The sequence below is a fragment of the Cydia fagiglandana genome, chromosome Z, assembly GCF_963556715.1.
Source record: "Cydia fagiglandana chromosome Z, ilCydFagi1.1, whole genome shotgun sequence".
Taxonomy (NCBI): Eukaryota; Metazoa; Arthropoda; class Insecta; order Lepidoptera; family Tortricidae; genus Cydia; species Cydia fagiglandana.
In genome coordinates, this window is record NC_085959.1 from 24725354 (window position 1) to 24797442 (window position 72089).

The following is a 72089-nucleotide window of genomic DNA, read 5'->3' on the forward strand; positions in this document are numbered from 1 at the left end:
CGATGACATTGTTGCACAGTAAAATTGTGTCTTCGAGAAACTGTACTTATTTTTTACTATCTGATAAATATCTTATAAAATGTGTTATGTCAAAAAAGCTTAATCGGCCACGGCCGCTGCTCCATACAAAGGTGTCCTCGTTTTCCTCTCTAAAACCGATGACTAGGCACCAAATATCTCACTGACTGAAGGGTTTCTCTAAGGTTTTTCCACAAATGTTCGTAGGTAGGTATAGTACTTATTTTGCAAGCTTTTACATAACTTGCTCTGTTAGTTAGTGGGTACACTATCTACGCTGACTGCTTTAATGTTGACTGTACGAAGTAAGTAAGGTAAACGGCCCCAAGTTCGTGTTAGTACGTTATTTCGTTAGTTTTTTTTCTGGCGCAAATAATAAGGAATTCAAATATCTTTTATTCAAATTATACATATGAAAAAAATCTGTATTATTTCATCTCTTCAATAAAATGATAACCAATATTTTAGTGATTAAACTAAGAGTAATACGACGGTCGAAACTGTTAGACGGCCGCGAATAGCTGTGTTGTATGCGTGCACTTTTTTTAGGCGTAAGGTGCGCGCTCTCACTTGTTAAGCTTATAGGAAGGAAAAGCTAAACCCATTCGAATAAAAGTTTTTGGGAGTGTTTCTGTGGGTTCCTTAGTAATTGATTTGATAAGAAAAAAGATTGAATATATGCATAGAAATAACTTAAAATTGCAATAAATCGACTCACGAAATAGCGGTCATTTTATCTTACGTGTGTCTCCTATTTCGTGCCACTAACGAATCAAGGATTTTCTAGATACATTTTGAGTGCTTGTTTTTAAATATAACAACAAAGATAATTAAAAAAATAAATTAGAAAACAATTAATGTATTTCATGAAGTTTCGTATGAGCGAAATTCGGTATATGTTTTTTTTCACTAGAATTCTCATAAAACGAGTTTGAATGTGACCCGAGTTAAAAATTTTAAGGTATGTTCCACGTATTCTCATATTAACTACTAGCACAATTTTATTTATTATTGAAATTTGATTTATTTTTGTGTATGTTTATTTTTAACATATAAGATAGTAAATTATTTTTTGTAAATAATTATTATTTTTAATTATTTTTTATTTTTTTAATTCTATTTTTTTATTTTTTATTTAAAATAAAATAAAATAAAGTAAATTAAATAGTTTGACTTTTAATCAAGTATTAAAGTACCCATATGGTTTACCTAAGTCTTAATTCAACCATTAAAGTCGATGAGTACAAAAAACTTTAAGCTAGCTCTCAATTTAACCTTTTTTTTATTATTATTTTTAATTTGACCTTACAATTATTCGTAAGTAGGTAAGACCGTTAAATATTTAAAATGATTATCAGCAAATTATCAATTTATCACCAACTACTCTAAGAAAACTTTATGCCGAAACAGGGGACACGAATTCACGAATTTAGGAGCTGACCTAAATTTGTATCACGAAATGGGAGCCAAATAAGAGGTTCACGAAAAAAATCATATAAAAAAAAGTTTCAACTAAAACCCTACAGTTTATACATTAAATTATTAACAAAGAACTAATATATCATATTCAAAAGCTTTCAAGGTAATGATATGATAATAATATTTAAAAAAAATACACAAACTCTCAACTCACTCTCAAGAGCCTTAACCTGCCGAAACAGGGGCCCTTTACCTTACATAATACTCGTACGAATTATAGGTCTAACTGAGGCGGTTTGCAAGAAGTTATTATTACGTATAGGCTGTAGTCATGGTTATTATAAAATGGTTTGAAGGCTTTGCTGAACAAAACTGATTATTATGATGTGAAAGAAAATAAAAATACTGAAAGAATAACATGTAATATACTAGTTCTTGACGCAACTAGAAAACAACCGTGCAACTTATTGTTAGATATGTAGATACTAGAACTATATACCTACGTAATGCGTTTAGTGGTTTTGATGCGACTGTTAAAAGAAAAGAACAGCCGGTGATCGGTGATAAAAAAATATTAAAAATGAGAATTAGGGCAAAATATGAAAACCTAAGTGCCTCCTGCATTAAAATGTAGTCCTAAATTACTGTACTCAATATGTTGTACTGTTATTAATATATTCATGAACAAATGTAGAGGAACGCAAAACTAAAAGGTTTACTTACTAATTTTGAAATTACTTTAGGTGCTGTATAATCCAGAAATTAAACTTTTTTTTGCGTTCCTCTAAATTTGTGCATGAGTATATGACTGCAGGTACTGTGTATTTGGGACCAGTTGGCGTATTTTAAGTTGACATGTTCCAATCTGCGAAAAAACAAAATAAAAACATTGAATGTTTTGTAACAAACAGTTACAGTTTTTCACAGCACACTTATCAATTTTACGATGACGGCCTAAACGCGCACTAGCTCGGTTTATTACACTCGATAGGTACCTAGCCAATGTTTACTACCGTTTGTTGAAAAAATTGGAACTAAAACAGAATCCCCAAACGATCAATATACGTAATCTGTAAATAAAACCTGTTTATTTGACCAGATGTATAAAAAAAATTAAGAAAAATAGTATTATTACAAATTCTCATATTTATGTACTAACTTTAACTACACGCAAAAATCGATCCTATAACCAAAATTGACACTTTTATTATTGAAACTGTAATATATCTAAATAGATTTGTTCCATCTCAGTAACCTTTGCCGTCAGCCGTTATTGAGGGCCTCTTCAGATGGGTTTTGGCTGGGAACATACCTATAATTTTTCAAGTTGCGGACGCAGAGATACTCTGTCATCCTTTATAGCTTTTTCCTCTTACTCACCTATTTTTTACCTAGTTCAATATTTGAAAAAAATAAAATACACTTTCTTGCCCCAACTATCGAGCCTAGATTAAGTATAGTGTGATGGATAAGGATTAAGGATATATAGGTAAATATATAAATATCATACGACATTTTTATACACATTGACTAAGCCCCACGGCTACACAGAACACATATAGACTGGTCATATTTTTCATCAAAACGATTTCGACTGGCAAAGCATATTACTTTTTGGCAACCGGGTTTTTTAACCTAATTAGACCCCCCTGAATCCGAATTTGCCGGTTGCTCGATCGAAATCTTGACCGGAAGTGAGATATTTGACATTAAAGGTCCCTTTTTTTAGTTTTTCGTAAATAACTCTTAAACGGAGGCGCATAGCAAAAAATGTTCTATTACATAAGTAATCTGCATAAAATTGCCTACAAGAAAGATTCAGTACAATTTTTCGCTAGGATCAATATTCAAAGATATATTAACGCGGGAAATTTAATTATAATCATTTCTAAGGTCCCTTTTTTTAGTTATTCGTAAATAACTCATAAACGGTGGCCAATATCAAAAAATGTTGTTAAACGATAATAATCTACACAAAATTTTGAACAAAACAGATTCAGTACACTTTTCGCAGGGATCAATATTTAAAAAGATAATAAAGAGGGAAAGTTCTAGTATAATGAATTCTAAGTTTCCTTGTTTTTATTTATTCGTTAATAATTTGAAAAGTATGACTCATAGCAAAAAAAATCTTATACCTAAATAATAAACATAAAATTTCCTACAAGAAACATGTAGAACACTTTTCGCTAGGATCAATATTTAAAAAGATAAAGCAGCGGGTAAGTTAATTATAAATAATTTTACAGTCCCTTTTTAGTTATTTGTAAATAACTCGTAAACGGTGTCCCATAACAAAATAGGTTTTTAAAAATAAATTATCTACATAAAATTTCCTCCAAAAAACATCTGGAACACTTTTCTCTAGGATCAATATTTAAAGCGATATTAATGGAAGAAAGTTAATTACAATCAGTTCACAGGTCACTTTTTATTAGTTTTTCTTAAATAACTCGTAAACAGTGGCCCTTTGCAAAATAATATTCTACATAAATATTAAACATAAAATTGTCCACAAAAAAGGTTCTGTACACTTTTTCGCTACGATCAATATTTAAAGAGGTATTAAAGGGGGTAAGTTCAATAATCAATAATAATTAATTTCCAAGTCCCTATTTTCAGGTTTTCGTAATTGGCTCGTAAACGGATAAATGGGGGGGGGGGGGGAATGGTCATTGTTTGGCTATGAGGGGGGGGCTTTATCTCCGAAACTACTGGGTTTACCTATAGATGACAGGAAGACCTATTAGATATGCAAGTGCGAGTCGCACATTACTTAGTTTTTGAACGGGTTTTTTAATGACAATTCACTCGCGTTTCACATATAAAAAATACGTTGTTGAAATTTGGGTAATGTACGGAACCCTTGCAACGCGAGTCCGACTCGCGCTTGGCCGGTTTTTTCCTTTTGAGGTACGGAACCCTAAAAACTAAAAAGAAGTGACATGTGAATTGATCGTAATGAACTTTCTTTAATATGGTTTCAAATATTGATCCCAGAGAAAAGTGTGTGTGTGTGTGTGTGGTATTCATTATATTTTCGTAGAAAATTTTATGCCGATTTTTTATTTACAAGAACATTAAGGACTTATTTTGCTATGAGCCTTACTTTACGAGTCAGTTACGAAAACCTAAAAATATGGACCTGGAAATTGATTATAATTAAATAATAAATAAATAAATAAATAAATATTATAGGACATTTTTTTTTTTACACGAATTGACTAAGCCCCACGGTAAGCCCATGAAGGCTTGTGTTGTGGGTACTTAGACAACGATATATATAATTTATATAAATACTTATATACATAGAAAACAACCATGACTCAGGAACAAATATCTGTGTCATCACACAAATAAATGCCCTTACCGGGATTCGAACCCGGGACGGGACCATCGGCTTCATAGGTAGGGTCACTACCCACTAGGCCAGACCGGTCGTCAAACTAATAACAATTAACTTACACCCTTTAATACCTCTTTAAATATTGAACGTAGCAAAAAAGTGTACAGAACCTTTTTTGTGGACAATTTTATGTTTAATATTTATGTAGAATATAAATATTAAACATAATAAAAAGTGACCTGTGAACTGATTGTAATTAACTTTCTTCCATTAATATCGCTTTAAATATTGATCCTAGAGAAAAGTGTTCCAGATGTTTTTTGGAGGAAATTTTATGTAGATAATTTATTTTTAAAAACCTATTTTGTTATGGGACACCGTTTACGAGTTATTTACAAATAACTAAAAAGGGACTTTAAAATTATTTATAATTAACTTACCCGCTGCTTTGTCTTTTTAAATATTGATCCTAGCCAAAAGTGTTCTACATGTTTCTTGTAGGAAATTTTATGTTTATTATTTAAGTGTAAGATTTTTTTTGCTGTGAGTCTTACTTTTCAAATTATTAACGAATAAACAAAAACAAGGAAACTTAGAATTCATTATACTAGAACTTTCCCTCTTTATTATCTTTTTAAATATTGATCCCTGCGAAAAGTGTACTGAATCTATTTTGTTCAAAATTTTGTGTAGATTATTATCGTTTAACAACATTTTTTGATATTGGCCACCGTTTATGAGTTATTTACGAAAAACTAAAAAAAGGGACCTTAGAAGTGATTATAATTAAATTTCCCGCGTTGATATCTCTTTGAATATTGATCCAAGCGAAAAATTGTACTGAATCTTTCTTCTTCTTCTTCTTCTTGTATGCAATTTTATGCAGATTACTTATGTAATAAAACATTTTATGCTATGCGCCTCCGTTTAAGAGTTATTTACGAAAAACTAAAAAAAGGGACCTTTAATGTCAAATATCTCACTTCCGGTCATGATTTCGATCGAGCAACCGGCAAATTCGGATTCAGCGGGGTCTAATTAGGTTAAAAAACCCGGTTGCCAAAAAGTAATATGATTTGCCAGTCGAATCAAGAAGGAGAACGATTTTGAATTTTTATGTCTAGTCTAATACCTACATATTAGAAAACAACCATGACTCATTAAAACGGGGAACTTTTTTATTTAAACTACATTGACGACCGGTCTGGCCTAGTGGGTGACCCTGCGTGTGAAGCCGATGGTCCCGGGTTCGGATCCCGGTAAGGTCATTTATTTGTGTGATGAACACTGATATTTATTCCCGAGTCGTAGACTTTTTGAATTTTGAGGAAACGGGAAATTCCGGGAGCTGGAGCCGATTCAGCCGATATTGCGGTGTGGGTTCTCGGTGGATATACATAAATATACTCGTAGGTGACTCACTTACCCCGTTAGTCCGTAGTCCTTGTCAATTAAATTCTAAAGCGGTATGCTCTTATGGTACTTTAAAGACACGTCAAGATTACCTTTTTTCTAATGATTAAAAAAATTAACTAGTGAACTGAAGTTATTGTTAAAAAATATTTTACGAGGATTCCACAAGTAATCAATTAAATTGCAACCATTAGTCCAATAATACCATAAACTTGCAACCAACAAAAGGCACTCTGTGGTAGACAGCTCGTGATGTGTGTTTAAATTGATTTCATGCACGCGGTGACTATTGTCAGCCAACCAGCGCGATAAAAGCTATAGATGTCTATATAATTACTAGCTGTTGCCCGCGACTTCGTCCGCGTGGAATCTTATCTTCAACATTTTACATCTTTAGTACCTATATTTTTCATATCCAAGCAATGTTGAAATTAAGTACTTTTCTTTTTTAGCAAGTTGTATGAAGTTTTAAGTCAAGTGGATTTTGATGTTGATTGCTGAAATTACTTTTCTTGTATTCTCATAATAGGTACCTATGTCCTTATACAAAGATTCAAGTTCCGCACTCACAAAATATTTGATCTCCATACAAACTTTCAACCCCTTTCTTGGGGGATGATTTTCAAAAATGCTTGGATGTGTTTTCATGTTTTTTAATTTAATACCTTTTTTTTGCAAAAAGTTCAAGTTCCTAGCTTAAAATAAAATTCGCACCCGCAGACGAACTTTCATCCCCTTTTTAACCCCCTTAGGGGTTGAAATTCCAAAACCGTTGCAATTACTTTTTATTGTAATCGGCTATTATGCCTTTCTAAGAAGTTTCAAAACCATTTGTAATGGATTCAAACTTTCAACCCCTTTTTAACCCTATTAGGGGATGAATTTACAAAACGCTGAAATTACTTTTCCTGTCCTATAATAATATCCCTAAATACAAAGATTCAAGTCCCACACTCGAAAAAATGTTTGATATCCATACAAACTTTCAACCCCTTTTTCGCCACCTTAGGGGATGAATTTTCAAAAACGCTGAAATTAGTTTTCTTGTATTTTAATAATATATCTTTTAACGAAGTTTCAAATTCCTAGCTCAACAGAAAACTTTAACCCCATACAAATTTTCATCCCCTTTTTAACCCTGTTAGGGGATGAATTTTACAAAACGCTGAAATCACTTTTATTGTCTTCTAATAATATCCCTAAATACAAAGATTCAAGTCCCGCGCTCGAAAAATTTTTTGATATCCATACAAACTGTCAACCCCTTTTTCACCACCTTGGGGGATGAATTTTCTAAAACGCTGAAATCCGTTTTCTTGTATTTGAATTTGATACTTTTTTACAAAGTTTCAAGTTCCTAGGTTAAAATAAAATTTGCACCCGCAGACGAACTTTCATCCCCTTTTTAACCCCCTTAGGGGTTGAATTTCCAAAAACGATGCAATCACTTTTTTTTGTAATCGGCTATTATGCCTTTGTAAGAAGTTTCAAAGAATTTGTAATGGATTAAAAATTTCAACCCCTTTTTAACCCTGTTAGGGGATGAATTTTTCAAAACGCTGAAATTACTTTTCCTGTCTTCTAATAATATCCCTAAATACAAAGACTCAAGTCCACCACTCGAAAAAAAATTTGATATCCATACAAACTTGCAACCCCGTTTTCGCCACCTTAGGGGATGAATTTTCAAAAACGCTGAAATTAGTTTTCTTGTATTTTAATAATATATCTTTTAACGAAGTTTCAAATTCCTAGCTCAAAAAAAAACTTTAACCCCATACAAACTTTCATCCCCTTTTTAACCCCCTTAGGGGTTGAATTTCTCAAAATCGCTTCTTATCTCTTGTACACTTTATAAATGCAATCTGGTGTGCAAATTTCAACTTTCTGGCTTTTGTAGTTTCGGCTCTGCGTTGATGAATCAGTCAGTCAGTCAGGACACTTGCATTTATATATATAGATAGATGACTTACACTCTCCATATAACGCCGCGAGAAACGTCATACATAACTATGTAGGAGTGCAGATGGCACTATATTTCGCACACATTTGGGTCAAATATAAAACTGTTCGCGTCTTTCCTGTAGTGTGTAGACATATCCAAAAGTTAAGGGCTATACGTAAAGGTTGTTTTTCATAGTTAACCCTTATCCACATGCAAAAGTACTCGTTTATAAGGATAAGTATGATGAAATCATTAGGTTCCTACATGCCCACAAACTGTTTACTATTGCCCACAGGAGAGAAAACTTGTGTAGGTATTCGTCCGAATTGAACAGTTTTCTCTCCTGTGGGCAATAGTAACATTTAATTGCAATAGTACATTACTACAGAGGCCGGGACGAAAGGGGTTGCCGGCCGAAGACATAGACGGCCGAGCGAAGCGAGGCCGGATAGGTCTGAGCGCGGGCAACCCCATTTCCCGCCGAGGTATGTATAGTGCTTTTCTCAAACATGCAATGAAATAAATAAAATAAAAAATTCACGAAACCCAAGTTTTATTTATAGAAAAAACTAAAAGTAAACTATTTACACCCAAAATATAACCAACACGTACCTATATCATTATCACGCGTATGTTTTACACGAGTCGTGTATTTTTACTACCCGTATATTTTCATGTATCTTTCATTTTTTCGCCTTGTATCCATCTGACTGTCGTTTTCGTCACATAAGTTTACATAGTCTTTCATGTTGATATCATGTTTCACATACATCGTTGCTTTATGCATGGAGTAAATAAGTATAATTTCCACAGTGTTGACGAATTTGTAGTTACATTCATTTAAAATATGCCACAAAACTGTTTCTAATAAACTGTAAGCCATTTTTCTTAGTTTCTCAAATAATAAAATTGCCATAAGCCACCATATACATACTTCGTCTTTGACTTGGCGGCAGAGGCAGCAAGTTATTTAAAATCAATTCTGCTTCCGCTGCCAATTCCAACACCTACGATTACAATTAATATTAATTTCATTATTTCGTCGGAACTCATATTAAAGTCAAAAAATCAACAACGCACCATAAATCCAATAAAACAGAATGAATATTTTTCAACTTTACCTCCATAACAATTAACCCTTCGGGTGGCAGCACCTCCGGTTGAACGGCAGGAGAAATGGCGCGGCCATTTTTTTAAATATGCCTTTGCGTGGCAGAGGCCGCGAGAAGGTTCGGTCATAACAAGCCCGTAATTGGCAGAGACCGTCTCGCGGCATCTGTGCGACGCTGCATTTCGCGCCTAAAATAAAACCGTTAAAACTATGCCTTGCTTGCTCACTCTTGCAAGATGCATTCGTCAATAAACAAGGATAGTATTCCCTAACGGTCGAATTCCCGCGTAAAACAAAGTCACGCGCCAAATTCGCGATAATCACCCGTTGAGGCCCCGCCACTTGACGTATATTTTTCCAAAATGGCTGCGCCACTCAACCGGCTTGTTATATCTGTCCGTCTCGCGGCCACCGCCACTTACCGTAGAGACCTCGAGGAGGACAATGCCACTCGAAGGGTTAAAAAAATATAACTACGCGTGTTTGAGTAGACCTTTTTACCGCTAACGTTTAAATGAAATATTTTAAATGTTTTTATTTGTGTAGTTTAATTTATAATTTAAAATTATAGAATGTATTATTTATTAAGTTCATGTTGATTTTATACAAATAAAACTGCAAATTATAGCAAACATTGTTTTTAGTTTTTTTTTTATAGGCGTACTGGCAGAGTGTCATTACGAACCATAAAGCAAATACTGCCTCTAGTTTTTTTTAATGGATGAATGCCACGATGCTATGTCACAAATATCTGTGAAATGAAAATTAAAAAAGAGGACTTTGCCGGCCTAGGCCTGCAAGATGTGTATGAAATTCCATTAACGACCTTTTGTCCTAGCCGCACCTGAAACGTCATACTTCGCAGCCTATTATAAGGAACATAACATCAATATTTCATTGCATGTTTGAGAAAAATATTTTTTAGACCAGTAGGTAAGCTGGATAGGCCAAGCAATAAGAAGTTATAGAGGGAAATGCTAGGAACACAATTTTTGACTCCGTAGCTTTGTTTGGACTAGTTACGAGGTGAACATATCAAAAGTCCCCGGCCGTAGCCCCGGTGCTGGGGGGTAGAGGGGGGAAAGAAGGTCTCATTTTTCGGTTTTTCACTTATATCTTGGAAACTTTGCGTCTTAGCGACATGACTACTAAGACAAAACAAAAGCTGATAAAATTTGTTACAAGTTTTATTCAGTCAAGTTTTTCGATATCTTGAATAGTTTTTGAGATATCCGCTCTTGAAAGTTTATTTAGGGCTTTCTATTTTATCTTGATATCTACATTAGTGAAGCTCTTAGGCCGTGTTTGGTATCATTTTCGTATAAGTCGTGGGTGCTGAATTCATTTTTGATATCACATTGACACCATTCCTAAGAAAAAACACATAAACTTTAAACAAATACCTTTTTTTTAAAATTCCTCTTCACGCTTAAACCGCTCAACCGATTTAATTGAAATTTGGTATACAGATATTTCGAGTCCCAAGACAGGACATAAGATACTTTTTATCTCAATAATCATCCTTTAAAGTTGTGAAATAGAGTATGGGGGGAATTCAACTTCGTCGACGAAACTGCATTCCTGAGGTTAATACTGCTTAAGGTAAGGTTTATAGTCATGTTTGGTATCATTTTCATCTAAATCACAGATGTATACCATCCTAAATTTCATCTAAACCGGTTCAGCGGTTATTGACTCCCCATACAAACTTCCACCCCACTTTTCACACCCTCAAAAGATGTTTTTCGTTATAAAAACTATCTTATGTCCTGTGTCGAGACTGAAACTATTTCTATACCAAATTTCAACAAAATTGGTTCAGCGAGTTAAGCGTGAAGAGGGATTTAAAAAAATATGTTTTTTTAAATTTTGGTTTTACTTCGAAATAGTGTTAATGTGATACCATAAATGAATTCAGCACCCCCGATTTGTACGAAAATGATACCAAACATGGCCTAACAGCTTCACTGATGTAGATATCAAGATAAAATTAAAATCCCTAAATAAACTTTCAAGAGCGGGTATCTCAAAAACTATTCAAGATATCGAAAAACTTGACTGGATAAAACTTGTAACTAATTTTATCAGCTTTCGGTTTGTCTTAGTAGTCATGTCGCTAAGACGCAAAGTTTCCAAGATATCAATGAAAAACCGAAAAATTCGACCTTCTTACCCCCCTCTACACCCCAGCACCGGGGCTACAACCGGGGACTTTTGATATGTTCACCTCCTAACTAGTCCAAACAAAGTTACGGAGTAAAAAATTGTGTTCCAAGCATTTCCCTCTACAACGTTTTTTGAGCATTCATTTACTGACCTATGGAATATAAGGGCATGTATGTGATTTGTGAAACAACTTTCAATGGTTATTTACACCTCAAACCTCAATACCTCTGTTAACGGCAACCTTTTTTTCTGAAATAGGTAGGTACCTAATGGATATTTGGTAAGGACCACATAAATGTAAAATCTTATCAATGGACACAAATTTGCCGATCCCTTATTATAACTATCCAGGTTTCATTGTAACTGGTAATTTGCAGCCACGAGTCACTTTTTTTTCTATTTTGGACTGAATAAGTCGAAAGTTATGAACATTTTGGGGTGATGACTTTGCCCAGCAGTGGACACTCGTATCTTACTGCAACAGATGATAAAAATTTGGTGATTACATGTTTGTGCTTCACTTACACCCGTCCAGTTGATTTACCAACTATGAAACACGCTAAACATTTGATTAAGCTAAACACGGAAATAGAAACATTTCACTGAACAGGAAACACGCAATCGCAACAGAGCTATTTACCTAATCATCTGTAATGGCAGCTCACCTTATTGAGTTTTCAAACAAAAAGGACCCCAAGCTAGTGAAACAACTCTCAGATTTTAGCCCTTTGCGTAAATCCTACATCGGAACCTAGGTAAGTGGGTAGGACTTATAATATAATAATCATAAAATTAAGTCAAACGATGGGGCATAGTTTATACATACCCACAATAAATTAGGTAGTAATATTATCTTCTAGAAAATGGGGTATGCTTGCATTGCACAGAGAAGCGGTCGTCCACTATCTTTTTATAAGATAATTAAACAATTCTGATTTAGCAATTTATAATGGTTTTGATCTTGTTATTTACACAACACTGACAATAAGCGCAAGCGAGATGTTTCAAAACACGACCTCTAGTGCATTTCGCTCCTAGCAAGATCAAAAGAGTATCAAATTGTTTAATCAGAATTGGCTTCCCTATTGTGTACCATTTTATCATGTCTCTCCGCGTTAAAGATAGGTAACATGTATTTAATCCGAGTTGTTAAACAGCGCTTAAAAATTACATCTCTATCCTATCCTATATGGCGTCATACTTTTTTAATGAACCGTGATTCAGGGTTGCGCTAAATGGCCACAGTCACGCGCCGGCAGTCTCGGTTCTGTAGAATAAAATAATGTGTAAAACGTCATGGTAGATATGTAAAACGTCATTTATTCAAAAGTTTTCATACAGAGTAGGTAACTAACCTACTTACCTGCTGTTTGCCTATTGTCAAGCAAAGTTACACAACGTGACGTGGGACGTTTTCCGCAAACAATTGTCCGAACATTTTGCATTCATCAAGCCAACCAGGTGAATGAAATGTATTCATCGAGACCGGACACATGTAAAACTTTGTGACTATTAACATTAGATAACAAACTTTGTAACTGCGTATTAATTAATCCGTGGTGTAGAAGATAAGTAGGTACAGTCCATGTCGAAGATTATGTTTATATTTTTCATCTATAAAGGAGTATAGTAGGTAGACCGAAGCGAATCGGATCATAAGGCGAATTAATATTGAAAAGATACACAAAATTGTGACACTAGAATTATGCATAGATAGATGAATGATATTTAGGTAATAAATGAAAAGGTAATGATGCGCCGTTTGTTAGAATTAAGGTAAGTTTACAACTAGGCTATAATAATGGTTTGTTGTCGCATACTTATTGCGTGGGTGAATCAGATAGTTACGGCTTTTTGGTAGTAATGTCCGGCGAGGATTTGAGTGAGCTGGAACAATAAGCATAAAATATATGAATGGAAAATATTTTTACGAAACTAGTTTACGTGTCCAGACCGAATTTTCAATTTGAAATATCTTTCAAAGTTTTGTGAATATATTTAGGTACCCTGCGAATCAGCACAGTATTAAATCAGTATTACAAATTACGAAAATCTATATAACCTAATAAGTATGTATGTACTCAAAAAAGCGCGTTTGCTGAGATTGACCCTGGTGCATTCTACTTAATAAAATGCAAGTATGCATAGAGCAATCGCGTTTTCTTGCTTATTTCTGATAACATTTACATTTCGATTCGATTTCGATTTAATGCAACGCATACCGGTGTAGAGGTAAGTATAAACAGTTTCGCCGGCAGATAATATAATAAGCATTCGTACCTACATCAACTTCCACGGCTAACTGTACCTGCCTACTAGACAGGCAGGATAATGCCGTATTACCCGGCATAAGCTCGCGTGATTTCGATTAACCGCTTGGATTGACCCAATTCTCTACGTCAAGCTGAAAAAATAAATCATTTGATTGGTTACGCAATTAACAACTGTGCGTGTAAAATGATTTCAGTTTAATTTGATTACAACCCAAAACTGTTTTGTTGTTGTCACTTCATTACCCATATGTACCTTTTCCAAATTTAAGCAATGTAATAGAATACCTATTTTAAAATAAATTGTTCACCAAAATACAGCTAAAAACTGTAGTTACACAAAATTAAAAAAAAATTGAAGTTGGTTTAATAATCTTTTAAAGTAAAACCGACTTCAAAAAGGAACAAATAAAATATCATCCCGTTATACGTATATGTGTTAAACTGAGATACGTACGTTACGTTTGAAGTCGGTGCATTTATAAACTTTTAATTTACAGTGGTACTACTAAACTAAATTAAAATAGGCCCTTAAATAGACATCGTACCAAGGATGCTGGCGGCATTTCCTCGTTGTATCGCAATGATATGTTGTGCGACGAAGCCGCCGGCTCGTCGGTCGTCGGTGACCAGTTACGTCAACCAGATGCTTCGCGACTTCTGCAAACACTTGTCCCTGGGACCCAGAATTACAACTCCAAATACTACAAAATAATAAAATTGATGTACTTATTTTTGAAAAACTCATACGCTTTATCTTTAATAAAAACATCCGAAACATGTACAGGTAAAAGAGAGACACTTTCAGGTAATCGCACCTGAATTATAATGCTAATAATAGTCAAATATTAGAACCCTCAACCTCTGGCTCTCCTGAGCCGGCCGTACAAACTAGAGCCGCGGGTGCTGCCTTCTCCAGGGTCGATGAGAAAACAGCACCAGCCCTCGGCCTCTGCGTTACCCTTGAGCCATCCATGATATGATATGATGTCGCTTTTTGTGCGGTCTTTTCTTATGAGGGTGAATCACCGTGTCTCAAAAAGAAAACAGGATACTTTTATTAGGCAACGCGTACGGTTTTTTTAGCCTATGTACTACTATAATTTCATCAACTCTCAATATCCTTAGCTCCCTAGCGGGAGCTGCCTCTGCGTGCTTCCCACGGCACGGCGATGGCAGCATCCGCTCGGTATACCCTTTGTTTTTTCTTTAAATTGTCTTTTAAAAGGGCTATATGTGTTGGCTTCTGCACACATTTCAAATGTTGCACCACACCATTAGTCTGCTTACGGGGAAAACAAAAAGTAATCTAAAATAATTAATTTCCACGTCTTTCATCGTTTTGTACTGATCTGTATAATTATTATCTGCCAACATTAGTAGGTGTAAATTTTATTTTCAATGTAACTTACTCTTACTATCATTGTTGCACCGACCGCTTCGCATAATAATAGACGATAAACAGGGGATGCGTTAGCAGACAACATTAATATAAACAACGTATTACGGTACCTACGTTAACATGCGAAGCGCCCGCAATACAGGTCAACGACATCATACCAGCTTACGGCAGGACAGGAACCGTTATCATCATTCATTACTTTGAAATTAATGCAGAACCGCTCTGCAAAAACAAGATGATCAAGTAATTAACTAAGTATTAGAAAAAAAATATTTCTTAGGTTAGACACACTATAATATAATCATTACCATAGAGTAATATCAGAAAAAGTGATAACTCCAATAACTCAGTTTTCTTACCAAAACGCGAGTTATTTCGTAGTCGACAACGTCAAGTAGTGGAACTATCAGAACCGCTACTTGACACCAGATGTCACAGTGTCGTTACTGACGAAAAATGTACTCCTAAAACAATTTCCAGCTAATATTAATAAGCAGTTAAAGCAGTAGGAGTTGAAAATAAACTTCCGGTTAATCCGGATATAATATTAGCTGAAAATTATTGAGCATTAGAGTTTTCGTTCGCCGAGACATCTATTGTCAACAAGCAGTACTGATATAAATGCTACTTGACGCTAGAAGTCGACTACAAAATAATTCGCGTTTTAGTAAGATAACTGATGTATGGAGTTACCGCTCCTTCTTTACTTTTATATCTTTAAAATATAGCATTACTTAGTCCATAATAAATTTTGACTGTAATAATAATTTTGCCGTGCTTATACTACATAGCACATTTTATTGATCTATACTTATTCTACATCACGGTATGAAAAGGAAGTGCCACTGTTCCACAGTTTATTGAACTAGTATCAATTATATTAGTTTAAGTCAATAGAAAATTCTCTCTGATATAGATATAAGAGAATTTGCTTTGCATTTATTATTAAAAAAAAATATTATAACAACCGAATTTTGATTTGAAATACTTCACTCAATCTCCATCCCTCGTACCTAACTCAAGTTTTCATATCATATGATAAAAAAATACAAAAACTATTCAGTAGGTATTTAGATATAAGCAAATGACGTGACGCAGGTAATATTACGAGTACGTAGGTAATTGGCACCAAAGCTTTTTAATCATTATACCCATATTCCGTTAATCTTTATATTATAACGGTATTTAGTACCTAGTACCTACTTAAGGACTGGTTCGAAACGAATTTGACAAATTCAAAGTATATACCTGGTGGAACCTGGATAATTGCAACCTCAAGGGACCGGCCAGTTTTTGTCAATTAACCAGGTTTTTCATTTAAGCAGGTCGTGTCAATTAACGAGGTTCAAAAAATCGTTGTGTCAATTATAGAGGTTTTCATTAATAGAGGTTGCGTTCTGACAAATTTCTTTTATGGAGGTGCAAATAACCATTGAAAGTAGATTTACACGCTTATGTTCTGGGTTTCTGGTCTATACTTGTACTTTTACACTACATCAATTACAGAGGTAATAAGTAAGACTCGTTTCAATAATAGAGGTAAAAACAAGAGCAAAAATAACGGATTTTTTTAGAACAGTGTCAATTATAGAGGTCTTAAGTTGTGATGTGGTCAATTACAGAGGCAAAGTTACGAAAAGCACTAAAATCTAGATTGCAATTATAGAGGCTCCAAAATTTCAATTATAGAGGCCTTTTGGTCTCAAGGGACCGGGACCGGACTTTTGGTTGCAATTATTGAGGTTTTCCATTTATCCGGGTGCCAATTAACCAGGTTTCACTGTATTTAAAAACAAAATATAATTTATTTAAAATGGTATCTGTTTAAATGGCAAGCATATACTATTTTATTATTTTTAACTGATTTTTACGTTATTTTTATTTGTTTTGTCACTCCTCTCCTAACTTTTGGCGTATACCTACCCTCCGTGCAACACCTTCGCCTTCACCACCAAGTGTCGTTTGTCACCTTCGTGCAGGCTGCATTCCTCCGCCAAAGCGAAGAAATTCTTCTTGTCACGTGCTGATTTACCGGGTTTACGCAATATTCTCATGACCAGCGGGTGCAGCTTGGTTCCATTTTTATCGCCTGTCGCTATGCCCGCCACTTTCGCACTTACATGTTAGAACGTGACAGGGATGGTGACAAGCGATAAAAATGCGACCGTGCTACCGCCGCAGAGCCCAGTATACCGTTGTTTCACAAACGACTATCGGAAGAACCTCTCCTTCAGCGACCGTGTAATACTGATCACCCGGTAGTGTGGAAAAATCAGCTTTGTAGGTTTCATCATCGTCATCATCGAGTACTAAGTGAAAAATGTGTGTGCCCAAAGAGTTTACGTGACGTGACGTTGATAATCCTCCAGTGCATCGTGAAGGGCTCGACGGATGACTGAATATCGACGACTTACTGTTATATAATCTCTAATATATGTACTTGACACTTTGCCAGTAATGCCAGTGCCCTGGTAGCAGAAAAGCCTTTATTACGAATAAAAAAAACCGGGCAAGTGCGAGTCGGACTCGCGCACGAAGGGTTCCGTACCATAATGCAAATAAAAACACAAAAAAAAGCAAAAAAAAACGGTCACCCATCCAAGTACTGACCATTCCCGACGTTGCTTAACTTTGGTCAAAAATCACGTTTGTTGCATGGGAGGGGAGCCCTATTTAAATCTTTATTTTATTCTGTTTTTAGTATTTGTTGTTATAGCGGCAACAGAAATACATCATCTGTGAAAATTTCAACTGTCTAGCTATCACGGTTCGTGAGATACAGCCTGGTGACAGACGGACGGACGGACGGACGGACGGACGGACGGACGGACGGACGGACAGCGAAGTCTTAGTAATAGGGTTCCGTTTTACCCTTTGGGTACGGAACCCTAAAAAGAGTTTACGTGACCTTTTTTTTGTTGTTGCTTGTTGTTAAGCTGTAGTTTTCGGTACCTTAGATTTCTTCCTAGTCTTCATACCTGCACGTTGTTTTGCACGACTATTAACCAGATTGGCTAGGTAGTACAATTTTTAGTGTTCCGTACAAAACTTTGTTCACGGAACACTTAGTATGGGATCACTTCGCTCTTGCTAATCAGTTAAATGCGTTTTTCTCAGAGACCGTTTGACGTAGATACCTAAAATTTGGAACAGTTATTTTACGTACGTATGATATTGCTTCCAGGTCAGGGTGGGTCGCGAGGACCTCCGTGTACGTTAATCCTAGTCCTCCGAGATATCGATAAGGTCTTCTTGTACCGTTTTATAACTTTATCAACAGTTTTGCGCGGGATTTTTCATTCCTTTGCCATGAAATCATTGGGACGTTCAGTATTTACAGCCATTTCGCAACAATTTGCTCGCGGCGTTGGGTTTAATTCATATTGCTTTTCTCTGAGAACCGACTTAAAGAAAATCTTTTTACATAACATTTTGATAATACTGATATTATCTATGGTCGAAAAAATCGAAATAGGTTTTGAATTTGGTAAATTCGTTTCGAATCAGTCCTTACATGCTAACACGCTTGACTGAGGTTACCGATGAACGATTTGGCAACTACAAAGGCCAACTGCACTACGTTTAACAATAATCGTGATTGGAACGTATTCAACGTAGGTAGTGAATATAGTTGGATTACAATTTAGACTTTACAGATATTTATATCATATAAATGCCAATTTCATATAACATTGTATGTGTCTGTCTTTAGTGAATGAGTGTGTGAGTGAGTGCTTTAGGTAACTCCCGTGGGAGTAAAAAGGACTTTACCTCCCGCTGCACATGCGTGAAACAGCAAGCTTACCGACCATGTATCATGAAAGAATTATTAAAGGTCTGTACCACAGCCCGGTGACTTTACAATTTATATTCCCACCGGCGTGTCCGTATTTTATATAAGGGAAAATTGATCCCATTATAATTAACCCAATAAGGGTTTCACCTCGGAATGAGAGATGAGAGATAATAAGCTCTAAACTCGTATAGGTAAATATTCGTATAAGTTAATAATATGGTAGATTTAAATCTCACGCTCTACTGGAAAGCTCTTTGTAGGTTTTTTGGTACCTAAGTGCAATACTTGAAGGGGGTTTGATAGAGCTGAGTTAAGGATGACTCACGTTAGACCGGGCCGTATCCGACTCGGAGCTTCAGGCGCATAGTTTTCTATGGAAAGTATCACGTGAAAAGTAAACGCCGGAAGCTCCGGCCCGGTCTAACGCGAGTCGTCCTTTAGTATTGAACATAATTGATCCATACACGTTTTAGACAATAATTGGTAAGGAAAACCAATCTCACGCGTGTAATTCAAGTTGACGTGTAAAAGTGACCTTGTGGCCTATTTGCTGAATAAATGGTGATGTTTGATGCAATCATTAAGATATTTTTTTTAAACAATATACAGCACAGGACACGCCATGCATCAAATATCATTTGCGTACAGTACGGGCGGGGACCGTATGATCTAGGTACTCCTACTACGTAATCTGTTTTAAGGATAAGCCCATGCCCCATGGCACACGTTCATAAAATTAAGTGATGCTAAGTTTGGAAAGAATAGTGAAAAAAAATTAGTGTTGGCTGATAGCACGAATAAGAGTACCACTCCCGGTTTCACTAAAATTGAAAATTTACGTCATCTGATACAAAGATGAGACTTGTGGCAAGAGATAGGAATTTAAATGTAGCTTCAGAGTCTCGTCTGCCAGTTCCTGTATGGCCGGAAGTGGGTCTGCCGGGCGCTTTAAAGGTATGTACCAAAATGTCATCTGATACAAAGATGAGACTGGTGGCAACAGATAGGAATTTATATTTTAGGTAGGTATAGAAAACACTGGTCTGCCAGCTCGCAAATGGCCGAAAGTGCGGCTAGCCTGACAAAATATGGCGTGCCACGGCATTTAACAGTATGAAATAAAATTAAAATCATTCACGACCATAGTTTCCACTAATTATTAATGAACATTGACAACTTGACAGGCTGAGAGACTAATTAAAAACAAATGTAAACCATGTTTCAGGTTTTCCGCTGGTTGTATTTAATTTTAAATACCTACAGTAGCGAGTTATTTGTGTTGATTTCTTCCTTTCCTTAATATGAACAAAGATGAATTAGGGCCCAGTAGGCTCGTATTCTTCTTCACTCTCACTGAGGGTAAGCGGGATGGGTGTGCGTGCTCGGGACCGCGGATATCAAGTATTGGAATTTTAATTTGTTGTGTGTTTTAAGGGATTCGAATCGCTGAAGTCCCAAGAGAAAGGCTTCGAGATTGCTAATTACATTTTTGGCAACCGTATTAATGTTATCCAAAAAGGTGACTTTCAAAACTCCGTTGACCGTTCTCTAAGCCTACGTACTGCACCATAAGTTCTGGTAAGTTCACTAGACGTAATATCACGGCAATCGAAGAGACGACTTAAAATTGTTGTTTATTGAAACTCGCAATTTATTTAAAAGTAGGTGGGTATTTACGTAGCGTAAAAGTATTGTAGAGTCAGACCAAGAAAAGTCTGCAGCGGATTTGATAGCCCACGCAGTGCAAGTGTTATTTTAAACGTCAAACTTCTATGAAATTATGACGTATAAATAACACTTACAGTTACGTGGGCTATCAAATCCGCTGCAGACTTTTTTTGGTCCGACTTTATCTATGCAACGTTGTATGTACCTATTACTAAGTCCAACAATGTTATTTATCAATTTTCTGCTTCGCCGCGGGTTTGCCTACGGCACGGTTTGTTATTCACGCCACCTAACTTCCGTTTTTTATCAAATTTAGACAAATGCTGCATAAAATACTATTATTATGTTGATCAAACATGCCATAAAAACTGCGGTCAATTTTCGCCTCGCCCTCTGGAACCTTTATATATTACGGTGCAGCGGAAATTAAGTCTGCCTCCGGCTAGAGGTTGCTTGCTAGTTCTGCATAACCTGAGATGTATGTTGCCAGATATGAAAACTTTGTTGGAAATATTGTCAATATTTGTACGGGCTTGCCCTCTTCGCTCCTTGTTCGTTGGTTTATAAAGGAATCACTTGAAAAGCCAAAGTTTATTTTTGGAAGAAATAATACCAAGCAAGCTAAAATCATTTTAATACCGTCATTTGGTCCTTAATGTGTAAAAGCGCTGGTGGCCTAGCGGTGGGAGCGTGCGACTTGCAATCTGGAGGTCGCGGGTTCAAACCCTGGCTCGTACCAATGAGTTTTTCGGAACTTATGTACGAAATATCATTTGATATTTACCAGTCGCTTTTCGGTGAAGGAAAACATCGTGAGGAAACCGGACTAATCCCAATAAGGCCTAGTTTACCCTCTGGGTTGGAAGGTCAGATGGCAGTCGCTTTCGTAAAAACTAGTGCCTACGTCAAATCATGGGATTAGTTGTTAAGCGGACCCCAGGCTCCTATGAGCCGTGGCGAAATGCCGGGATAACGCGAGGGACGAAGATTTGGTCCTTAATGTGTGTAATTCGAGTTTGCGCAATCCTAGGTGTGCATAAAAGAAGATGGACAGATTTGTATGGCCACTGGCCTTCCCTAGAACCAATAAGAATAAGCGATATAAATACCATTGGAAGGGTTTTTTTATATAAGTACTAAATTATTTTGTATTATTAAATTTTGGCAAAAATTTCATTTTTGGTACAAGCTTTTATCGCCGACTGTACTTTTTTTTCCACAGGCAACTAATACTCATCGAGACAATTCTAAAAATCCCAAACACAATTAGGTTTCGTTGTTTTATCACAGAGTTCCTATGGCCACCTCCGGTCTCCATCATCAGATCAGCTCGATGACACCATAATTCGGTAAAAAGTCGCGAGGATAACATTCCATTTCCAACGACAGCTGCACTACTGGCAATTTTACTATGGAAATTGACAATGACAGTGACGCGTTCAGTACCGGTAGTGCAGCTGCGGTTAGAAATGGAATGTTACCATTATTTACATACCAACTGAACGTTGAGTGCGTGATTTCCTTTTTTGTTTAAATACTGAATACCGTGAGGTAACGGAGGGGGAAATATTTTTACTTGGGTACAATCTATTGTACCTACCCAAGATGTTATCAACCCCGTATGCCTCCCGGAAACCTCTAGCGATGGTTTGCCGGGACCGCTCGTCTCCTGGGAAGACTATCCATTTGTCCTTGAGTCTGTAAACAATCCACCACAGTTATGATTTGGTACCTTAACTACACGTAGCTAATATTGAATAATACTTCCATAAACTAGTACGGAAGTAAAAACTTCGAAGTTCCTGAAGAGGTTGCGTTTAATAACAAAAGTTAGGTATGATTATGCATTGAAATATTAAGAAACACTTCAAATTTCCTTTAATGAAAGTACTAAATTTTCAAATATACACATTCAAGCCTTATTTCTATTTCTACTGTGACGATGACGACGATGTTACTGACTGCGTCATTTTCGCCTTCCAATATATCTCATCTTGTGATTATGCCGTACAAAAGGAACATCATTATAGAAAAAATATGTCAATGAGTCACTGCACATCCATAAGTACTCTTTTTTTACCTTCTTACCCGTCAGTGGTGTTCAGTACCAAAATGGACATACCTTCTATGCACCGCAGTTACAAATTGATTTAGGTACTTGCTGACGGTGGACTGAGCAATGGACAAGCCATGGTCTTGCCCAGTTCCTCTTTGGTAACTACCGTCAGCCAGTAGATGCAGTGGTGTTAGAACCTAAAACAAAGAGTTGTAAGTTGGTAAATAGGTATGTCGTTATTAAATAAGTATTATGATCAAGGTGGTGGTAAAAGTGACAAGAATGATTTGAGAAATAGTGCAACATTTATACTTTACTTTAAGATGTGCCGGCAATCCATCGCCATGTTGAGGTTTTAGGTCGTCTTCGAGTTCGACACACAAATAGAGTGCCAATTCTTTGCGCACTCTATATATATTATGTGCCGAAACTCCTCGTTGGGCATATCGAATGGGTTGCACATATCTCTTATGGCCCGTCGTTGTAGCTTTCGATGTTCTTTTTCTTCAAGACGTGCAGCTGCCAAGAAGAAATGGTACCTTGCCATCCCTACAAGTAATGTATTGATAATGTTCATTTCATTTATTCATGCTAAATAACATAAGTGTACAAAATATACAAGTCATATTATTTAACCCGGGTGGGGCATAGCAGAAAACTTATTATCTAGAACTAAAAACTAAATTATCCTAATTACAATAATAAATAACAATAAATACAAATCTTATGCGCACTAAACATCTTTGTCCCTGAAATACCTCTATATGATATACCATATCCTCTATATGATAGTAACATTTGTCTACTAAGTTCTTTCTTAATTGTTTAAAAAATACTGTGTTGTTCTTTTCTCCTTTTAAGGTGTCACTTAATTTATTATAAATTTTAATTGTCATGGCGTGTGGACTTGTGCTGTATAATTTCATTGTAGATCCTGACACTGTAACTAGATTATTTTTGAACCTAGATTCGTAACGGCGGGTCTGATCTAGGATAGAAGTGTATAGTTGCGGGTTTTTCCTGACAAATTTACACACCTCATAAATGTATATGGAAACTAGTGTTAACATATCATATTTTCTAAAGTAAGGAATACAGCTCTCTGGAATTTTTATATTGTTATATGTAAATAAATGGAGTTTAAATTGTATTTGTGTTTAAATTGTGTGTGTTTTGACGACCGGTCTGGCCTAGTGCGTAGAGACCCTGCCTATGAAGCCGATGGTCCCGGGTTCGAATCCTGGTAAGGGCATTTATTTGTATTATGATACAGATATTTGTTCCTGAGTCATGGTTGTTTTCTATGTATTTAAGTATTTATATATTATATATATCGTTGTCTGAGTACCCACAACACAAGCCTTCTTGAGCCTACCGTGGGGCTTAGTCAATTTGTGTAAAAATGTCCTATAATATTTATTTATTTATTTATTTATATATGTATTAGAAAAAAAACATATCTTATTTACTGATAACTTCACAAAAATTGTATTTTTCACTACTAATGGCACAAGAGTACTTCTTATCTTGACCCTGTGAGCACTACGATAAATTAAACAAAGGCTAGCCGTCAAAAATCGACTTTGTGTATACTTATCCAACAATAGTAACCACTTACCGTGTATTGTTGTCTAAGTGGACAAAACGGTATGAATGTTATAAAACTGTATAAATCTAGACAAGTGACATTTATATAATTTAACTTATCCACTTATCCACTAAGTTTAAGTTGGAAATGACATATTATCCAACGACCGTGTTATGCAGTTAATCGTTTAACGACTATCGCTGTCAAAAGTGGAAAAGACGACAAATAAATAAAAACTGGATAAAATGTCCGTTTTATCATCATTTATCCAGCCATATCATTTATACAGTCGACCATCATAGCCTTGCAGCTGGACATAAGAAAACAAATAAAAAACTGACAATAAAATAAGTGACATTTACACACAAAACCTTCATTAAATTCATTCATTCAAAAAATTTCGTCAATGTAGAGTGAATGAAAAGTCGTTTTGTTTGAGCATTAAAATGTCTTATACTTATGTACCTAGGTACCTTACTTTTGTGAGTGTTCGTTCTATGGGGTCTTTACATGGCCAGCATTTGATCTCTTTTGTCAACGCCTTCCATACAGATATTATAATCGTGTATCAGAGCAACCACCGCATTCCTGTCGTTAGGTCATGGTATGTCGAAATAAGAGCAATAGGTATGCTGAAGGAGTTGAGATATATTTATTATCGTAATTATATAACAAACTTAATACAAGTGCCTAAAAAATAAATTACCTAACTAAAACTAAACCTAACAAAAAAAAAATCCCTAAAACCTACCTTCTAAGCCTAGGCCCCTCGGCAAGGTGCCCATCGCGCAGGCAGCATTCCCGCGCTGTATAGCGATAGCAATCCTTTGCGCGAGAAAGCTGCCCGCGCGAGAGTCCCCTGTTGCCTCCCTTAACCGCTTACCTAGCTCCTTAAGGAGCCCACGCGCTCCTCTACCCCACGGTCCGAGTGTCTCGACGCCAAAAGCTACGAACTCGTAGTTGGCGCCGAGACAGCTGTATTTATGGGCCTTCGCTCGCTCTCGGGCGTCCGCCGCTGCCCCGGCATTTCTGCTCGTCGCTTGGATGTAGGACGCTGCCAACGTGTCGGCGCAGGTAGCGTCCCACACCAGCGCGCGGCCCATTCTCCATGGGATTAACGACATCCCGTCCGGGCGCTTGCCATCGTCCCGCGCGATCCGGGGCTCCAGAGCTGCGGGGACGCCGGCACTGACAAGAGCCCTTCTGAGGATGTCGTTGAGGGCAGCGTGGCGAGACAGGCGGCCGGCGCCCGAGGAGCAGGAAAGGCCATGGTGGCCAAGCCGGTCCACTCGGGCCCCACAAGAAGCGCAAGTGTGGTCTGTGCATATGTCGATTCCGAGCCGGAGACCAACGGCTATGCGCAAATAGGTATGCTTCTTATCTCGCCATACAATTAGGTTAACGTCCCGGGATGTGCAAACGCACACCTGCATGGCTGACAGTCATGTTCCTGATGGTCGAATTTGTCAATTCCACGGGACCGAACTGACGGTTTGTGCGTAGTGTAGGTACCAACGCAGTCAAACCCTTGAAGTTTCAACTCCCTCGCCAGAGCAGGGGAGTTGTAATAGCTGTCCATCCTTGACAGTTACAAAACCTTCATTAAATTCATTCATTCAAAAGAATTCGTTGAGTCGATGAAGTCGTTTTGTTTCAGCATTAATAATGCCTTATACTTTTGTGAGTGGCCAGCATTTGGTCTTTTTTGTCAACCCCTTCCATACAGACATTACAGTGTGATCCTTGTGCTTCAAACCACACAGAAGTTTGAGCACAAGAGTGCAGGTATCTTTCTAGATATGGGATCCTGCCCACTCTGGTTAGTAATGCCCTGTTTTGCTTCCACTTCAATTCGCCAGAAGTAGCCCATTTGTGATTCGCATATTTCATACGTTTTGAGACCCACTTGTGCTGCCTTACCTATTCCGGATGTGGTTTTATAAATAATTCTCTTAATAAATACAGGTTACATTTTACAAGGGTTAGGATTTTCTTAATCACCTACCTACCTGTGGAAATCTTGCTCATCCGTCATATTTTATAGTTAAATAACATTTGTTGCTGCTGGTTCTTCAAGGCTTCAAGCAAATACCAAACCTATACATCTAGTATAGTATATTTTATAGTATATTTTCCAAACACTGAACTCACTCGTGCAAAAATACTTCGAAATTCCAATTTTAAGTGCTCGTAATAAATACCGCTAAGCATAATGTGCTATAGACTTTGCAAAATAAAGCGGTTATCTTACTTAAAGAAGAACTTTCAAGGCAATCCGAATATTTAAAACTAGCTTTAAGCGCACGTCCACAACTTTGTCTTCAGTACTCGTGCAACTCTTGGAGACAAAATGCACTTCCCGCGTAGTGCTATTTTTTGAGCAATGTCTATTGTAACTGAACTATTTTATTCAGGTAAAAGCTTCATCACTTCGTGTAAAAGGTAATGACTACGTTTTAATATTCATGACTTAGGATAACTGACAGTTGTAACGAAGCTTGAACCAAATATATTTAGGTATGAGGGTTGCTTACGAAAGTTTTTACTTCACTTCACTCCTAAAAACTTAATAGTTAATTTTCTTGATATCTATAATTATTTAGAAACAGTGCAACGAAATCTTTTTATTCTCTTATTTCCTTTAGCAATACAAACAAAATCAAAGCATTAGATACAACAATACAATACAATACATTACAATGGGTATATTTTTCTCTCTGCGCCAATTGTAGATACCAATCTCTGTTTGGCCCTATGGTTGACTGGTAGAGAATGCCATTTGGCATTAAGTTCGCCATTTGTACATTGTTGTATTTATTTTGTACAATAAAGTTTAAATAAATAAATTGTTCAAATTTCTACTTTCAGAAGGGAAACTAGGGCGCTCCTATCATTTTACGCAGAAATTAATTGATGCTTTAATTGCAATTAAAATCTTTGCCAGGGTCGAAGTCAAGGGAATAACAACAAACTAAGCTATCAGTTGACCATATCTATGACTCCCAAGGGAACTCTGAATCCAATTAAATTGTCGTAACGATGTTGTTTTCTTCCATAATTGTTCCGGCTTGAAACCGGGCAGAAATGTCGCCTGGAGCTGGTTTTACTTACGATACTAGTAAATAAAACTACATATTTCAAATTTACAAATTAATACATAAAATAATTATTATTACCTATTTAATAGTTTTGTAAAATCAGCTTTATGAAGCATACCCTCTTCATCATTTTTTTTTATTTCCGTTATTTGCATAATCAGAAATATATCTTTAGATATATTTACTTTAGAAATATATCTTTAGATATATTTCCCTTACATTTCAACACACTTTTTAAATCTGTAATAGTACCTACATTTTGATGCTAGTGCGGAAAATATATCATTACTTCACGAGTCCTGAGATTAAAGCCTTACGGCTCGTGGCAAGACTCGGGACGAGTGAAAATGACATTTTCGCATGTGTACCTATGAAACGATGTTTATTAATAAAGAAAAAATTTAAATAGTTTAATTTACTTTTTCGTTAGCTAATAATTAACGTTACAAATAGTACAATTATTTAGTGTTACGTTAAATGATCTTGAGATTAAGGGTTTGACTTAGTGTTATTAATTTCATAAGTTTGCGATTCTGGCTCTGGATCGTTATTAAGCTGCGTTAAACGTCAGTCTTAATTAGAGTGACCTGGTATAGTGGGGCTTCTGTAAGTATTATCAGCCGTAGTGGGGCCTGATTTTATTGGGCTTCTGAGTTTGTCTTCAACATTAGAGGGGCCTGTGGCCTATCCCACAAAACTTACAATGACAATTTTACAAGTGTCAAGTTACAAGTTTGTAATAATACACATGTGCGTACCACAAAATATACAAATAACAAATTTGTAGTGGAAAATTCTTACAAATATGTAAATTGTATCGACAAGTCTACAATTTATTGTATCACAAAACTTTACATACGCTACATATATTTTCCGGAAAACTTACAAATTTGTAGCTGACAATTGTTTTGTGGTACATTAAACTGTAGTAATAATTATACATTTATGTAGAATTGTACCTACAATTTAACAATTCTCTAAACGTGTGTCGCACCCTCTTGCTACAGTTGCTACTATACGAATACTAGTAATTGCAGTATATTTTATCATATTTAGCTATTCCAACCCTTTAATGTACCTACCACGAAATATTTAGTTCAAGTAGCAGTGATAGTGATCCTAGTCCTAGGTGTCATTAATTTCATAAAGCTAAGTAGAATGGTATATATATATATATATATATATATATATATATATATATATATATATATAGATATATACATATATATATATACCTATATAACCCCAATTTTGCTTAGCTTTAATTTAATTTACGAAATACTCAAAGGTACTGGATAAGAAGAAAATGCATATACACAAATTGAGCTTACCATTGTACGCCATTTCCAATTTTGCCACATAGTGTCCCTTAAGTATTTCCAATCGTTCTCCATTATTCCTAAATCATTTATATTTTGCGTTATCTCCTTCCATTTGCTTATTTTACAAAAGAGAATGTTTTTGATCTCATTTATAAGGTTTTAAATGGTCAGTTTAGTTTGCAAATCCATTAAATCCATTGTAATGTGAGTTGGTATGTAAATGCTCGTAGATAGATTAGTACATAAATATAATTTCTGACAAATTTCTTTTATGGAGGTGCAAATAACCATTGAAAGTAGATTTACACGCTTACGTTCTGGGTTGGATATACAGTTTGATACTAGATTATGGACCCCGGCGGTTCTTCCAATTAGGTTTGGGAGGCTCGGAGTTCGCACTTCGGCCAGCTGGGCTTCACCTGCTTTTCCGTCTTCCGTGATCCGTGTACGGCTCGCTGTCTCTCATCGGTGTCATTCTAAGCCTTCCACAGATACTCGATGAATCACAAAAATATAATTAATGCAATTCTTGCGTATTGCGTGTAAAGTAAAACTACCTTTAACATTAAAGAAGCAAAATAAACAGTTACATATTTGTAGTTATAACATTACAATTTTTCGCTTGTATATTTACAAATCAACAATTCTACAATTATGTAGCTGTCGTGACATACCTTTATTCTTTGTGATACGCTTTAACAAAAATGACATATTTGTATACTGCAGACCTGTAACGAATACATATTTGTAATTATTGTGGTACATTTTTTTGTTTACAATTTAACAATTTTGTCGAATTGTACACTTGTAAAGTTTTATGGGATAGGGCACTGTAACGAATACATATTTGTAATTATTGTGGTACATTTTTTTGTTTACAATTTAACAATTTTGTCGAATTGTACACTTGTAAAGTTTTATGGGATAGGGCACTGGTTTTATCATTTGGAACCGCAGTTCCAAATCGTAATTTGTATGAAAATTGTCTGTAGCTGGTTTTATATTAACTGACTGTGCCAGTTTGCCAATTTTTAGTTTATTATCTACTGAATTTTCGATCTATCCTTCCGCGACGTTACTCGACCGCTAATATATAAAAATGATAATATTTTCTTTTTTTAAACGGCCAAATGATTCCAGCCAGGAATATTTGGAGCGCACCTTGTACTACTGATCATCAAAAAAAATAGACACCGAAGTAATAATCGTTTCTTATCCTTCGCCTAAAAAGAACTTTGTCCAACGTGTCGAATCAAATAAGCCCTCAAGTTAACAAATACGTCTACAATATTATAGGAAAAAGCACAAAATGGGCGTCCAATAAAAAGGCGATACTTACAAAAAAGGAAAAACCATTTTGTTACAATATAAGTTACGATTCCACTGCTGACTTCTTATTGGCACAAGCCCGCGTTAATTTCTTTCGGGTGCAGAACATGTTTGCTGACCCATTTTTTCTTCATGTTAGATTGCCTCTATCAATAGCACCCACATCAATTGTTTAGCTGATGGAACTCAGTTGGACTTTTTCTCGTACCAGCCTTTTTGATTCGCTAGCGGTACGTACGTGAATCGCATGTTTTCCACCACTAGCGCTGTCCGTAGTGGAAGACTGGGACCTTCTTTTTTAGGTAGACTTATTTTTTGCTAGCATATTTTACTATTTAAAAATGAATTACCTACTTAACTGTAGGTGAATTATCCTAAGCAATATTCCAGATAATCGAGACCATTATACAGCTAAAATTCTTTGTTCCTCCCCGGTACATAACTATTATAGTGTTAGTTGTGTGTTAATATTCCACTTACAATATAATATAAAATATACCTATAGTGTCAGTTGAATTCATTATCTAGGTAAGAAATCGAATAAATCCGAATAAACTTTAATTTCTTTAACAAAAGCAATCTAAACCTTTCTTGTTTTTAAATCTGCCTTACAAGTTGTCCCTATAGGTAACCTATTTAATAAATATTGGACTTTAGTGATACGTAAACCAAAATATTTTGTAGGGAATTTTATCGGGATTTAGTGTATAGGGTATCAAGCTGCGAACACACGGATGTGTTGAGTGGCTTTAGAGGCGACAGGGCCGCCGCGCCGCCTCCTGACAAATGCAGGGATGTGCTCTGGATCCCTTGTGAGATTTACACAAATACACACACCAATAATATACACAGGTTTTAATATTTATGCTGCTAACGAAAAAAAAGGGCCTGGACAGAATGCCATTGTAAAATCGCCCCTGGTTGAATATGAAGTATTCTGCATGTTCGGTCATTTAAACATATATTCAGTTAGGGGCGATTTTACTACGGTATTTCGGTCAGGCCCTTTATGAATTCTTATTATTAATTTATAACTCAGGTGAATACCTGAGTCTCTAGAGTAGAACCTTTTTTAATTAGTTCACCCAAACATTTAAGAACTACAACTATCATCACCAAATATCATAACGTGACGAATATAGAATTGAATATATATAAGATAATGAAGATAAAGTATGTATGTGTATAAAGAAATAACTTACAATATGATTATTGGGAGGGACTTCTTGGGTAGGAGGAACTCTTGGCCTTAAATGACGTGCGAGCAATAGTCCCGTGATCTATGTAAAGAGGTCTTAACACAGCAACACAGGTAGTTAGCATGTATAGGTGTGATTACGCAAATAGTTAATTAGGTTAAAAAAGAATCTAACTTACCACGTCAATAAGTAATTTAGCTTTAGGATGATCGCACTAGAACAATTAAAAAATTGTTTTAAAAAATTGCTATTTCACAAATTAAATACCTACATATATTGTAAGTACTTACATTTAAGGTACACATGCATTGTAGATAGAAAATCGTTTTTACTTAAGAAGGAGGTATAGCGATTCCATTTCGTAAATGATGACAGTTTTTCCTGCTGCGGTGAAAGTGTCAATGATAAAATAAAATAAAAAAAATAACGTAAACGTAAAAGAGGGCTCTAATTTCATAGAATTACATAAAATAGACCATGTACTCTAATGCATACAATATCCCACAGGTATCATAATTTATTTCTTTACGTTAAAAGTCCGTATTTGGGTCACAAATTTACATATGTGTACCAATTTTCAACATAATTGGTCCAGTAGTTCCGGAGAAAATTGGCTGTGACAGACAGACAGACGGACGAGTGATCCAATAAGGATTCCGTTTTTTCCTTTTGAGGTACGGAACCCTAAAAATGTATAATTTATCGCGGAAATACCCAGTAAGGGTATGAAACTTTTGAGAACTACGCGGTTAAAATGGAGTGAACCTAATTACACTGTCATAGAAGACAAGAGCAATATTAAAGTCTGACTCAGCGAAACTGGCTTAGTCGATATGAAAGATTTCAAAAATAAACCGGCGGCCTAGAGCGCCAGCACATCGAAGAAGTGCGCGCAATAATGTACGAGTGCTGAGCAAACATGGTTCCCTACATTACGCGGCCGACGTCTACGATGTTAAAACAAGCCTAAGAAGTTTTCTTTTCCAGTCCAATGTATTAAACTGGCGAAAATAATTAAGGCTTACTTAATTAATAAATGTACACCCTGCTGCTAAAGTGAAAGACCACTTTATGAATTAATTCCTTTATGTATTGTGTTTGCTAAATTTATGCCTACAAAGGCATAATAAAATAAGTATGCACTAACACTGAGTGCTAATGCATATGCACTGGCATGTTATACATATAATTATGTACTCCATATAGGTACGAGTACCTACTCACATAATTTAATAAAGCTTCAGTGACATACTTACAAACATTTAGCCAAAATAAGAAAATGGCCATCAAGGACCTAGGATTATTTCGGTGCCACTGAATAGGGTATGAGCAGAGTAAGCTAACATAGACCTAAACAAACATTAGTTGGTATTTGCGGTCCGCCTTACGATTCCGGTGAGAAATGACAAACCGTCGCACCTACTCTTAAAATCTGTTTAAATATTATACCTATCTATTCAAAAATATCATTATATTGGTAAAGTCAATGTGGCTTATTCCCTGATAGGGGCTATTCCGTCCACTAGCGTTTTCCTCGAACAACGAACAACATTGATAATTTCATCGACAAAGCAGCAATTGCTTATAGTTTCAGCAACCAAAGTAAATAGTTTTTTATTCCACCGATAGAAAATCAAAGAAATATAGGTACACTCGTGGGCGGAATAGAGTCTATGACGGAATTAGCCGCATTGACCTTAATATAATTATAAAAATATTGGTTTTTGCTCTGACCTAGATTAAATGTCTCTTTGTCTGTTTCTTTATGAACGTATTCCTATACGGTCCTAATATAATTCAGTTTCTAATAAACGGTGGGGTCGTCATTTCATCGGTGTTTGACATCACTACGGTAACCGGCAAGGTCACATCACTAGAGGTGGTCGTCCATCTTAGATTGGTTTTACGCGAGAGCGTCCTTGCATATTATTTTCAGAACTACATATATTCTAATATTTGTGATTCCCTAATAAATGTTGTTATAAAGTGGTGTCTGGTGTTTTTACTCTTACAGCTTCAGAAGTGCGATGTGAACTTTTCGCCTACTGCGATATAATTTGTCGGAAATTGGCAATACAAAATTAACCTCGCGTAATCATTCCTTGTTTCATTGTTGTGAACGTTATCGTTATATAAAATAATTACTCTGATTGTAATGAGTAAACGCATCAACACCACTCATCAGTTAGGGACTACAAAGTCAAATTTATACTTACAAGGATAACTTACAAACTAACCTCATCCGACAATTACAAGCCTGTGACTAACCTACTAAGCGGCTGTCGGCTACCGACGTACTGTACCTTTGCCTTTTGTTGTGTTTACTTTCAGATATCTATTTCAGTTTACTGTCCATCATAAATGAACATGTCTGGCTAAAAAAAAAAATACATATGGACAGTGTAATAAAGCTGATTCCATGATGATGATGAATATGTATTACAATATTCACAGCAGAAGATTACAAGACATAGGCTGACAGTATGGTATGAATAAAAGAAATCCTTGGGATTACAAAGTAAGAATTAAAGTTAACTCAGGTAAGAAGTCGTTGATCCAACAGATAAGAATGTTCCCTGGAACGTTCCCCGGAATGGCCCCGGCCATAGTGGTAAATATTCACTGCTTCTCTTATATGTTGTGTTATTTTTGTGATTCATGTGCTTTCAGATACATAACATAATGTGATTATATACACATGACATATTAACACAATGCTATGATCATTTTCTAATGGTTGTGTGCGGTGAGAAACCCATTCAAGTAAAAGTCATACAAAACTAGTTTGGTAATATAAATTTAGCCTTGATTGATACTATGTGTATGGTGATATTATGCTTTCACAGTTAACAATGAGTGCTACTTAATACTTTCCCTTTACAGTCAAATTAAAATAGATTCCAAGTTTTCAAAGACACAAACCGGTAAGGAAAGTGAATTGTTGTTTCATATATGTGTGTGTGTAAAACATGCTTATTGCAACTGAAATAATGCTTTGTTAGTATGTTTTTGAGTTGTGTAATTTCCAGAAATTTGACAGCAATGATTCTTGAAGTGAATTACCATACCGTTGAAGGCATTAGAGCGCCTATCAGCTCAGATCTCTATAATGAACCCAAATCGACATGGATAATATTTCAAAGTTAGTTGGTTATGGATGCCAGTTATATTATGTTCAAGTAATTCATTATATGCAGAAAATGTTGATAAGTGACTAATCTCTGATGTCATGGAAAATGAGGTATTTATTTAGAATTAAAATGATTGTTCATGTTTTACATGGATAGTAATGGTTAGTATGTGTTACATGGACAGGGTTGGTAAAATGCGCTTTGTGAATAAGCAAAAGGAATTATTGGCATCTATTTGTAGCTGGTTAGTATTGTCTGTGACAGGTTTAGTCACTCCACGTTTCCGGAGCCTCCTCGGGCTGAATATTTTAAAAAAGATGTTCCATATCTCATATAACCTCATACATCCTTGCAATTCATATTAAGTTGGAGACATACTGCTATAGTAAAAGGCAGTATCTCAGTAAAAATGGCAAGGAAAGTAACAAGGATAATTTCTGTCTGTCTGTACATATTATTTTATTAATTATGAATAAAATGTTTATCCAACCATTCCATACAACTTATAGTATGTTGTGTTGTGATTGTTTTGTTCATAGGGATGTTGGTTTATGTTTGCATTGCAAATATTTTTCACAAAATGTCATGTTATAAAATGTACCAAAGACATATATTTAAACAGACTTACCAAACTAATGAAAATTTTATTGGCATTACATTGTCAAGCGTTTGAGTTATTGACAAAGATAATCATTTGTGTTCTAGCAGTATTTTTCAGATGCATTTCCTTATAACAAAACTTGATTGCTGGTGAAGTTTTGATCATAACTTTATAATATTTGCACCGGTGAAGTATGATTACAGGAGTTTTCAAGGTTTAAATCTTATGAAAGAGATGGACATATTGAACTAAATATTTATTTACTGAGCTGAATATGACACTGATAAAGCAGGTTGTTGCTAATGGTAAGCGAGGTAAATACTTCCAGGAGTCAATATGGACTTTGACGGTCTACATAATATACTTGTCTTTTACATGCAAGTGCTACTGGACTCTAAACGTACCCGTCAGTTGAGTGTTAAATGGATGAATATTAAACGAAGGTAAATAGTTTGGTTAAAGGTTAAAGCTTTCTAAGTAACTATTTTAACCCATTCACTACTAATGAACATTGACCGAAGGATATCATTTCATGAGCTACTGTTTGAAGTTATTAACGGTTTTCGTCTGAACTTGTAGTGTGTTATGGTACTGTTTGCATTATAAAACAGTACACTTTTATTGCTTCTGGGTTTCATAAATCAGAAGTTAAAAATAATAATAATAATAATGTTTCACAAATTTTGTGGGTTCACTAAGTATCTATTTCATTGTTTTGCAAACTGCATAAATTGTGGTTTATTATGTTATGAACTCATTTACTTTTAAATGTGTGCTTGCATGGCATTTAACAAAATTATTTAGTTTTGTGCAGGTATAAGATGATGTGATGAGTTACCTACACATAAAATGCACATATACAGCTGAAGAAAATCAACCTTGTGTCTTGGGATTGAAAGCTTTATGGTTTAAGCATATGTGCCATTGATTCGGCTGATTGATCATTATCAATATACACTTTCATGATGGTTGAAAATACAAATTTGTGAAACCTCGGTAAGACGAACCTGGGTAACAGAGGAACCTCGATAACGTGAACTTCTGTTCAGGCTCTACTGTAGTTCAACCGTGGTATAGTAAGAGTGTTGCCTTTATTTAGGGGCACGGAAGAGGCACGCCAAGTTGCACATGATCATTTACATTGGTTGCATAGTAGCAACTGCTTATTATTTTATATTTTCCATGTTCACGCCAAATGCTGTTATTTCAGGTACCGTTTTCAGATTAAGAACTGACGACGAGTATATTCTCAGATTAAGAACTGAGATATAATTTTATTAGACACTCGGATTGAGAACTGAGTTATTATATTATTTATATTACTTACTCTCGGATTAGGAACCGAGTTGTGATTTTGTTTTATTCCAGATTTAGAACTGGGTTACTGTTGTCATACTAATGTGTTTTGTTAACGGGTTTGCCGACTAATGAAGGCAAGTGCTGTTATTTCAGGTACCGTTTTCAGATAAAAAACTGACTATATTTTCAGACTAAGACTGAGTTATACTTTTATTGAATACTCGGAGAACTGAGTTATTATTTATATTACTTACTCTCGGATTAGGAACCGAGTTGTGATTTTGTTTTATTCCAGATTTAGATCTGGGTTACTGTTGTCATACTAATGTGTTTTGTTAACAGGTTGCCGGCTAAACCTAGAAAATAAACACATTTGCGCTTGATTAAATATTGTAGTAACCGTGGTAATGCTTGCGATATGTTATTTTATGCCACCTCACTGTTAGCCATTTTAATCGAAAGGCTGGTTCATAATTCTACCGGTTGCTTCAATGTCTGCTATAGAGCTTAAATTATTGTGTGCTCTTTAAGAAGGGCTGTTACTTCGTCATGGCAAGGGATACTATCCTTAAGAGGCTAGTTCCTGGCGCCGGTAATAGCAACAAAGGCTTTAAGGAGCGGTCTGTTGCTTGTCACTATCCTTAAGAGGCTAATTGTTTTTGGTTTCTGCAGTGTAGGCCTTAAGAGGCGGTCCATTGCTGATGACAATTATGTCATAGTATTAACTATCCTTAAGAGGCTAGTTGTTTTTGGTTTCTGCAGTGTAGGCCTTAAGAGGCGGTCCATTGCTGATGACATAATACTAACCTTAAGAGGCTAGTTGTTTTTGGTTTCTGCAGTGTAGGCCTTAAGAGGCGGTCCATTGCTGATGACATAATACTAACCTTAAGAGGCTAGTTGTTTTTGGTTTCTGCAGTGTAGGCCTTAAGAGGCGGTCCATTGCTGATGACATAATACTAACCTTAAGAGGCTAGTTGTTTTTGGTTTCTGCAGTGTAGGCCTTAAGAGGCGGTCCATTGCTGATGACAATTATGTCATAGTATTAACTATCCTTAAGAGGCTAGTTGTTTTTGGTTTCTGCAGTGTAGGCCTTAAGAGGCGGTCCATTGCTGATGACATAATACTATCCTTAAGTGGCTAGTTGTTTTTGGTTTCTGCAGTGTAGGCCTTAAGAGGCGGTCCATTGCTGATGTCATAATACTATCCTTAAGAGGCTAGTTGTTTTTGGTTTCTGCAGTGTAGGCCTTAAGAGGCGGTCCATTGCTGATGACATAATACTAACCTTAAGAGGCTAGTTGTTTTTGGTTTCTGCAGTGTAGGCCTTAAGAGGCGGTCCATTGCTGATGACATAATACTAACCTTAAGAGGCTAGTTGTTTCTGGTTTCTGCAGTGTAGGCCTTAAGAGGCGGTCCATTGCTTATAACATAGTACTATCCTTAAGAGGCTAGTTTGTTCCTGGTATCTGCAGTGTAGGCCTTAAGAGGCGGTCCATTGTATGTGATATGAGATTATCCTTAAGAGGACCATTATTTCTACTACCGATAACTGTTTTATCTATATCGTACTATTTGTTGTTGACCTTGAGAGGTTGGCTTGAGACTGTTTACAAAAGGATATTTAAATGACCTTAAGACTGATGATCTCAAGGTTACCTTGAAAGGGTTGCTTGCACTAATACCTTCTAGAGATCGCTGGCGCAGTTCCGGATCCAGTAGACGTTGAGGTAGTGCCTGTTCAAGATGCCCAGTAGAACGAGTGCGTGCAATGGGCTCCGTGACAGCCTTATCGTGAAGGGCTGACTTCTACGGTCGTTGCCCCTACAAGGGCAGTGATATTCTAGCCTGCATGTGGTATTTTAACACGGTAATGTTTTCTTTTTGTCCAATAATCAAATCTGTGGTTATATGCCATTAGTCACGATGCTAGAAAGCGGTGACATGAAGTACCTACTTGATTACGTCGCCATTAAGGGTGATTATGTAATTTATTAACAATGTTGCTAAAGAGTGCTCATGAGTTCTGTCCAATCATAACTGCATCTTTCTCATGTATTTACAGAAGTAGACCTTTTGACTGTGATGGTTATTACGGTATAATTTTATGGCTATCAAGCCGGACCTGTGATCAAAGGGTCTAACTGTGCCATTTGCGCATTAATATATCGTCGAAACCTTATCATGATTATTTTGAACAACATTGTGGTATGCTAATGCAAAGCCTATCGATGGCGCTAGGGTGAATTATAACGCCTTAGTTATATTAAGGAACTGAGGCTTTTCACATGTATGTTATAGAGTTTCGTGAATAAGAGTTTGTACTGTTTACATGTGCTGTATCGGAGGGCACCTATGCACATGCATGAGACGTGTCCCACATTAGCCTCCCACCAGTTGAGGAGCCAACTCAACGGAGGAGCCAACCAGTAATGAACTGGTGGAGGCTACCGCCACCTGGTGAAGGCCCAGCTTGCTGCGACTGCGTTGGCTGCGGCAGTCTTCAGTGGCGGCCTTGATAACGGTGACCTGACGGGACGTAGGTCGGGTCAGAAGATGGCCGAGCTAAACGGTGGGGTCGTCATTTCATCGGTGTTTGACATCACTACGGTAACCGGCATGGTCACATCACTAGAGGTGATCGTCCATCTTAGATTGGTTTTACGCGAGAGCGTCCTTGCATATTATTTTCAGAACTATATTCTAATATTTGTGATTCCCTAATAAATGTTGTTATAAAGTGGTGTCTGGTGTTTTTACTCTTACACTAAGTAAAATAAAGCTGGTAAGGATATGTACTGTGCACAATTGCACATGCAAGAAGTAAAACTTATTGAATTAACTATGCCTTGTACATTACACACTGTTCACAGGTTTTAATTGTAGTATATTTAAAATGAATATCTATTCTTAAGAAACAATAATGTTTATTATTATAAATTATATTAAAGTTACTTTTCACTTTAAAGTAATTTTCGTATTATTAGTATACGCTCTAATGTTCAGGGTCCTTTTTGTTTATTGTAGCTTTATCTTGGTATTACATAAACAGGTCCATAAAAGCGGTCCCCAAGCGAAATTACAATTCTACTTTGACCCGAGAATACATTTCGTTATATTTCAGATATACGGCGCTACTCCAAAACACGACCTCAAATATTCGTATAATGAATAATTCATGATATACAAAGTGGAAAGAGGGGGGTCAAGAAACAATGTTTGCATTGTGTTAAGAGACAAATCCTTCAGATACCTATATCCGCTTCAAATATATGCTTAACCCATTGAGCGCTAAAACACAACACATTGTCGTTACATTTTGGCCAAGCATTTTCGCTTTAGCGAGAAAACTATGCCATCGGCTACAAAATAATAAAGGCGGTACGCCTCCACGAATCTTTTTCACTACATACCGAGAAAACCAGGCCATCGGATATGTAAACAGTACGTAGCTTTAGCATTAAATGAGTTGAGTCGTAAGTAGGTCGTAGGTAGGCATTTAATGCAAACGAAACTGCAAGACATTCACCACAGAATAATACATTTGAAGGTTCTTTATAACATGTCATGTAGGAACTAGGTACCTCCCTGCTGTAAAAGTTTCTTTGTGTCAGAGTTAATAGGAAAAATTATAATTATTTTCCGCCTATCGCCGTGGATTTTAGGTGTGAGGAAGCGACCGGGTATAAATTTTCACAAAATAAATGTTTCTGGCTCATTTCAGAAACTTTCAGCATTACTCAAGTACAAGTCATCGTTTTATACTCGTAGAATAAATGGTACCATATTTGGATATTTCTGCAATCATAAGCAAAGCTTTCAGAATAATTATAATGGTAAGTGTTGTAGAAGTGCATTGGTACGTCAGGTAACCGGTAAATTGAATTCATAGCAAAATTTCTCGGTTGCAAAGGATTAATAATTAAGCAATGCAATATGTAAATTATGATGCTGTAAATAATGAGTAGGTATTTAAGCTATTTTGTTAGTGCCGTTCTAAGTATTGGGAATTTCCATGTCTTACAAACGGATACCCGTAATTCTTTGTACGGTTCGTCTTCTGACGTCTGTAATTTCACACAGCACCGTTGCGTTGTTTGAGTAATTAAAGTAGGTAATGTTTTCTTAATAAGGAATAGGGTTGGTTCCTTTTCACTTAACTGTCGATGGAGGGTTATGTTTTTCGAGGTATATGTACATTAAACTAATATCATTTCTAGGTCATATTTTTACAAAGTTATTACCCATTTTTAATTCTTTGGCACGTTCTACAGCCACCAATGAGGTGTCACAAGACATATATAGGCAACCGGTACAAATGTATAGGCAAAATTGGAATTCATATTCCTCCAAGTTTCCTAATAAGAGTGTCCCTTGGAAAAATAAGCGCTAAATCTGGATTTGGCAAGTAATTTCTCTAAGAACATGTTTTTCTTCGGAAAAGGTGTCGAAGACATATTTGTGTAAAATTTAATCGGCATTAATAATGCCTTAAATCATAACTTACATTCCGAGTAAAATGCAAATTTTCCCAAGATGGTACACAATTTCCAAGATTGCGGCGGTTCCTCAAGGTCCCCCGATGTCAAATAGTGTGGACATGACAAAGAGACCTTACATACAAAATTTCAGGATTTCAAGGTTTGTCCTAAGTCCTAATATTCCGATTGTGCTATAAATTTGACCTACTAGTCAGATCTAACCTATACATGAAGTACCTATAAAGGTACCTTGTCTTCAGGTGTGGCTGGTTATCAACAAATGATATGTATAACCGTTAGTTAATATATTACCGTCATTACAGATGGTATAAAAAGTCAGGGTTTCTTTCAGTTTCCTCCGGAGAGGCTAGACAGCCCTACAACGCCATTTGTAAACGGTCAGAGCCGCTGTTCCGTGCACGCGACTTAAACATTCATCATAAATAGTTCCTTACTTTCGACCACCAGTCTTACTCCCATACATGAAACGTTACATTTCCCCAGGTGGGTACCTACTTAAGTTTCGTGTTACACTGATTTTTCATATGCATAACCGATGTTAAATTAATTTTAACCGAATAATTCAGGACTACCGTGTGATAGGTACTATGTACGAGTATTATCAAGTATAGTATTTAAGTGTGCCTAAAGCAGTAAGATCTGTAACAGGCACGGTGTCTTTTATAGGCCTTAAAATATGTAATACTTAAAAAATATGTTGTTCGGATAAAATAAACGTTTATTGTGATGTCTGTAAAATATGAACCGCTCCAAAGCGCACTGGTTTCTTTCGTTAGATGCTTTCGGGATTTCCTCGTTTCTATAGCCATTAGAGCACGAAATCACGTTAAGTGCCGGTCGGAAATTAAACCTGACATCGTTCCGGATTCAACGTGACCCGAACCAAACCTTGAACCACTCACTTAAAAAAAATTATGAATATAATAACATCTTAGTAGGTATATATGAATGAATATACAATCCAAGTTTAGAATGGTTTAAGGCTTTAAAATTTTAGTTACAGTTATACTCTACATCTACAATCTACAAGATACCATGAGAAGTTAATAAAACTGATTGAAAGTTAGATTTTTTTGACATTTAGGTAAGAAATGTGCTATTTTTAGTACTTAAATAATAATATCTCCAATTTTTTCGTGCAAAAAAACAATCTATTCAATCAAATTACGAGTAAATCAATCAATCAATTTTACGGGGAAAAGGGCTCGCCGGACAAGCATATGGATTATGGGGAGAGTAGTTACACCATAGACGGTGATTTTAGATATACCAAACGGGTGCAAAAACACGTATCGGAGGTTAAAACATCATTTTTTTTTTCTACTCGTCGATTATAATCTGTGTATTACAACTTCATGTACAACTCTATAACCTTACTCTTTTTAACGTTGAATAGTCTATGGCTAAACAGAATCCAAAATGGTAAGGCAGCTGGTATTGACAACATACACATTGAATTTATCAAGCATGCAAATTGTGAACCAATAGTTGAAGAAATATTCCAAATTACTAAACTAACTCATTTGACTGGTCAAATCCCTAAAGATTTTAAAATTAGTAAAATTGTAGCATTACCAAAGAAACCTAACACCCTTCTCTGTGAAGAGCATAGGACACTTAGTTTAGTCTCACAAGCGAGCAAAATTCTTCTAAAGATAATACAAAATAGGATCAGACCCATATCAGAAGCTTATATAGGACCAGATCAATATGGATTCAGAGAAAATAAAGGTACCAGAGAAGCAATACTAGCTCTTCGATTAGTTGTAGATAGGCGCCTAGATATTGGCCTTGAAACGCATATTGCATTTATCGATCTAGAGAAGGCCTTTGATAAAGTCAACTGGAGGCAAATGTTGAGTATTTTGAAAGAAGCCGGACTGGATTTTAGAGATAGGAGAGTTATTTACCAACTGTATAAGGAGCAAGAAGCATGGGTGGAGATTGGAGAGGAAAACGGGAGTGCAAGAATCAGGCAAGGTGTCAGACAAGGGTGCCCACTTTCACCACTAATATTTAACATATATATAGAGTACGCAATTAAGAAAATTAAAGAAGCTGACAAGGGTGGGGTCAAAATTAATGGGGAAACAATTCACTTTATCCGGTTCGCAGACGATATCGCAGCATTTGCAGAAACAACAGATAAACTAATAGAACTAATATCAACAATGGATACAATATTTAATGAATTAGGTTTGAGTATCAACTGCAAAAAAACAAAAACGCTTACCACTACAAAATGCAATAGGCAGCATACACCATTAGTGATCAAAAATATACCCATACAAAATGTGGATTGTTTTAAATATTTAGGTAGTTTAATTACAAAGAACTCCAGATGTACGCCAGAAATTGTTACACGGATAGCCATGGCAAAAAAGGCGTTTAACCAGAAGAAGCAACTCTTAAGATCTAGTTTGTCATGTAAGAGCAAAAAGTTGATGATTAAGGTGTATATTTGGAGTATCGCACTTTATGGTAGTGAAACGTGGACTATGACTCAGAGAGACCGAAAAAGACTGGAAGCTTTCGAAATGTGGTGTTGGAGACGTATGGAAGGTATAAAATGGACGGAGAAGATAACGAACGAAGAGGTATTACGAAGAGTGAAAGAGAAGAGGATGATATTGAACACCATCAACAACAGACGGGGAAAAATGATTGGACATTTGTTACGGCACGACAACTTCTTTAAAACCATCATAGAAGGCAAGATAGAAGGAAAGAGAGGCAGGGGCAGACCAAGACGTAGCTATATAGACCAAATAAAAGAAATAGCTGGTGTCGTGTCGTATCAAGAGGTCAAAGCTATGGCTTATGAGAGGGAGAAATGGAAAATACTCCACCGACAAGAGGATACCTCTTAAATTGAAGAAGAGAGTCTATGGCACTTCCGACTCAACTATAATAATTGGATCGATACGGTTTAGTCAATTAAAAAACATTTTGTAATTAGAACTTTAATCATTTCGATAAAATATTCATTGTTTAAGGAGACTCGACTCAATACAAATTAGCCAACGATGGCGTTTCGGAACCAAATCCCAATACAGTCGCGGCATCTGTCATACTTCCGTCTACTTAAACACGCTGCTTATGAGCACTAAATTAGCCCCATCAACAATGTGGACTGACTATTCCATGCTGAAATCAACTTTGAACATATATCAAAAGATAGACATATTAAAATATAGCAAGGTACACGCTTTATTAAAAAGAAAGTCGGATGGATATGTATAAAGCTAAAAAGTCCAAAACCTTTTCACCTTTGGAAATCCAGCAATTTCTCAATGAAGAACCTGACGCAGTGTGTCTTTTGACCAAGGTAAAACGTAATTTTATTTTAATAAGTACTATTTGGACTATAGCGTAGGCAGGCCTAGGGCGTGGAGACTGTAGCCTAAACCCTCTCGTGCTTGAGAGGAGGCCTGTACCTAGCATTTGGACGTATATAAGCTAAATTATTATTTGTATATTATTATAAGTACTATTTACTTAAACAATATTCTAATAAAACGTATTTAAAACTGAAAATAATGAATCGATGCAAATAATGGTTTCAGGCAGCAGTCATCTTCGGCGTAATGGGTGCCTGCCGCAGGCAAGAACTGCACAGTCTGCTGTTTGAAAATGTCAAAAAGACTTAAATGATGCATTTTAAGTACATGTAGTAAATACAAAAAATAACATAGATAGGACTTTCACAATCACTGGCAAATACTACCACCTGATCAAGGAATACATTGATCTTAGGCCAGTTGGTTGTATAAATGACCATTTTTTCATATTACAATGGCAATTTCACTAGCCAAAACATTGGAATCAATGCTTTCGGCAAAATGGGGAAACAGTGGCTAGTTACATGAAGTTACCAAATCCGGAGCTCTACACTGGCCATTGTTTCCGGAGAACCTCTGCTACTTTGCTAATTGATGCAGGCTGGTAAATAGTAATACATTAATGTAGTATTCAATTTGGATATAAATGTAACTTTTATTAAATAATCTTGTTTTGTCACATAGTTTTATAAAATTAAATTGTTTTTTTTTTATGCAGGAGGTGACATCACCGCCTTAAAAAGGCATGGAGGATGGAGATCTACAACAGGTAGCCGAGATTATTTTTGTTTTGGATGGAAAAAACAAAAAGAATGTATCCAAAACTAAATTAAATTCCATCGAACAAAGTAACCGTCCGTGTACATCAAAATCATCAAATGCCACCTACATCCCGAGCAGGAGCTCAGGCTTATCTGCAAAAGAGGAACTACAAGCCCAACCGAGCGAAGCCCAGCCTTCACCAAGTCTGGGTATTTCATCTCAACCACCCACATCTACAGCATCTAGTGAAATAAATCTATCCCATATTATAATATATTCTCAAACAAAATTCCCCTATAATTATAACCAAAAACCATATCCAAAACCTTCACATCCAATTACCATAAATAGTAGGTACCTATGTTCAATTATGCCTATTGTACCTGTAGTAGTAGTAAATAAATAGGTCCCAATGTGAAGGCCAGCCACACTTGTCCCCATGCCACACTTACCTGTACTTTAACATTTAAGTAAGCTGTCTAACGATTATAAAATAAATATTTTTTATTAGATTGAGTGTTTCATAATCCACTAGTTAGGTACATTGGGTTAATTTCGGTAACACTATACTTTTCGTTTTTTAACCCTCAAATACTCCAATGCACACAAAAAAAATGTACGCAGTAGTTTTCATATTAACTGTTTTACTATTTCAATTAACTTGAGTAAAAGAAGTCAGATAGTAGAAGTAGAAAGTATGGTATTATTGACTAGGTACTTATTTTAGTTAACTCATAGAAAAAGTATTGTACCTATGCAATAGTGATATAATCAAGCTTTTCAATCTCGTACCTTACTTAGGCAACTTAGCAAGCTTTTTATTATCATGATTGTATAACATACTATTATGTCAATAATTGTTTAATAGATATATTTATAGTATTTCCCAAGAGAGCATCATGCTCAATACTCGTCTTATTTTTTTAAATTGAATTAGGTATGTGAAGTAAATATTTTATATGTATTCACGATTTCGTTTAAATGCACTAATGTGCATAATAATTGTGCACTTATAATTTTATAACTAAAACCGGACTTCATCCCGTGTACTTACCTACGTTTATTATTTGGCCTGGCGTTTCGAACGTGACGTTAGGTTCGTGGTGACCGGCAGGCAAGTAAGAGGTAAGTTTCAGTTATAAATTATGAGTGATTTTCGTTTTAGTTTAAAATTACATTATTGTTGAAATCTTATTTTATTTAACAAGTGATTTATGAAAGAGCTGACTAATTTAAGCGATATTAAGCAGACCTTAAAGCCTAAAACAATTATGAAACCACAAGTTCATAAAGAACAATCATAAAATTCCTACAGTCAGATTAACGTAACGTTTGAGTTGAACGACTTCGCCGAACCAACTTTTAATGAAGTCTGGGGTTAGCGGTGTTTGCACGGAGAATTTTGTACGCGGATTTTCCCTCTTAGTTGAGCTAAGTGAAAGGGAAGATTTAGAAGGTATATTTTGATCTCCTTGATGATAGCCAATATTTAAAATGTTTGCTGAATTTCTAAATTTACTTTGTACGACGATGATGTTTTTCAAGGCAACATTGATGCATGTTTTGACAATAGATACATGATTATAAAGCAAAGTTACATTCGCTTGATTATTATTACAGACATTTCTTAAACCTTTTAGTCTCAGCCGGTACTATTTATGCTGACTAATTAAAGATGTCATTAAAGGCTTCCTGCTTTCTTTATCATTGTTTTGTGATTGATTTAAATGTAGTAGTACAAAAAAATGCATGACCAGATCTTTATCACAAATATATTCAACCAAATTACTCGTAATATTAACAGTTTTGAATGATAAGTGTAGTCAAATTAATATTGCTGTATTACCTAAACTAGCCGCGTGAATCGAGCCATTTATTTCACAAACCCTTATTTCTATAAGTGTCTCGAAGTAACATAAGTTGAACACTGCATTAAAAGTTTCTAACGGTCGCACAAGTTAAAAGTTACACGTACAATATTCTGCAATTCACCAAGGAGCTTTGAAAACTGTTCTTGTAAAAAATTAATCAGGATTTATACTAAGGTCTAATTTACGCAAAACTCCCGAACATGCTCCACCCTATGTTAAATTTTACGATAGGATTAGTGACGACCATCCTTTTAGTTTGTGTACATATTGAGACTACTTCCAAAGCCGTATTTCATGTTCTGTATTGTACTTTGCAATATATCCCTTGAATGAAACTTTATTTAAATTGAAAGTAAATTTACAAGATAAATACTAAACATTAAAAACCTAAACTTGCCTGGGGCTTGCTGCGTTTCGCCGATGGATTGCCAAACTTAGCCGCCGAGTTTTAATTTCTTTCACAACTTGTCTGGTGTCTGATGACCATGGCCCAAATGTCTATTTAAGTAGGTACATGTTTGCTTAAAAGTTATAAAACGACGCGTGAGCGGTAGCCAGGGTAGGCCCTAGCCGAATTACCCGAAAGGTGGGATGACGCTAGGCTAGCATCCCTAATCCATCAGGCATAAGGATGCTAGCCTAGCCTAGATCTTGACATTACTGAGTGTAATAATAGCGAAATTATATACTGGAATAAACAAAAAACTATGCCTTTGAAAGACGCCATGTCAGTGCGTACACCAAATGGCCTTTACGATACACCTTCAAAGAGGCCTAATTGGTGAGGACGATCCCAGGTGAGAGGGAGTGAAAAAACATATGTGCTTACATAAGCCATGACGAAATCTATTGATAAGCGGTACCATTTTTCGTCGCAATTAGCATAATAAAATAACATATAATAAACACCTTGTACTTGGATGTAGGTAGGTACATTATACATAATCAGTAAAGCGCGCTCAATAAAAAATACAAATCGGCCAAGAGCGTGTCGGGTCATGCTCAGTGTAAGGTTCCATAGTTACTATTCTATCAGAGTAGGCTAAACGGGGGCCAATACTAAGTATCATGTACATTACAAGCATAGTTTTAAGGAAATACCTTCGTAGCGCCTTTGTATACGTCTTTAAAAAAAAATGACTTTTTGCAATAACTCAAAAATGGCTGGCTGATCATGTTTGCTGTAATTTTCGTTGAAAGTATTTATCAAGCTTTTGTATTACGATTTATTTCATATTTTGGATTCATGGTTTAAAAGTTAGAAGGGAACCGGGATATATTTTTTTGAAGTGTTTATTTCCGAAAATATTTATTTTATTTTGGTTGTTGGATACCCGTATCTTGTACCTAGTTGTTTTTATCACCGGTCTGTCACCTATGAGTAATTTGATCCGTGCCAAATTGCAGTTTTTGGCACTATAAAGAATGACTCAAATTGCTGTTTTTGGCACTATAAAGAATGACTCAATTTGGACCGGGCCTTGTCCGGGCCGGAGCTTTCGGCGCATTGTTTTCTACTGAAAATTGAAATTCATAGAAAAGTAGGCGCCGGAGGCTCCGGCCCGGACACGACCCGGTCTAACGTAAGTCATCCTTAACGATCACGGAGCAAAACCGCGGACAAACAGACGGACGGATATGGAGAAACTAGTGAACTAAGGAAGCCTAAAAACAGTAAAATTCCAGGCAGTGAAAATGAAAATCGTGCAATTCAATTGGACAAAGAAAATGCTACTTACTAGGAGAAAATTCAAATATATTTTACACGAGTTCGAAATATAATGTGTGTTGAATGCTGAAATGGTTCTCTTTAGAATGTAGATTAGTTTCTAGGAAGATAAATGTGTAAAGCTCCCAGGCGGCATGGTATATGAGAATCGGGAATTCTTGCGCGAGATGGGAATTTAAGCGGTTTATAACTTTTACATTGTCCCAGCAAATATTGCAGTTTCATCTCTTACTCATACTTTAAGCGGGAAGGATTTTGTAATTAAAGAGAGCCGGAATATTTTCATGTGACGTACCTAGTTATTTCTATGAGAGCGGTATTCTTAGCTGTATTACAATTACATGATAGGTGGGGGAACCGTTCGTACCTATTTTATATAAAAATTCTAGACATAAGTATTGTTTTCCTCCACAGGTCGCAATTCTCAACCGATTCTCGTGAAATTGTGTGGAGATATTCAGTAGTTAGATATAATTTATCTGTTATATAGGACTTGCTGGCATGAGAAAGGATAATTGGCATGAAGAACTTAAGTAACATTAGCGTCTATAGCGCTTAAGGAGACCATTGTGAGTACGTTGTAATAAAGACTTAATGAATTAAGTATTCTTTTATTTTTATCGCAAGGTCTGCAGCTCACAGAGCCACTATCTTTATCCTCTAGCCGCCCATATGTCAAACCTTGCCAAGCAAAATTATATTTTATTTTGTCAATACAAAGTTCAAATTAGAATGGAACAGGAGACCTTGTTATAGGTCTCTGGGCGGCTAGAGGATATAATTAAAATATATATTTGCCACCTTGTTCGATAACTTATTACCATTTTGTAGTTAGTAACATTATTTCATTGCAGTGGAAACTCTGGGACTTCTGCTAAAGAAATTGCGACAAGTAGGTAGTTTTGACAGTCTTCTCGTGATGTCAACATAACACTACTCAAAGAATTCTAAAGCAACCGAAACACGTGGAAATTTTAGCTTAAATATAAGTATGTATATATATTCACTAGGTTTCTTTCCGTGAGCTTGTGTGGCGTGGCGCTCAGGTATCGAGCTTTTTAGTATCCGCAGACGTTTTCAAATGGGTCAAAACTGTTTTGTGGTCAACACGTAATAGCTGTTGTAACTACCTATAACATAAAATAAAACATGTTCTCTCATGAATTTCTTCAGTAGCATTAACTGCCTACCTCTACGTACCTCTATTTCTACCTACCTCTATTTGCCTACCTACACCAATCTACCTACGTGGGAGACGTGTTGTGTTGTGGGAGCAGTGAGGCTCGGCTTAACAGGGTTCCGTTTTCACCATTTTGTCTAGGGAACTCTAAAAGCGAGGACTAAGTATATATATAGTAAACAAGGGCTTTTCAGTCCTTGTTTATTAAATAGCTCTGCAATTCTGCAGTAATTGCTTTTAATTATTAACAGGCGTTAGTGAATCAAGCGATCACGTGGCGTGTCCAACTACAAATCACGGGGAAATCTGGGAATCAAGTAACAGACGCTCGGCGAATTTCGGCTTAATAGTGACCAATATCTGCTATCAAGTGAGCAATTTACAGAGCGAATAATAATGATGATACTTAACACACTTATTTTAGTATTTTAAACATGAAGGGACTATACTTATTCTAGTGGTAAGTACAAATAATTATTAATCCCGGTGAGATTAATGATGACATTAATCTCATCGGGATTAGACCCGGGTATTAGAGCATATGAGGTCACATTTGATGATATAGGTAACGTGGCACCAGTGACCGAGAGGAACCTATATATAACCGACAGTTTTCTGTTTTGTCCAAGAAAATAAGGGTGGGAAACTGATTACTTGATATGGCAACACCGTGCAGTCTTCAAACTAGAGCCCCGGCAAGCGTGTCTCACTCCGCGATATCGTCGCTTTGCTACAGGTAGCTAAAAGTACATCCGTTCGGCCCCAATTTTGGGGTTTGCCATAAGCCGCGCGTGGCGCTGTCGCCACCTAGCGGCCAGATCTGTGCTGATCGTAGCAGACGCGATTTGTTAGAGAGTGAGTCTTCTGTACTTAGTACTATTATTTATTCTGTGGCCCCGGGCCGATTGCAGTCTTCGAGCATAACAAGTTGGCTCGCGGAACGTGATAAAGTTAAAAAGAAATAAAGCGGCATGGCTGCGGTCCTCGGAGAACCCTGATTTAAAATTAAGGGTGTACTTACTGCTCAGTGCTCTTTAGGCAAACAATTTTTCACCTAATTTCACTAGATTTGTAATATTACCAAAAACAGCAAGCAAGTGGTCAAAAGTTGCAACAATAAAAGCGTCGGTTTAGGTAGGTTATGTAAGCCACAAAAGAGCAATCTATTAGGTACATATCAAGAGCAACCAAAATATGCATATATGAAATCTGCAGTTTGGGAGTATGTCATGAGAAACCTCTTAATTACATAATATTGTTTGAAAAACCTTGTGCAGAAATAATATTCCCAGATTACTTATATATAATGTAGACTATTGTATGTAATTTCATATTAAAATCTGAGATACGCCAGTTATTCATAAGCCACAAAGATATGTTTGGTTTTCGCATAAATAAACTAGGAATGAAAACTGGGTAGTAAAATCACACATTGAGCCTTGAATATTTCAGCACCAACAATGTAACGTATCAATGTACTGTAACAATGATAAAAGTACTTAAGTAAATATAGTCGTTTAATATTTCAAGAAAGTAAAATATTCTTTTTTGCACCACGAAAATTAAACAGATTTACAGTGTAGATAAAGGTAGCAACAAGCGGTCTTATCGCTGTGAGCGATTTCTTCCAGACAACCTTAGGTTAGCAGGATTTAAATAAAGGATTATGAACAAATTACTTGGTCAACGATTTATGACATGACCCTCGAAGAAGCCGTTGACACATAATATTAAAAGCACAATTCGTAGATACCTCAGTCAGACTAAAAAAAAGTTTTGAATATTGGTTTTATCTTATTAAAAAAGCATTTGATCATCACAGCGAATATTTTGAGAAACAATAAAAACACAATTAACTGTAGTTAGTATACCTACACGTTTTCTTTTTTTTTTTATTCCGTGATCATAAGTCGCGCCCTCGTCCTATTCCGCTGCAAATATTCTGCCATTTTGTCGGGGCAGTCACCAAGCTTTATTTTTGCACTCTTTTGTCATTGTTAATTCACAGACTAAATGAAATTACAATCATTGCATTTTTTCTGTGAAGAGAGCAAGTGCGAGTCGGACTCGCGCACGAAGGGTTCCGTACCATAAAGCAAAAAAATAACGGAAAAAAATGCAAAAAGAAAACGGTCACCCATCCAAGTACTGACCACGCCCGACGTTGCTTAACTTTGTTCAAAAATCACGTTTGTTGTATGGGAGCGCCATTTAAATCTTTATTTTATTCTGTTTTTAGTATTTTTTGTTATAGCGGCAACAGAAATACATCATCTGTGAAAATTTCAACTGTCTAGCTATCACGGTTCGTGAGATACAGCCTGGTGACAGACAGACGGACGGACGGACGGACAGCGAAGTCTTAGTAATAGGGTCCCGTTTTACCTTTTGGGTACGGAACCCTAAAAATCGACATGTATTTTAAGCTACTTTTCAGGAGACAAAAATAACTGTTTATTTTCCTATTTGTCATATGTTTGTTGCACCCGTATTTTTTTCTAATAGATCAATGATTTTTACATGATACTCATGAAGAAAATAAACTGGTTTTTTGTAATTTTTTACAATATTATTATTTAAACCAGAATTTTGCTACAAAGCGATTTAAATTTGGTTCATTAAAATCGTCATGTGTGAAGTTTGTAGGTACACATAGCGATTTGTTGCCAATGTAACATCATAGTACGAGAGATGATACATAGCGGCTTTTAGGGTCTATGTCGGGTAATGCATTCTACAATAAATCGCCATGTGCAACATTATCGCCATCACCCTCGACGGAAAACAAGGCATTTAATTTCGTTATGTGCTAAATATTAACTAAGTATTTGTTTCTGTTCTTTTTTTTTTAGGGTTCCGTACCCAAAGGGTAAAACGGGACCCTATTACTAAGACTTCGCTGTCCGTCCGGCCGTCCGTCCGTCCGTCCCTCCGTCTGTCTGTCACCAGGCTGTATCTCACGAATCGTGATAGCTAGACAGTTGAAATTTTCACAGATGATGTATTTCTGTTGCCGCTATAACAACAAATACTAAAAACAGAATAAAATAAAGATTTAAGTGGGCTCCCATACAGCAAACGTGATTTTTGACCAAAGTTAAGCAACGTCGGGCGTGGTCAGTACTTGGATGGGTGACCGTTTTCTTTATGCATTTTTTTCCGTTATTTTTTTGCTTTATGGTACGGAACCCTTCGTGCGCGAGTCCGACTCGCACTTGCCCGGTTTTTATTGTACAAATGTTGTTCTGTGTTCACATAGCGGAATTTTTGTTTTCAAAACTAATAAAGATATAACAAAAATATTTATGTGGGTCAACGGGAAATTTAAAAAGGACTTCAAATATGCCAAAATCAAGAAATCGTAAAAAAACACATTTTTTTTATTCGCACATATTAAATTACTTTAAAGGTGATGTTAGTGGTTTTGTTCACCTACCCTCGTTTGCCTATTAAATTATTATATTACGTATGTAAATACATAGTTAAATTTAAGGTAGTATAACGTAAAAACCATTCATTTCTTTGATGAATCTATGATAAACCTTCACACAAACACAGTATTTCCTAACTGTGACGTAAAATATTGAAATTAAATACTCTAGAACGTACGGACCGCTTTCCGCCACCGTTTCCATTTACAACCTGCCCAGAACAGAGTCCTTTGCCTATACATCAAGCACATTCCGACACATAGGCCCATTTAATGAATTGCTGGCAACTTGTACTGATGACTCTGAAATCTGCTGTGATTTAAACCGCATAGTTATAGTGCGGCGTATTTGTTTATCATTTAATGAGGTAGCATTAAGTACACTCTTCGAATATGCAGTATGCTGCAGCTTATAGGCAGGTACTAACATTACAGTCCATGACAAAAACATAGATTTAAGTTGGTACAATTTTCCAATTAGTTAAATAAACATCCTTTTGAAGGTTTTTTTTTGTTAACTTAGCTAGCTGTCGTGTTATTACAGCAATAATCGGCTAATTAGGGGAACGTCGTGAAATGTATTCTAGCAGCTGCTAGTGAGGTATTATAACTAAAATTTTCTTTTTGACGTTCAAAATCTAGCCTAGTATACTCTTAATGCAATTCGAAATATCTAGGGACTGTAAATCTAAACATAACAAATGGAAAGTCCCTTTTGTGCAACTGGCACAGTTCCACGCCGAAAACAGGTAGGATTGCTCTCTAAACGCAACTAACGAGAGACCAGCGGTCGGCAAGCGCTTGCAAATAATACTTGTTACGCTTTGTGCGGTCGGTTGTCCTTGTTATTCGACGTGTTTCCCTTAGTTGTAACTTTGCGCGTTACAGCCTACAGCGATGATTTTAAACAGTTAACGAACTTAGGTACCTACTGGGCGAGCAATTTAAATTGGGCAGTAGGAGAAATTTTAAACCCAAGTAACTCGAATTTTAGTTCTCAGGGCTCTACTACAGACCGAAAAAATATGGAATACTACATTCAATAAAAGTTTCAAAATCGGCGTAGACTTATCTTGGTCTAACTCTATATTTAGAACCATGTAACGACATTTAAATTACTTCAAGTCTCCTGGCAGGATTTTACCTACCGACTAGCGGTTTGTTAGGTCTGTAGCAAATGCAGCGTGCAGCGCCCCACTAGCGTTTAGTTGTATTATATATTGTTGTCGATTATTTTTTACTTTTTATTCCGTAGGTACCTACTGTGAATGGGCTAAATTATTTCTTCCAAATAATACCGCAGAAAATAAAGTAACCTACCCCTGTAGTACCTACCCAGTACGTAAAGTGATAATATACTGTAGAATATAACTGGCTCCCCCATGTGTGTCAGAGCCTCGAGTTAAAGCAGTCTTCGCAAAAATTTATAGCTCGAAATTCGAATTAAATCTGGTCCATAATTTAAATACTGAATGAATAACTTAATGTGTTAAGACATTCCATAGGTTTTCACATACAAAGATATTTAAGTGAAAAGAATGTACAATAAGGTAAATGAATTCATAACAACCGTATGACTGTTACGCAACCTTTAATGTAGTAGGTACCTACTCGTACAAAAGGATTTAATTTAGTACAACAATCACGGGTTTGGCCATTTACACGAGGTCGGAGTTCATAATAATTGTTTTGAGTTAAATATTCTTTTAGACGAAAACATAACAATGGATTCGCTCTGCGGCTTTTTTATTGTAATGCCGATTTAAATGTCTTTTAAAATGTGTAAACTTCGTTGATTCTCTATTAGGTATCTATGATGTGGTTCTTCAGGCAGAGAATAGACTAAACCTTGGTGACCGCTATTAGTATATTTAACCAATTTAACCAATAGTCGAATAGATGTGGTTAAATAAAATTTTATACAACTTTTCCACTGAAAGTTCCAGTAACATTATAGAGAGTCTTGTTAAGATGGATACAAAAAAATGGAAGAACATAAAGAGGAGTGGTGGTTTCCGAAGGAAAGTAATAAATAACAAATAAAAACACATATACATACAGCCGAAAGAACTGAAGCTCAAGCTCAAGCTGGAGGAAGTGTTAATAAAGAAGAGGGTTCCGTGGCATTTTTAACAAGCGTATCAAATGTCACCAATCCTACAGCCGATTTCGAAGATAATAGTGATGATATAATTTGTTAAAGCATTCAGTGACAACAAAAATTTATTACATTAAAACAATCATAAGTACATAGGCAAAGGGTTAGGTAATACATATGTGGGTAGGGTAGAAAAGTGGTTTCAATCGATGTGTGGAAGGGCGGCACCGTCGTCGAACCCAAGCCACCTGGCGGTCGACTTAAAACGGTGGCGTGTGCCTCGGATACACATGCTGGTGGCGCGTATAACGGCGATACTGATCCTACATCTCAGCCAGCCCAGTATGGTGCTTAGAGAACGGTTCCACCGTTGAGATATGGTTTCTGCCATATGTTTTATAAAGGAGGACATTTGGGGTGCATAGACGCTGTCAACAGATGTTACAAGTGGGGTGAACGTTGCATGTTGCATTTCAGAGGCCATTTGTTAAAGCATTTGTTGCAGCTCACCTTGAAACAAAAAAGGAATTAACGAAAACAATCACTCATAATTCATAATTTTGACTAATTTTGTTATATTATTTATACATATTTAATTACTTAATTATGTATTTAGTGTTGTTGAAATGTTATGGTTTGTGTAGGTAAGGCGTTTTGTTATTTTTGTGTATGTAAATGGACCCTATAAATATCGTTATGGCGACCTTTCCAATTCAAACGTGCGATTATACAACCTCAAGTTGAATAATTGTCCTATAAGGCACTTGCTTAGTAATTTGTTAATCAAAATAATTAATTAAAAATTTTAAAAGCGCATCAATAATTACTTATAAATTTATATAGCAAATCAAATAAGAGTACTTAAACTTAAGCTGAGAAAAAGTTCGTTGCCTATTTATAAGAGTTCGCACGCACGGATCTAAGCGGGTCTAACAACAATGAGTGTCTGTTTTATTGTATGTTTATGTCAATATCTGCGTCGGACCGTTTTGTTTATTTTGATATTTTTGTTTTTTAAGGTGCTAAAGAAGAAAGAACAAGAACAGAGCCCTTCAAAAATGGCTAAAATGGCCTCATTGACTATGCCGCAATGAGAGGCGTAGTATTCAAAACTGACATCAATTAGCCAAAAAAGCAAAACGGTCCGACACAGATAATTTCATAATCATTTAGATTTCCAAATTTGGTTACGATTGGTTAAGTTTTTGAGGAGGAAACAGTCGAGTACGAAACTTCGATTTTTAAGATTTTTACGCAGGATTTTTCGCCTTGTCCTTATCGCACTAGTTTTAGGAGCCGCTTCCATTGGCGATACGGGTATATTTACCTAAAATATTTAAATCTCAGCTCCTGTTTCGTCTTAATATGGTCCATATCAGTAATGTTTTTTTTTTGTAATTTTCCTGCACAACTTCAAATTTATTAAAAAGGTAATTAAAGGCGGTAGTATTTCCGGGCGCATATGAAGTCAGTCGGTGTGTACAGGCTGTGGTTAGTGGAAGTTATTGCAGCTCAGTATCCTCGCCACGTATGAGCATGCCCGAACGAAACCGGTTTTAAGCGAATAAAACTAAAAATTGTACCAACTAGATTGCTATTTTCCGTGGATGGCATAACAATTTGAGCTACTGATAGAGTTTCTAGGTAGTTGCGAACAGTTTTAACAGTTTTGGTTGGTTTAAGCGTGTAATTTGTTCACCAAAAAGTATGGTATCGTTGGTACCTATGAGTTGTGCCGATTTAATATAAAGGTTTAAGGTAGGTACTCAAATTTAATACTGTAGGTATCATACATTTATACAGCTAATAAGTAAAGTAGCATTTATTTTGTTCAGTCGCGTTCTGAAACAAACGAAATTAATGGCAAGTTACTATACAATAGGGTTTAAATTAAAAATAGGAAAGTTTTGTATGGTGGGCCTTTACTTACGAGGATAATGCAAAGTCGGTGTTTATGGATGAGTTATGGAATAATTATTCAACACAAGAGAACTAACATTACGCTTGGGTTGTTAACTTGAAACTATGATTACTCCTGAAACATAGATGTTAATAAAGTTCTCATCATAGTTGACCACTAACAAACGGTTTTCCAATAAGTATTTAAGTTACATTGTTTCCAATTAAGTCATGCGATTCTTCGACATAAACTATCTCATAGTCAATGTAGTAGGGTAAGATTGGTACTTACATCGAGCCTAGCATTTGAATAATAGCATCGTTAGCGCCAATCGCTCTATGATCCCTTTTCCAAGTACATAAGTCTTTTTACTGTAAGTTCCAAACTTATAATGGCTACCACCCTGCAGTGGCCTGAGCCTGACCCCAAAGATGAACCCCTTGATGTTAAGGGGTACGACGTAGCAGATAGGATTTGGAAGATGATTCACCACAAATTGATAGTATTTCGGTATATCTATTCTTTTCTCACTGGTTAGTTAGGTTACATAGGTACATCGACTACTCTTAATGACTGCCTCTTTTGAAATGCCGATCCGCACACCCATTCCATTTGACGGCGAGATCAATAGGTACTCAATTTAAATAAGTAATTGCTGCCAGTTACTGACCAAGAAGCTGTAAAAGTTGCAAACCTTTACAGTACACTGCGCGCAGTATATGCATATGTAAGCATGCCTCTGTTGGAGGTATATTTTCCAGTTGCCGATAATGATATGTTGCCGTGTAAATAGGTACATACTTCCGGCATTCGTTAACGGTTGCGCAAGGAATGTGGTTGCGTAAGGTTGCCCAAAGGACACTCTTTAAAGCAAGAGTGAATGGCTTTTACTGAACCGGTGAGCTTCAGCTTAATAGGCTATGTCTTCACTTTCCATCAGGTGTGACTAGGACCATTCGCCGATTTGTTTATAATATATAATGTGCTAACTAATATTAATTGGGAGACTGTGTTTTCTGACCGTACTTTAGACCAAGCTTTGGATTTATTTACGTAACTTTTAAGAAACTCGGGAATAAATTTATGTATATTTATACTTACCTGTAGACTTTGCAACTCGACCGGGCGTCTGTTTCTTGCTTCGAGCTCTCTCAGAAAACTTGCTCAAGCTGGAATGATTTCCACAGGCTTCCTAGCAGTGGTTTTCCTCGAGGAAAAGGACGCGAGAATATTTGCACAAATGTTCCACCACCTTCATTTTCGGCCGTGGGGGATGTGTACTGTAAAAATTACATACCTACGTATGTACCTTTACAGTTTGATGACGTCGTTCTTGTTGATTACCCGTAGGTAATTGCAAAATAGTATAACCGTTACATTATATACATTATATTTAGCAACTTAGTGTATTGGCGCCTTGATATTGACATTATATATAATATATAACTGCATTTCAATCTGATAAATTTTACATTATTTTGTTTTCATCTTTCGAATTCTGAGACCTCTGGTATTCTAGGCGCTAATAAGCTAAGTGTTCAATACTTAGGATCTATCATAACACTTTCAACCAATCTATATATTAAGTATGCTTTTTTTTTCTCTCTTTCTGTACGCATGTGTGTGTGCGTAGGTACTAGCATTATTTAATACTTTGTAACTACCAGTGAGTTCCTGTAATTGACTTCCCGTTTTAAGCTTTTTGTCTGTTGCAAGTTTAAAGCGAAGAAATGTTTATTCTCCCTAACATAAATAAATAATAATAAAAAGGTCCCCTGGTCTGTGTTCACTGGTTGCAATATATAACTTGCTAAAAAGACTACAGTAATTTTGTGAGCAAAGCTATTATGTTCTTTTCCTTGGTGTCGATTTATCTCTTGCTGACAATTGAAAACAGCGGGTATTTGTTAAGTTTGATTGGATCGTACATTTTTTTCCCTCATTCAATCTTTCTTTGCAGAAAGTAAGATACTGTTCCGCGCCCGAATTTCCAATATGTTTGACTGTATTACCGAAGTCTGCTGAAGTAACCATTTTACTGTCAATATTGTATGAATCGTCTGTAGTTTCCTTAAATGGGTTACCCAATTGGTTAAAAGTATCTGTAAACCTTTTGACTGCTGCAACATATTTATTTGTGTTGGTTGCGCTGTCTGAATGGTGACTACGAAAATTAGTATAGTCATTACCTATCACTGTCAATTTGCAATATATCGCTTTCAAATTCCTCAACCAAAGCCGCTAATTCTGGGTCTCCAATGAACAAATTACGTAGTTTATTTGGATCTTCAGTAATTCCATTCACTCCTTCAAAAACACAACAGTACATTGTGCAACGTGGAGGGTAAGTGAAATATTGTGCGAGTGTCTACATGTTCACTTTTGACTTTTTCACCTAAACGGAAAAATTTGGCTACCATTTGCGGTTTAGTTGATAAAGCAAAAAATAATTTTTAAGAAAAAAAAACCGACTTCCATGGGGGCCGATGAAAGATTATTGTAGATGGTACACTATGTAGAAAAGGAGGTAAAACCACCCACTTTTCTACTAGCATTTCGCTTCTGTATAATGGCTCCTCTACAGGATGGGCCAACGCCGACCACTCCAAGGGACGCAGCCATGCGGTAGAATGAGATAGCAATATCACTTGCTCCCTCTAACGCATAAATGCGTCCCTTGGAGTGACCGGCGTTGGCCCATCGTGAAGAGGAGCCATGAGGGTCGTAGTTCTAGCCTAACCTAACCCACTCCTCAGATAGCAGTTCGGTTCTGTGCGGATCGCAGTTCGAACCTAATCAAACCCACTTTTCAAGTAGCATTTCGTTTCTGTAAGGCTCGCAGTTCTAACCTTACCTAATCCTTGTTCGGTTCTGTGAGGATCGCAGTTCAAACCTAACCTAACCCACTTAATGGCGCATGCCGTGCGGTGTACGGGGGTTTAAGCGGGAGGGGCTAGTAAGATTGGCATCATCGTACTTTATACCTACATTAATTTTATGGTAGGTAATCATAGTTGTTTATTTAGTTAAGGTATCATAGTGGTTTTCTGGGTCAAGGTCCGGGTCCGAGTCCGGGTCCGAGTCCGGGTCCGAGTACGGGTCCGAGTCCGGGTCCGAGTCCGGGTCCGAGTCCGGGTCCTAGTCCGGGTCCGTGTCCGGGTCCGAGACCGGGTCCGAGTCCGGATCCGAGTCCGGTTTCGAGTCCGGGTCCGAGTCCGAGTCCGGGTCCGAATCCGGATCCAAGTCCAGGTCCGGGTCCGAACCGGATCCGGGTCCGAACCGGATCCGGGTATGAGTCCGAGTCCGGGTCCCAGTCCAAGTCAAAATCGAAATTCGTAATCACCAAACGTGTACCAGGCGTCATTGAAGAGTTCTGTTCTGGTCATCATCAGCAGTTCCACTTCATCAAATGCGACAGTTTTTAATGTAAATGCTTGATTTTATGATGAAAATACAAAAAAATCTATACGTATGCCTTTAATATTTGAGGAGTTCCCTCGATTCCTTATGGATCCCATCATCAGAACTCGAGCTTGACAAAAATGTGGCTTAAAAACTTAACTTGCTTAACGAACATAGCGAAAAGGAAAAATCGCCAAACGTGAACTATGCGTCGTTTAAGAGTTCTGTTCTGATCATCATCAGCAGTTCCACTTCATCAAATGCAACAGTTTTTAATGAAAATGCTTGATTTTCTGATGTAAATACAAAAATCTCTATACGCATGCCTTTAAGATTTAAGGAGTTCCCTTGATTCCTCATGGATCCCATTATCAGAACTCGAGCTTGACAAAAATTTGGCTTAAAAACTTAACTTGCTTAACAAACATAACGAAGAGGACAAATCGCCAACCGTGAACTATGCGTCGTTAAAGAGTTCCGTTCTGATCATCATCAGCAGTTCCACTTCATCAAATGTCACTTTTTTGGGTGTATATGCTTGATTTGTTGATAAAAACTCAAAAATCACTATATGTATGCCTTTAAGATTTGAGGAGTTCCCTCGATTCCTCATGGATCCCATCATCAGAACTGGGTTTTGACAAAAACGGGACCAATCTGTATGCATATACATTCAATCAAAAAAAGAATTTTCAAAATCGATCTAGTAATGACGGAGATATGGAGTAACAAACATAAAAAAAAATAAAAAATAAAATAAAAAAAAACATACAACCGAATTGATAACCTCCTTCTTTGAGATTTGGAAGTCGGTTAAAAATAAGCACAATGTGACATTTGTGACAAAGGCCAAAAGTTGGGGAATTCGTAGGACAACAATATTAATAAGTACAGTCAGATATCTGGAAGGCTTCCTCAATTATGTGATATCGGGCCGGGAGTTCACTCTCGCTTAGTCGTTTCTGAAGGAGAATTATTGCTTCTTTGTCTTTTTCTTTCCCCATTTGGTAAATTGTTGGTCCCCCTCCGGATTCATTGATCAATTTATTGATTGTTTGTACATTTGTGAAACTACTTAATAATTGGAGTTGGACACCTTCTGTCGAATTCCTTAATATCTCATGAGCCAGGTTTGCCATATAGGGACGCATTGTTATTAACTTTTCACACAGTTTGGTTAGATCATCTCGGGTTGCTCCGACTAAGCGGGTAACTTGGGGGTTAGTGATCACTAGTGGTAAAAACTCTTCAACCACTTCTCGTGCCTTTCGTTCAAAATTAGGAAGACCCTTAATATTGAGGCTGTAAATATCTTCCACTAAGGTTATTGGATCAACATCCGATTTTTGTTCGACTGGGCATGTATGTAACAGCCCGCGCCAAGTTGGCTGATGGTTTTGTCTTTCTCTTATGACCTTCCAAATTTTAATCCAAATAGTTAAGGGGTCAGGGCATCCTCGTTGACTGTGTTGGAACATGTTTGAGACTGGAAGGCCTCCAAATATTGGAGGACTATTTAAAAGGAGTAGTAAGTTGAGAGGATTGCTTTGAGACAGTAAATTCTTTCGTTGGAAAATATTTCCGGCCTCCAGTGAATAAGTAAAGAATGGGATAATGGGTGATTGATAATTCCGAGACATGTTTTCTGTACAGGTAGAGGCGCAGGTTAAATATGATGCGAGTGAGGGGAATCCCTCATTAATGTCTGGTATCAGTCTGTTCAATCGTTTAAGCGAATCATCAATCCTGTTCTGTTTGTAAAATCTAACTTTGGAATACTCGAATAGATTCTTTGAATACCAGGTTTCTTGCATCTTCAACTTCAGCCCGCCAGCTTTGAATAGGTTGTCTAATGTATTAAGGAGAAGAGTAATTGCTCGTTGCGGGTTGCGTTGTTGCTCTTGATTTAACGTTAGATGGATGACCTGGTTATCTCCCTGCCCCATTGTTTCTCCTTGTAAATTACACTCTTCTAAGGCTAATTTAATTATCATTATTGTGGTTATTGTCCATGCTTTTTGGCGCATTCCTTCCAACCCTCCAAATTGATCATAATGGCAATACTCACCAGGGACGGGCTCACCATCCTCCCCAATCTCTGGTGGTGTTAGACGAGAGCCCAAAAGGATCATACAACGGTTAAACCAAAGATGAGAGTCTGAGTAAAGATTAGACCTGCCATGTAATTCGTCTAATTCTTGAAATATGTATTTATTTAGGTCATGTCTCTGTAATTGATTCCATTTTGATAAATCCAGGTTGACATTTGCATGTCCTACTTGGGAAATTGATGATGCGACCTTATCCATTCTTTTTGTGACTTCTAATTCTGAATTAGTCATAGTTTGTTCTTTGATAAAAGGGAGGACATTGTCCCCCACCGACTTCTCTAATGCGACTTGCATCAATCTCATCTCATAAGTTTGCTTACAGAATACTCTGCCTGTTGCATTAAGTTCTCTTTCTTTACGACATAACTGGGTAATGTCATCTCTTTCATGATTATAATAAAATTTCTCTTGTTCTTGGACTTGGAATATAGTGATTTATATAGAAAATAGTTTATTAGAAAACTCAATCCCCCTAATGAGGGCGCCGCAGGACGGACGATAGCCTCTTAATACTCAATCAAGCGAATATTTATATATAAATACATGTAATTGGGTGAGTACTCCCTTGTTGTTTACAAAAACAATGGCTAAAAATGCATAGAACCACGCTTTAAATAAAAAGCCACATAAAAACGTTGTACATAAACAACGGAACGGAACGGGTTAACAAACTACTATAGTAGGACTAGCACAACCAACTCTTCCATTAACGCTAGTTGATAATTGCCTAAACGCCCCGCTACTAACCAACTTCACAACTTGCTCGCTGATCTGTATAAACCTTATTACATGGATTACGTGGCCTTCCTCTACGACTGAATTGAGACGTACCTACGTAAATAGATAGACACTTTCTAGTGCCAGTAGGTAATAACGCTTAGTGTAGTGTTCTGTGTTAATAACAATATCACTTGCAGATTTTTTATTTCTTTCTTCTTAAGACGAGTCAATATGCATCACTAGAGACGTAATAGTTGATAAGATAAAGAAAGAAAGAAAATACGCTTATTCCGTAAAGCACACATACGCAGGACAAAAAGATTATTTACTTAGATTCCATCAAACTCCAATAGTTTCTACACCCTGGCGGGTGCGGTATCTGCGTGCGTCCCGTGACACGGGCACGAACAGCATCCGCTCTGCTCGATATAGCCCTTAAATTTCTTTAAAGTGTCATAAGGGCCTCTACGTGTTGACTTGGGCTCCCCGTACGACTTCCAAAGGTCCGGAATACTATTTTACCGTAATGGAAAATACATTCATATAATAGCTGTTTCCTATGCTAACTCATACCGATATTATTGGTAATTTCTTAGGACAACATATTTAATACAACAATCAAGATCACACTATCTACTAGAATAGAAAATGCCGGGAAAAAGGAACATTGATTAAACCACAAATCAGTTTCTTGACGGCACAATGTTCCACATGGACAATCAAACCCCTCTTCTCCCTTAAATCACAGAACAGTGGAGGTTTGCAATAACCTCGCTTCCTTTTATTAAAACTCAATAAGGTGAGTAGGTACTTGTTTAGGGTTTCCTAATTGAATTCGGCCAAGAATCCACACAAATTTGCCATCTCCGACCGTCTGTCAAATGCAATACTTATATTACTATTGAAATTTAATTGCTTTTTACAATTATATCGCGGTATCTGTATAAAGAATTATATTATAAATCGACTACTGCGAAACGATCAATGAAAGTTGTTCAATAAGTAATTAAGACACAAATACATTCATATGTAATTTTATTTATTATTAAATTGTAGATTTGTATTTTAAACATGACATTTTGTTCTTTTGTGATATTTTTATGTTTAAATTCGACATTTTAATGACAGTTACAAATTATTTATGTTGACATCGACTTTAATGTTAACTTGGTTTATATTCAATTGTTTGACATGTTTTTCTTTGTACATGACGATCCTTATTGGGAGACATAATTTTATTAATCTTAATATTTTTTATTTTTAAATATATAATGTAATTTTTGACGATCATGATGAGAAGATAAACATAATTTTGACGAATGTAGCAAATTTATAGTGTAATTTTCATCTTGAAATAAAGAAATCTAAATCTAAATCTAAATAGTTATCCTTTAACTTATTTTATTTTTAATATAATCACCTTTATAGATAGTTCCACTTGAGTTGAGGTGAATGATTACACACACAGCTACATGAAGTACTGATTGCAAAAAAGCGAATGAATGACTTTAAATGAGTGAGTGAATGAAAGTAAATGTAAATTAAAAAAAATATTTTAATAGGTATAAAAAACAGTAAAAAAAATACTTTTAGAAACCTTCGTCACTTATCTAGCATATCTTCATCAGATTCGTTAAGATTGATTACGAGGTTATGGTTTTCGGTTAATTCATCGATCTTAAGTTCCATTATCCTGTAACTTTCTTCATTTTCTTGGATTTTTCTGAAAATATTACGTAACGTCTCTTTGTCAAGTGCTTCAATTTCTTCATTTAATTTTCTCATGACGACTATTATATTTGAAATCAGTATTACTGTATTGTCAGTGTCTGACCTTTAAATTGATCAAATATGGCATTTTCTGCTTTATTTAAGGTCGATGAATTGTTCTACATAATACTTAACAAAATAGGTTAAAGAAACTTTTTGGTCTATCTTGCAATTCTCTGTTGAACTTGCTATCGGTACAATAAAAGAACAATAATTTCAAAATCCCGCTGTCATTACATGACAATGTTGTTATGTGCGTCACTTCTACTCTGGTGAAACTATCTATAAACAGTATACACTTGCTATTAGCGGAAGCAGTTATAAAGTTGACCCAAAAAATTTTTATTAAGCTATGAGCTTCATCACATATGTTCCTTGAGTAATTCTAAGCATTTCAAGCCTGGGAGCCAATAAGAAATGTGTGTCTACTCGGATTTGTAATGGATTCAAACTTTCAACCCCTTTTTAACCCTGTTAGGGGATGAATTTTACAAAACGCTGAAATTACTATTCCTGTCTTTTAATAATATCCCCAAATACAAAGATTCAAGTCCCGCGTTCGAAAATTTTTTTGATATCCATACAAACTTTCAACTCCTTTTTCACCACCTTAGGGGATGAATTTTCAAAAACGCTGAAATTAGTTTTCTTGTATTTTAATAATATATCGTTTTACGAAGTTTCAAATTCCTAGCTTAAAATAAAACTTGAACCCCATACAAACTTTCATCCCCTTTTTAACCCCCTTAGGGGTTGAATTTCTCAAAATCGCTTCTTATCTCTTGTACACTTTATAAATGTAATCTAGTGTGCAAATTTCAACTTTCTATCTTTTGTAGTTTCGACTCCGCGTAGCAAAAATCTCCAACCAAATTTTTCACCTTTTTACGTTTTTCTTGTAAAATTACTATGAAATTGAAAAAACAAATATCAGCAATGAATTCTACGTCTTTGGTTTATACGAAAATGATACCAAACTTGCCCTAGTACCCACCAGGATCAGAGTAGATTTTTTTTAAAGATGACGGATGGCGGCCGTCTTTGTACCCCACCCTCCCCCCCACTTCACGCTAGAAATGCTTAGAATTACTCAAATATCAGATGTGATGAAGCTCATAGCTTAATAAAAATTTTTTGGGTCATGTATGGCAGCGTTACATAACTGACTCCAGTATATATCGTTTCTCTAAACATAAAATTCCCTTTTTGAAAAAAAATCGTCTTGCCCCTATAATCATGTAGGTAGGTACTGCGGCGATCACGGCGTCATCATCATCAAATTTCTGTGAGTATGGCGGATGCTCCATCAGTTCAAAGCCGGCATCTTTGATGGCAGCCATCGCAACTCTTGACTTATGCGCCGGGGCGTTGTCTTGGTGAAACAAAACACCTTTGGAAAGTTTGCCTCGTCGTTCCTCGCGTATAACATCACGCAATTTTTTTATTTGTTCTGCATATAAATTCCCCGTAATAGTGGCTCCATGATCGAGGTATTCGACCATAACTACCTCTTGGCTATCCCAGAAAAGAGAGCCCATGACCTTACCGGCGGATGGGATTGCCTTAAATTGAGACTTTGCAGCAGGTTTTGGCCGCCAGGCGGCGGTAGGTTGTTCCTACCACTATAAGCTTTGGCTTCTTTCCATCGTCCGTCGTTGTCAGCGTAAACAGGTTGGCTCCGTAGAGACTATAGAGCGTTAGTGATATCAGGGTCAACTTCGCCCTTTAACATGTGGTTAACTAAGGATGTCAGTTCTTTTAAAAGGGACTCACCGACTACGCCGCAACACTGGCCAAGTAGGTCCTTAATATATTGGTGCGACAGACTGCCAAAACCACCTTCTGGGCTATTGAGAAAGTAACAAGCCGCTGCGAAAATCTCCTCGGGCCTTACCTGATTGTCTTTGCTGGAGGCAAGGATCGGAAGGACCGGATAGGATGGCGTCGGTTTCATGATTCAGGTTTTTGCTTAGTAGGGATGTGCCAACTTGGCATAAATGATGCCAGATCTAGCATATTTTCACTCGGTTTGACACCATAATTTTCCATTTAGCATCTGGCATATTGTAACATTTACCTTGGGTTACCTCCTTCCTTTTCTGTTTACTGTATTCCAATTCCAACAATTAGCTTTCCAAATCCGAACATTCTTGTTTATTATGGCTCCGATCACATTACGATACTTCTTGAATTATATCTGACAGACATTAATAAGGCTCTTAAAGTCCTTATCAACCCTCGGGATGCATGGGAGAACTGGGACTTCTGCTGGGCTTACTTTGGGCTACTATTTCTATGACTTTCCATATGCTATGCGGCCCTAAGCCACCTCAATACATACCTTTAGGTTATTCCAATTATTTTATGTAATTTTAGGGGAATTTTATTAATTTGAATGCTGTATATTCCGGGATTCTTTCATTTTTACATTTTGCAAGATGATTGACGTAACCCGTCAATCACCCTTCAAGTGTTCGGATTTCACCACTAAAAAGGCTAGTATGTATACTTTCGGCAAAGGTTATTCAAAATTTTGGTAAAATCAGAACTGGTACACGACTATTTTTAAATTTGAAATCTTGTAATTCTAGTTCTTAAGATGTTCCAAAGAATTAACTATAAAAGCAGTACCTATAACCGTCATTCTGACTTCAGTTTGTCGCCAGCACTCTACTGAGCGTTATTCTAAATTAAGGGTCCGTGCGGGGCCAAGTGAGGCCCCACACCTTCAAGAAACCCTCCTTTTCCAGGCGTAACTTATATAAAACTGCTACTATAAATTACGAGCACCGTGCGTCTCTTCGAAGCGCGCCCATCTACACGCCGCGCGCCTGAGCGCGCCCACCATGACACCGCGGGCCTGTGCTCGCCCTCCTTGACGCCGCGCGCCTGTGCGCGCTCACCTTGACGCCGCGCGCCTGTGTGCGCTCACCTTGACGCCGCGCGCCTGTGCGCGCCCACCTTGACGCCGCGCGCCTTGAGCGCGCCTACCTTAACGCCGCGCGCCTTGAGCGCGCCCACCTCAACGCCGCGCGCCTTGAGCGCGCCCACCTTAAAGCCTGAGCGCGCCCTTCTAGTCGCCACGCGCCTGAGCGCGTGAACGCGTTCCTCCAGGCGGCGCACCCCGGAGCACCGTGCTACCTAATACTACGCTTACTACGCTTCCGCTGTTATCTTGTGTTACTGGACTTTTTAAATTCCTCGGAAGTGCCATATTGACCTACCCATACATACCTGGAAAATATACGTTACCTACCCCTGAGATCTTACTTTTTATTACTTCACACTATCTCCACCTTCCATCCTACCCAGATGCTCAGTTGCGTGCTCTACCAATTCATTGGCAGAGCACGTAACGCGACAATATTGTTTAGCATTTAGTCTAATCCAAGTTTGCAACAACTTGGCGGCAGCAATATGCACCATCGCCTTATGTGGTTCATATTTTCATATGGATTTTGATTTTAGTGGGCGGATGGACGTCGACGGACTATATAAAGTTGGTCAAGCAGATCTTGTCAGTAGAAAAAGGCGGCAATTTTGAAAAAATTATGTGTTTTAAGTGTTTAATTTCAAGTAATATTTAAGCAATTTTTTAGCATATTTCAAAAAATATTTGGCCTAATTTTATCTTAACGCATTCACTGCCAGGGGGCGTGGCCTAGGAACAAACTTGTATAAAGGTGAACGCTCATGTGCGTTGGGGGCAGTGAATGTGATAATCTAGACATTAATCTGACACTGTGTCAGGGGCGATTGCGTCACTGGAAAATAGGAGGCGAGCGGCGCCTTTAATTTTGCCTTCTCACATTTCAGTTTCCACGTGACGATGGAATGGATAAATTAGATAGCAGTGTCATGTGGATTAGAGCAATTTTGTTTCATCCTCGATTAAAGTGAAATGCCGTTTTGCGCGACTACTTTGACATGTAAAACTTTGTAGGGTAAAATGATCATCCCTAGTTTCCGGAGAGTTCTGATTTCTTGACTGTCTCGTGGGCATTGTGGCACTGCATTAAAGGTTGCGCATGTGAAGCTGCTATGAAACGCGGACGCTTCGTGACAGCTTACGATATAAAATAAAAACGAGAATTTACTCGTGTATATTCTCGCGTTTATTGAGAAAAAAATATACGAGTATCTGAGTTGTCTGACGGCAAATATCTTGCCATTACCCACTAAAGGTTAAAGAAAAAGTGGCCAAGATTTCTGGTGGCCGGAATCGAACAGACGTCGTCTTCAGCTTACTCAGCTAACGTCTACCTAACTAACCTTCACCTTTAGACCACCTTGCCACGGCGGTACTACTCCTGCCAAATTCCCGAGTTGTTTATTACTAAATAAAAACACGTCAAATATAATTTGATTTGTTCCCCAGTTGTACAGATGCTTCTTATTACAGTTTATCTGGTTTGGCTGCGAGCCGCAACAAGTCGCGACCCAACCGCTGCCCCGTGATAATTAGAATTTTTATAGCCAATTGAAACTCCCAAATTGATAGTTACGCAATTCCAACTTTTACCGTTGGGTTTAGCAATGAATTTTCGGTTAAAATTTTGCCTAAAGCAAATGTAGTAGGGACCTATAAACAACATGTTTAGTATACTAATAATATTTTATAAATAGGTAGGTAATTTCGATTTTGTACTTTGTTTTAGAGTACCTACCCTTTAATTACTTAATAAGTACTTTTTGGATTAGATAAATCTACAGTACTTATACTGCAAAACGTAATTCAAGACCAAAAAAAGTAAGAAATGTTGCCACTTTTTTACTAGCGCGTCTTGTATTTATGTACAAATAAATAAATAAAAGTACTTTTTTAAATAGTAGGAGTAAAATTACTAATGAATAAATTATCTTAGCGTGATTATTTCTCAAAAGGGATTTACAATTTTACAAACAAATTATTGCAATGGCAACATTGTCTCACTTTTTTTGGTCTTGAATTACGTTTTACAGTATAGTAAGTATGAGGTTCTTAATCGGGCACTTTACGCAGTTTATTATATATCAGGTACTTAAATATACAGTGCTTCTTGAAATAAATGCACAATTTATCTGGAACACAATAGTTTTTCTTTTATACCTATAAACCTGCATAATGATGCCACACCTAGACACCTACACGTTCGGTATGTAAGCAAGAGCAGTTTTTCTTTCGTATGTCCGGATGTTCTCCTCTACAGGTCGCAATTCTTATCCGATTCTCGTGAAATTTTGTGACTAGATTCTATGATTAACCCTTATCTTGGCAAGGCTCAAAATATCTTAAATATAAACATTTTTTTTAGTTTTTTGTCACCTATTGAGCATACTAGACTATTAAAAAATAAGGAATAAAATCCAGGATTCTCCAGTTTCGGAAAATCATATGTATCATATTTGATACAATGCCAATAACTCGACAAAATAGTTACCTATTTTTTAGAAGAAAAATGTAGATTTTCATAAAAATAAAACATGTAATGCAACAGAAATTATCATTTATTGCTAATTAAACGCAATCTAAAGCATCAGATGACTACAAACCTTTAAAAATAAATTATATCTGCAAATACCTGATCATATGGGCGGCAAATTTGATCCCGTAAAGTTTCAAAAAAGTCGTCAGCAAAAGGATGAGTAAAATATGAAAAGTAAACAAATAAATAAAAAATTTTTTTCTTTTTTAATTTGGGGGCATTTTTTGCCATACACATATTTTTCTGTGCTATGGGCTACGGCGTAGCAATAGTGCTACAGCGTACAAATATATAGTTAAATAACATCTAGTAATTTAAAAAATCAAAGTTTAATTACTAAATAATACGACAACTAATATTAAATAATTGAAACATGTTTTGTAACCCCACAAATACAAAAAAAAAAATTAAAATCATGTAAATCTATTTTGACGAAAACTTCCTTCCTTTCGATATGTACATTTCTGAGTTCTTGGCAATGTATCAAATATAATACATAACAGTTTCATGTAAGGTTCTGTGTATTAAATGTTTTTAAATTCGAACGCATTGTAAATATGTACGCACTAGGAGATAGTAAATACATCAAAATGTAGATTATGGAAAAATATATACTAATCTAAGAAATAAATGCAAAACTTCCAGTACGAACTGAAATCTATTGTTTCTGCAGCGCCATGTTGATTATTACTAATTCATTTACAATGACACTCGTGTCCATTATTTTTTTCTAGGTATAAGAAAGGAGGGTAGCTCGACATATTGATGGCAGAATTCTTTTGTTAGGTAAAAAAGTAAACCTGCTAGATTTTTTAAAGTTCCATGTATCACGGGTGTTACAATGCCAAGATAAGGGTTTTTTTTAAATCTTTATTTTGTAAAAAGGGTTTTTTCACAATTGAAAATGTCACCCTTATTGTGACATAGCAAAACAAATCAACTCTTAATATCTACGCTTAATACCTAGGTTAACAATTTCATATATTTTCATTGCTTTTTTTGATTGCGGGCAGGCCAAGATTAAGTTAACTTCACCTATGTCAAATAAATTACAATTGTATTTTTGCGTGAAATTTACCCTCTCAACCTCGTTTCGGACACATTCCACCAATATATGGAACACATCTTCCTTTACCCCACATTCGGTACAGTTTGGTGACTGGTTTTTACCCATTAGGAATCCGAAACTATTAAGTGGTATGTGTCCGGAACGCAGCCTGAGAGCAGTAGCCATATCCGATCTGGCCATATTTAACCCTACAAACCAAGGGATCCGTAGCAGATTGGGTTGTATAGTCCGATACCAGATACCTTTACTTAGTGATCTTTCATTAAAATATTCTTTCCACATATCAAAGCATTTCGGTTTCACTCCATACAAAAGATCACTATGGCATGGCAACCACCTAGTGACAAGACCGTCCATTGCCGCCTCTTTAGCGAGTCGGTCTGCCTCCTCGTTGCCCGGTATCCCAATATGTGATGGTACCCATTGTAAAACTATGGCTGTTTTATTTGCTTGCAAGTTACGAATCGACCTTAATATGCTATAGGCTATCGGTGCGCCTCGATAGTTCGAGGTGCATCGAGCCAAGTGTTGTAAACCGCTTCTTGAGTCTGTAAATACCACGAAGCTA